Genomic DNA, 68,155 nt, shown 5'->3' with positions numbered 1-68,155 from the left:
TACAAATTAACAAATTTTTTATATCTAAAATAGTTTCTAAACCCTAAACCTTAATAAAAACCTTATTTTATAAATTTTTATTAGTAATAGAAACCACTTTATATACCAATAATTTTTTAGTCTCTAAAATTATATCTATTTTAGTTAATATAGTGACTACTTACTTTTTGCCTCTAAATTTTGTTGTTATTTAATAATTTTCTTGTAGTGGTATATTAAGAAATAAACTTTAAGATTAAATCAACCTTAGAAAATTTTATAAAATAAGGTTCTCATTCACTTATACATTAAATGTTCTTATCTCTAGTCAATATGAGATCTCCAACACATTATTCTCGTAGAGACATGTCAACTCGTGTATATTACTATATATTTATAGGTGGTCTGATAGCGGGTGATCTCATAAGTCCACTAAATTCTTATTAAATAAACTCTAAATAATCTTGTAAGGTTGAGTTAGGTACAATTTTAATAGTTTAAATATATATTATATATCAAGTTGAGTTTGATAGATGAAAACTTTTTTTAATTTCTACTATCAATGTCTATAGTAGTTGATTGTTTAATAAGGTAGTTGCTATATTTGATATATATATATATATGTATTAATGTCTAAGAGTTATAAGCTTGGTTTGTTTTGAAGTTAAATAAAATTAAAGTTAATTTCTTAAATATAATGAGAAATAGTGTAACATTCCTAAATTTTTATCCATATCTAATAATCATAATCTACTTGAAATATCAAAATAAATATATAAACATAATATAAATATGTCTATAATTCTTTTATACAGTATTTCAAAATATATTACTTTTCATATGACTTTAAATACGTATATAAAATTAAGACAATTATTCAAAAGAAAATAAAAAATTTCATCATCAATCTTCTCACCGAGAAACTCTATCTTATGAGAATCAAATAAAGGAGACTTTTATCAATGAAGGAAGAGGGCATTTACCTGCTAGTGGATTCATATCACTATCACCTATAACATCATCTGCTCCCATGTAAATACACGATCATAATAGATAAATAAACAAACACAAATAAATAACAGGGTAAGCTAACTATAAAAAAAAGTTCTATATAATTTTAATTTCAAATTAATAAACATAAATCATCAAGTCTCATACAATTTCTCAAATTATCAAGTGTCTATTAAATTCAATATTCATCTTTCACATGTCATATTTACACTTACTCACAACACATAGACACTCGACTTTACTTCCAGAAAACTCGTGTGTTGACATAGACTCAAAGATCTGCACCTGTCATACTATATCACTGTGAAATCCACACATCTTTGCGCATAAATAATCTCAATATCCTCTCTCTCATTGTATGACAGAGTTAACTCATATAACATGTCAAGTTAGTTATATTTCAAACAACTTACTCATTCATAACCTTCTTCGACTCTTACTACCTGAATAACTTCATCTATATGCTTCTATTATCTCAGTAAAGTCATGATATTTCCTTCTAGACGAATCTCTAGTCAATGCACATCCTAAACAATCTTAACACGGTATTTTCTTTCCTAAAAATACTAGGTTTTTAGTAAAATTCATATTCTGAACCTCACAAAATCCAACATCAAACAATCAAATCATAAAAAATTTTAGAATTTCCAAAACACATCACAATTCATCTACTAATCATATAAATGTCTAATTAAAGAGATTTTTAATTAAATATACATGAAATAAAAGTTTACATAATTTATAAGTAAAACTATACATAAATAAATAAACCAACCTTTTAAAGGCAATTTTTTTTTTTCAAATTCAAACCAAATCTTCTACCATAAAGCATCTATATCAAAATCAACATTTTTCACATTTTATTTCAAATAATACAACATTACTCATAAAAAATAATTCCTGCGAACCAAAATTAGAATTGGTGACCACATCACTCCACATCCAGATCTTTTAGCCTAGGATTCTATTGAAAATTTAAATTAGCTTCCCTTACCTGATCCTGAGCATATGCTTCTTAAGAGCTCCAAACTACCAAAAGTTCAAGGGTAGCCTAACCTACTCCATAGAGTCCTGATACAAAATCTAACTATACCACTAGGACCATGGGCTAATAGAGATTAACCCTGAAGCTAAAAGAGTCACATGCAAAACCTATGCAGAGACAAACCTAACAAGTTCAAAATTTAACTCAAAGAAAAGAGTAAAATTGAACTTACTCTCTCATATCTCTCATAGATTCTGATTGGGCAGTCTTGTACATATTGCTGTCAGGAGTCTAATGGTAGACTCCGAACGTCAAACTAATGAACGAAGATGTTAGAATCTTAGAGAAAAATGAGAGGAAAGGAGAAAAGAACTTATAGAGAGTTTGTTCTTTTGAAATGAAACCTGAATAACTGGATTTTCTACTTATATGTTCTTTTCATGTTAATAATAAAATATTTATGTATCATTTAAAATATATCACTTCTACTTTAATGTAATTTTCTAGATACTTACAACTATTGTGTTGGAGATCCCACATCGACTAGAGATAAGGACATTTCATAATATATAAATGGGTGCAGACCTCACCTTATCGAGCCGGTTTTATGGGGTTGAGTTAGGCTTAAAGTCCACTCTATACTCATCATGTATGTGACACTTGTAGTCGTGCAAAACAGAAGAAAATTCCTTTCACTTTAAGTACTACTGCTACCTCTGCTATTTTTGATCTTGTACACTCTGTTCCATAACTTCTATGCAAGGTTTTCGTTATTTCTTAACTATTGTTGATGATTACTCGCGCTATACTTGGGTTATTTTGTTGCATAATAAATCTGAAGTGCGTCCGCACATCATTAACTTCACTCTTTCGTAATATGGTATCAGAGCCATTTCGAGCCTATCCTAGCGAGTATTTGTTGGGCTTATCAAGCCACCCGCTATCGGGCCGCTATCGGACCATCCATAATATATAGTCCCACGCACGAGTTGGCAGTCTCGGCGTGAGGGGGTGTGTTGGAGATCCCACATTGACTAGAGATTAGAGCCTTTCATTGTATATAAGTGGGTGCAAACCTCAACCCTATGAGCCGGTTTTATGGGGTTGAGTTAGGCTTAAAGTCCACTTCGTAATAATCTCTAGTCGATGTGGGATCTCCAACATATTGTTTAAATGAATATGGATAAAGTGTAGATGAAAGTTGATAATAAATAAAGATGAATTGCGTGGTATTGAAAAGCACATTAAGATGGAAAGTAGAGATGGAATCTAATCCCTAACAACATGAATGAATCCACCATCATTTTGAATAAATTGTTAGAGCTCTAATCACGATGCCCAGGACTATTTCAGCTTCATATGAAGGATTGAATATAATAAATTGCAGTTAGTGCTTAATAATGCCTTTCTGTCCCCTTGATCCTCATACTGCATATATTGATTTGTAGAATGTTTTCATTATTTTATAGTCTCAGTGACAATGGTGCTAACTTCTCTTGTCCTTAATTCATAAATAATTGTCCACAGATAGATGTAAGTAAGGGGAGAAGAAAATGAATCTGTGGAGTAAAAAGTGGGTAAGTAAGAACAAAAAAAGAAAATAGAAAACACAAGTACACCAGTTCAAAGGGCCCAGACAGCAGGGCTAAAAAGTTCATGTTTCATCATAGTTTTCATGGATCAAAGATACAAGGAATTCTTGCTGGCTTACCAAATCTATGAGGTTTATAGGATTTTATTATCATTGTTACATATTACGTGCCCGAAATCATACCCCACTCACATGCCAATCACCTTTTCTTTTCTTACGTGTCTCACTTCATCCCATTCATTTTTAAAAACAAAAGGAGAAGATGAAGAAGAAAAGTGTAGTTATTTTATAGCACAGAATCCCAAGCATTAACTGAGATGAGATCCGTGGATTATGTTTTCTTGATTGAGCAAAAAGGTGGAAATGATACTGGTTGGGTGGAATAGTATCGATTATTCTACTACTATTTTTCTACCTGCGAAATTTCCAATGAATATTCAATTGCTCTACACTGGCATTTCGTCTTTCTGGTGTAGATAGGTATGATGGGTCAATTTATATATATGATTTGAGACTATCCTCAAGATACGAAGATCCTCTTCTGCTTAATTCGTTGCCTAATCTACTACCTTACAATGAAAAAGCATGTGAACATGGATTTCCCCTACCAAATCACTGATATTTATCGACACAACTCTACATAATTGCGCTTTTCCCAAGATAATATGCAGATCACTGCAATCTCTTCTACAACTTTTTAAAATGATTGTCCACCAATTTCCTTTTATTACTAACACATAATGAGCTTTGTGGTCCATAAACCAGTGTCATATTTTCTTCTTGAATGTAATTATGTCAACAGAAGAAGACAAGATGGAAATGTTTTTATAATTTTAGGTTTTAACAGGAGGAAGTGAAATATGTGGAAGAAAAAGAGGGTGGTGTCGAGAAATAATTGTAGAAAAGGAAGTACGTAGTTTGGTCTGGCACGTCTGTGGCCTCTGGCGTTTCTTCTGAATTACATCACAAACAACAAAAACAGAAAAAAGCATATCAGAGATACACTACAGTATTGCATGGTTTGAGAATATTGCATTGCATGTGGCCAATAGAAAGAAGAAGAGAGGTTGAGCTTGCGGATCCTGGTTGAAACACATAGGTAGCTAGCTAGGAAAAGTAAAATGGTTAGGATGAAATGTAATGTGAGGTTTTGATGGTGATGTGATGTGATATGGTTCAAAAGAAAAGAAAAAAAGTAGAATACCTGAGACAGTGATGTGTGTGTGTGAGAGAGAGAGTATGAGAGCGTATAAGTGTGGAGAGGAAGGTCAATGACCCTACATTCTGCAATGTCCACACAATTGGCTCCTTGTCGGTTCCCATAGGAACATAAATTATATTTAAATTTCACACAGCCGTGGCACAAAAAGACGCCACATTCTCTCACAGTATCTTTGCCACAAGAGCAGAATCAGCTATGGTCAACTCAACTTTTTCATCCATGCTTCTTTTTATAATGCCTTCTCGAATATATACACTCATAAAACTTTCCTCTTCTCACCTTTTATGTTTCCAGATACTGCCTTTCTTTCTTTCTTTCTTTCTCAAAAAAAACATGATGCTGGTTTTTGAATCAACCAGAAGATTTGAGAGAGTAGAAATCAAGTAGAAATCGATCAAAATGAGAGAGAAAAAAGGTGTAAATTAAAGAAAATAAAGTAACTAGAAGTATATCAACATGAAGAAAAAGTTTGTAAAAGTTTTTATAAGTGATTTGATTAATGTGATTCATAAAAAATAATAAATTTGTATGATTAGTGTTTTATCATGTTTAAAATAAATTTGAAGGTTTTTTTTGTACCTACTACCCGTGCTTATGAATGATCTAAATTATTATTAAAAAATTTGAAATTAAAATAAAATTATTGCTTATATTATTATTTTATAATTTTATTTGATTATTATTTTTAATTTTATTCCTATTTTATAATTTTTAATATTTTTATTATTTTATGAATTTATTTTTATTATTATTATTTTGATTTTTTGTATTACTATTATTATTTTATTGGTTTTAATATTATAATTATTATTTATGATTTATTATTATTATATGTTTTATTATTATTATATTATATTATGTAATTTGTTTAAATAAGTTAAGGATAAATTCGTAAAAGATTGATTATACAAATTACTCAAATCATAATGAATGACATGCATAAGTCTTCGCCTTCAACTCAATCGAAGGTTGAATTTGATTGGTTGGACTAAAAAAAATATAAAGAAAATGGAATCGGGAAAATTCAACCAAAATTTCCATTTTTATCACTCATTTAAAGCTTGGTGTACGAATTTGTTTGTGTCTTAATAGTCTAAATAAAAGGAAATTTTTAATGGTTACATTTTAATTTATTTAGATACGTGTTTAAAGTATGTATGACCTGTGTGTGCATCACTTTTAGATCTTATTAGAAGATAATAGTTATGGCTTAATTTAAAAGCGGAGAATAGTAATTTTAAGAGTGGTTTAGAAAGTAATAACAAGTTTGGGCTTTGTTATTGGATTGTAAGAAAAAGGAAACATGACGAAAAGATTAACCTAGCTATGTGGGGGTGCCAATAGGAATGTGAAAAGCTCTTTTCCTTCCAGAAAACCACTCTAGCTTTCTTCTTCTTCTTTTATTCTTTCTCCTTCTAACCAAAACCAAAATCAAACTCTCTTCTCCAATCTTCAATGATCTTGTTGGCTACAAGATAATAAGGGTAAAAGCATAAAACTCTAATTTAGAGTGTTGATATAAACATGTTTTTTTTTTCCTTAATTTTCATCTTTTCCTTTAAGGAAATCATACATGGTTGGGTTGAATAGAAAAATATTATTTTGCGAGTTTGATCTTATTTTAGGTATTTCATGGCTAACTTAGTATCACTGAAGAGATTAAGAGATTAAGAGGTTGTTCGGTGTTTTTTTGTCTCGTTCTATTCTTCAAGATCTAATGTATTATACAACAGAAAAGTTTAAGATAAGAAAAGTTGTCTTTATTTTAAATTCCAGTTTAGATTATCAATTATAATTTGAATTTTTGTAAGGTAAAATTCTTGCATGTACATAATTGTTAATCAAATTTGAGAGAAATCAACTAATTTTGACTATATCCATGCTTGAGTAAGCTATGATGATTCAAGCAATGATTTACTTTAGATATTTGCCTTAATTTTTTATATTTTTGTTTTAAGCTTGGAAGCGACATCTCATTTGAGAAATATTCTTGTAAGGATAAATTGGATTTTTAATTTTAGAACAATACTCAAGTAAGAAGATCATGCTCAAAAGAGTATTTTACTCTTTGTTTTAAGTTAGTTTTGAAAATGTTAAATGTTTTATACTTGTTTTTAATTACTTATTCATTAAATTGGACCATTATTGGTGAAAACCCCCTTAGCAAAGGACTAACTACAAGAGAAATGGCCAAGAAGGTTCAAGATGAATGAGATTCAACTGACATCAGCAGAGTCAAACTTTTATCAGCATGGGTCATCCTTCCACATTGTAAATAGTAGAATAAGACTTTTCTTATGGGCTATGTAATGAGTCTTGCTTTCATCTTTTGAGCCTTGTATTTGGATTAATAGTAGAGTAGATTGTAGATAGTAATAAAGAGTCTAGCTAGGGTTACAATTGGGCTTCATTAAGCCCAATAGTAAATATGTGTGCGTCTAAAGTAAAGGGGTGTGCATCTCGCAACATGGAGCAACCCGTATTGTCATGGTGAGCATGAACCTTGGCATGCAGAGCATGAGCATCCAGATGGCATATTCTCATTGGATAAGATTTCCATCAAAGAAGATAGGTCACTTGTCAAACTCCAATGAGAGGGACACATTTGTCATCATTGTGAGTGGAGAGTTTTTAGAGTCAAAATTATGATATTGAACACCACTTAACACTATAAATAGGAGTACTAATATTCTTGTAAAATTCAGCTTGAATGAAAAGAGTTATGATGTCTTTCCCTAAAAACTTCTTCTTGAGCTCTCTTTAGGATAGTCTCTTGTGTAGCCTCCCCTAGAATCCTTGCTAGTGAGTTGACCTCACCTCTCATTCTCCCAAACCCATATTATTCACTTCAAATCCATAATTCATTCCCTCCTTTCTAGCAAGCTTTCACAACTCCATCAAAAGATACAAAATAAAACAATGCAAGGAGAAGAAGACACCTATCATTTGGTATCTAGAGCCAAGTTTTAGTGAGCTAAGTGTTTCTTCTTCTACTACTTTCTTTCTTCATTTTCGTGTTGTGCTCACTATTTTTATTTGTCTTGAACATGTTTCCATCTCATTTCACCAATTAAATTGTTGTTTTGTCCCTTTTATGTGGTTCAAATTAATTGTTCTTTCTTGAACCATCATGTGTTGCTTCTAGGTGTTCTATTTTGATTTTCGTTTGTGCTTTTGATTTTGCTTGAGTCTAGTACGTTTTCAAAGTCACGTGAATCCAAAAATGGCATAAATTTTAGTAGAAATTTTGTTCAAATTTCATTTTCTTGCTTTTGTTTCCAACAACAAAAAAATTCCAGAAAATTGTTTGAAGAAACTGCAATGATTTGGTACTTTTATGTGCTTTTAATTTTATGTATTTGATTTTATTTACTTGTTATTGGACTATTGGCAAATTCCTTAGAGTTAGGTTTCTTTGTGTTTTGAGTTAATCATTCTCCTTCAATTCCATAGGTTTTCTCCTCTTTGCAATTTTGTGATTTTTGGTAGGGCTGAAAAAAATTATTGCAAGTTATATAAACATTCAAATGGTGTGAATGTTATATGTGATAATTTTAATATGTTGATGATCTTTTGTTAAAAAGGCACATCCAAATCCACAATACAAAAAAATGATAAATGTTGAAGGCCTAGATGTTAGTAATGAAAAAGGTTTGAAAGAGGTGTGAAAAATGGCTATCAGATTTTGATTTTGATTCAGTGCATATTTTGAGCTGAAATTTTGTGAGAAGTTTACTTATTGTGTTAGTAATATTGGTTAAAATTTTGGAGAAAAATCCAAAATAGAAAAATTTAAATAAATTCTTGAATCAGTACTGCCAAAATCATTCTTAGTGATTTTTTTGTGTTATTCATCTGTTCTAGTGTCATTCTTAGATTTTTTTAGTGCTTAATTTTTTTACTACCTTTTTTTTTTGCTTGTCACATTTATTGCTTACTCTTTGTGTTCGTCACATAAATATCTTTTGATTTTAACCTTTTCCAAATCAAGCTTTTATTGATTTCAATTTTTTGGCCTCTTTGAACTGGAATTATCTCTTGTGGTTGTAGAAATTGTGAGAAATGGACTAACACTCTAGGTAGAATTGTAGGAGAAGGGGAAAAAACCTTCAAGGTTACTCTCCTAAAGAGAGCCAACAAGTGAAGGCATTAGTGGAGAGGAAACACTTGCGGGAGAGAGATGAAAATTTTGATTTTTGCATAAGTGTGATTGTTTTCACTTTACTCTTTTTAAGTGGATTAATAACTCATTTAAAGGGTGAGTGTATCTCAAAGGTCCAAAGATGCCAATGAGTCTCACCATTAGGATTCAACTAGTTTAAGTTTGTTGCAATTTCAATTCCTAGACTTAGAAATTTCTATTTTGTTTCTTAGCTTTCATTCTTGGTTTGTGTTAAAGAAATTTTCATTAAAAGGAAATTTGTTAAGTACATTTGGATAAGTTTTGGCTAGGAAAGACTTGATACTTAAGTGATCCATAGTGGTCTACCTTTCTTTTTTGGGAATTTACCTTTTGTGTTAAGCCTATCTTCCTTTTTGTGAAAAATCACATATACAAAGCTTAAAATGTCTAGGCATACTTCCCACCATAATGCAAGACTCTAGTGATTCTTCAAAAGTTTTGAAAAAATTATCTCAAGAACTAACGTCACTTCAACTATGGAGAAAACAAGAGGTTTTTTAAGAGAAAAAGAAAAGATTGAAAGAGAAGACCAACTTGCTACTCTGGAGGAAAAACTTAGGCTTTTAAGACAACAAGAAGAAAAAAAGTAAATGCTAGATGTAGGTCAAGACAGAGTTCTAGGTCAAGGGATACCCAATCTGAGGAGGGTAGCTTGAGGGTAAATGAATATTATCAACCCACACCTAGAAGGCATAGAAAGGAAACCAAACCTAGATAGAGAGGCCAGGGTTGACTTGTCTCACTTTCATGGGAAAAAAAATGTTGAAGTTTACCTTGATTGGGAAATGAAGGTAGAACAACTATTTTCTTGTCACCTAGTAAGTGAGGAAAGGAAAGTACCTTTGGCAACCTTAAGTTTCTAGGGATATGCCATGTACTGGTGGACTTCCCTAAAGAGAGAGAGACGTCTCCACAATGAGTCACCTATCCATTATTGGAATGAGCTTAAGAGTGCTCTACGACATCACCACATCCCCTCTTACTAAAATAGGAACTTATGGATAAGCTTCAATGACTCTAACTACCGATTTCTAGGGGTCGGGTCGTGGCGGACGAGAACGTCAATGATGTTGCCTTAGGTTGGCTATCTCGGTCGGATTCATTACTAGGGGATGTATGTGACCCCTTGGTCAACTTCTTCCTCATTTCCTCATTCTCTTACCGGAGAGCTTGAATTTCTTCTTTGTTTTTCCATCTCATCTCAATCATCTCACTTTGGAGGGCTAAAAGTAGGGTCACATGGTCATTCTCCATTGTTGTTCTATGCTCGTCAGTCATATTCCTTGTAGTTACCATAAATTTTCTATGTCCTTCTCAGTCCCACAATGAACACCAGTTGTTCTTGTATGGGCTAGGAAGGTCTCGTCTCACTGATTGTGAATACTCTTCGATATCCACGTCTGGTATCTTGGCCTTTTACTTCGATCAGGAAGGAAAGGGTACCTACAAAATGTTTGGTGGTGCCTAAGTCAATATTCAGTATCTGGTGGTTGGAGGTAATAAATGTTATTAAATACGTACCTTGCCTTGGCGTTGGTCAACCTATTTATAAGGATGAGTTGAGCCCTCACACTATGCCTAGATTAGCATGAATTTTGTAGTTAATTTTCATATTAATCTGACACCAAGTATAAATTCTCAGACAACTCATACTTATCTTTAAGATGTTAAAATATACTCGATCGAGTGGTTAATTTGTTCTAAGAAGACCAGGGTATTGACTTGGAAGATATTATGTAATACAACTAATACATTTTTTTCATTCCAAATTTCCAAAGATTAAACTAATTATTTAAAAATTGTTAGAACGTAATAAAATTTGACTATTAATTCGTTATAAGGATGATTGAAACTTAATTCATGATTACCAAAATTTTGACTAAAATTATATATGTAATTTAACCAATATTTTTGGCCTGTTTTTTTATATTTTTTAAAGATAAAATAAAATGACTTAATTTAAGTAAAATAGTAATTGTAAATACTGCATATAAGTTTTAAAACAATGTGTAACAAAGAAATACAAAAGACTTATTAAAGTGTAAATTACAAAAAGTAATCGATATACATTAATTAAATATAAAGTAAAAATATTAATTAAAACTATATATTTGAATCGATAACATTAATTAAAACTGAGAAAAAAAATATTAAAATCGAAAGAAAATAAAAGTGGTGAAAATATATACATTAGACGTTACACAACAGTAGTTTTTTACCCAAATACTCCTACAGTCTCCCCCATTATTAATTAATAACTCATATATCACGTGTCCCGTTATGTGAATCTTTATCACTGAAAATCTTTATATACGATTTTTTTTCAATAAAAAAAATGAACCAGTTATTTATTTATTTTTTTAATTAGTAACGTTATCAGTATAATAATGGCATGAGAGAGAGAAATTGAGAGTGTAAGAATGGAGTATATTATATTACATGACTGCAAAAAATTGTGCCCATGAAAAAAAAAATCGTTTTTGGGATAAGAAATTCAGACACATTTTTATATTAAAAGATTAAAACGTTGTTAAATATACTATTTTTTTTCTTCTTTTTAACCAATTAGAATGGCACAAAAAAGTTCTAAACCTTCTAAATCCTAATCTTTAAACTCTCCTTCTCAAATTTTAAACATTCTGTTAATTTTGTACTCCACTTATGATAGTCTTTGCTTTCTCAGTTTATTTTTTCCTCTTATGTAGGAAATAAGCATTCACTATTTCTATTTCATTTTATATCTTTTTATATGAAAATATAAAAATATTAAATTAGCATTTTCATAGATGACTAAATTTTATTTTACTGATGTAAAATATTGTTAAAAATATTTATACAAGTGGTGGAATAATATTTTCAACTTATGTTCTCCTAAAAATTTAGTAGTGTAGATTTGCACAACAAAACCAACTTCAAACCCAATAAATAGATTTATAGATTACAGTGGAACACAGCTAAGCTAAATAAAGTAACATTTATGTTAAAGGTAATAAGGTTAAGTCAGTCATATATATATATATATATAATTTTTAAAATAGTCAATAAAATTATATAATTAAATATTTTACTTTCTAGATTCTAAAATATCCATTAATTTTAACATTGTAAAAGTTCTTTATCCCTATTCTTTTATATGAGAATTTTCTTCACATGTTGAGCTAAAATTAACATTGATGAAACGGTTAGGAGTATTCTGGTCTTGTTATTTATGGAGGTATCTTTGGTGAGAGTATAGAGAAGTTTATTAGTACTTTCCCTGCGTTTCTTGAAGTTCAGACTGTTATGGTTGTTGAGTTTTATGGAGTTGTACATGCTATGAAGGAAGTTTAAAAGATGAGACTTACTAATGTATGACTTGAATGCGATTTTGTCTTGGTTTGTGCAACATTTACTCTTAAGACTAATGTTTCGTTGATGTTTCGTAATCGATAAAATACTTTATTACAGTAAATGAAGATGAATATTCCTTGTCTGATGTGATGCTTTAATGTAGCGTACGTAATCGCACGTAATCGTGATGAAGAAAGAGAGGTTTTGATGAACCCTAATTGTAGAGAAAAATAAATATAAAAGAAACTTTTATTCACTTGTATATTAGAGAGTAAAATACATGGTGTATATATAAGAAAAAGATTAAGACCTAGCTGAAACAGAAAAAGGAAAGTTGGGTCAAACAAACAAAGCCCAATAATTTAAAATAGAAAATTAAATATATTAACACCCCCCTCAAGCTGGGGAGTAGATATTTGTCAGGCCCAGCTTGGATTTGAGAGTAGAGAATTGTGCGAAAGCAAGGGGCTTGGTGTTGCAGAAGTAATGGGTAGTAGTTTAAGGAGACCAGAGTTAAGTTTTTCACGAACTAGGTGGCAATCAATTTCGATATGCTTGGTTCGTTCATGAAAAACTTGATTGGAAACTATTTGAAGGGTAGATTTGTTGTCACAGTACAGGGTTGCAGGTTGGGAGAGAGGAAGATGTAAATCCCGAAGGAGGTAAGACAACCATTGTAACTCACATGTGGTGGTGGCAATGGCTCTATACTCGGCTTCAGAGGAACTGCGGGAGATAGTTGACTGCTTCTTTGATTTCCATGATATTAGGGAGTCTCCTAAGTAGATGGAATATCCAGTGACAGATTTGTGTGTGGTAGGACATGCTGCCCAGTCAGAGTCACTAAAACCACAAAGGTGAAGTGAACTAGTGTGAGAAAAATATAGTCCTTCACCAGGGGTGCCCTTGAGGTAACGCAAAAGACGTGAGACAACTTGCTGATGATGAGTTGTGGGTGCAGATATGAATTGGCTTAAATTGTGGACAGCGAAGGCGATGTTTGGTCGCGTGTTGGTTAAGTAAATTAGACGTCCAAGGAGTCTTCTGTATTGAGAAGTGGCATCAGCATCGAGAGGTGAGCCTTGGTCGGGAGAGAGACGGGAGGTGTGAGTCATAAGAGTGGCCACAGGTGCAGAGTCAAGCATGCCAGTTTCTTGAAGGAGATCAAGAGTATACTTGCGTTGACTTAAATGAAGACCAATACTGTTGCGAGCAATTTCCAGTCCCAAAAAGTAAGTGAGATTACCTAAATTTTTTTTATCTTGAAGTGATGGTGAAGGGATGCAGTAATTGTATTGATTTCCTCCGTGTCATCACCAGTTAAGAGCAAGTCATCAACATAAACAAGAATAACAGTGAGTTTATCATTATTATATTTAAGAAAAAGAGAGTGATCAGCAACAGAAATAGAGAAATTATTTGATAAAAGAAAAGTAGAAAGTTTGGCGTACCATTGGCGACCAGCTTGACGAAGGCCATACAAAGACCGTTGAAGCTTGCAAACATGCTGGGGAGAAGGAAGAGAGAGGCCAAGTGGGGGAGTCATGTATATCTCTTCATGGAGATCACCATGAAGAAATGCATTATTGACATCAAGTTGTTTTAAAATCCAATTTTTGGTAGTGGCAATAGTAAGCAGAAGGCGGAGGGTAGTGAGTTTAGCAACAGGTGCAAAAGTGTCTAAGAAATCAAGTCCTTCAAGTTGGGTAAACCCTTTGGCAACAACTCTAGCTTTGTGGCGCTCAACAGTGCCATCAGAATGGTATTTGATTTTATATACCCATTTACAACCAATAGTTTTCTTTTCTGGAGGGAGAGGGGTAAGTTGCCAAGTATTGTTAGCAGCAAGAGCTTGAAGCTCATCTTGCATGGCAGATTGCCAAGAAGCATGTTTGGAGGCTTCGTTATATGTCCGAGGTTCAGGATGAGAATTGATAGAGGAAATAACATTTCTAAAATTGGAAGATAAGGAATTGTAAGACAAGTAATTATGAATAGGATATCTACTACTTACAGTGTTGGTTGCAGTGTGGAAATCTGCAAGATAGGCAGGTTGTCGGTGAGAACGAGCTGATCTTCTTGGAAATTGGGGTGAGATGCTTCCTGGAGATGCAGGCGGTGATAATTCTGATGGAGGTGCAATGTTGGATGCAGGAGCAGAGGCACTATTTGTTGGAAGATCATAGGATAATGAGGCTGGTGGAGGAACAGTATTGGGTGCAGGAGTAGAGGCACATGGCTCGACAGGAGGTGCAGTATCAGAAAAAAAAAATCAAAAGCAGAATTATATGCATTAGAAATAGGGAGAGATAAAGTGTTAGGGTCCTTAGGCAAGCCACTGTCCAATTTATATGGAAAGTGGTTTTCATGAAAGATTACATGTCTTGATATCTCTATGCTATGAAACTTTAAATTTAAGATAATATAACCTTTTGTATTTTGCGGGAAGCCAAGAAAAATACCTTTGATAGATCTATCATCTAATTTTTTCCTATGTGCAGTAATGGTACTAGCATAACAGAGACAACCAAACACTTTTAGAAAGGAAATGTCATATGGTTTTCCAAACAACTTTTCATGAGGAGTAATGTTATCAAGTAATGGAGTAGGAATAGCATTTATTAAGAAAACAACATGATCTACAGCAAATTCCCAAAAAATAGGAGGAAGATTTGCTTGAAAAAGTAAACCCCGGGTTACATTTAGTATGTGTTGATGTTTACGTTCTACAATGCCATTTTGTTGTGGTGTTTCAACACAAGATTTTTGATGTATAATTCCCTTTGAAGCATAAAAATTTGACATAGCAAACTCAACACCATTGTCAGTACGAATCGTTTTGATATTAGTTTTGAAATGATTTTGAACGAAAACAGTGAAGTTAATGATGTGTTGACGCACTTCAGATTTGTTATGCAGCAGAATAACCCAAGTATAACGCGAGTAATCATCAACAATAGTCAAGAAATAACGAAAACCTTGCATAGAAATTATGGAACATGGTCCCCAAATATCAAAGTGTACAAGATCAAAAATAGCAGAGGTAACAGTATTACTTAAAGTGAAAGGAAGTTTTCTCTGTTTTGCACGACTACAAGTGTCACATACATGATGAGTATCAACAGTAATAAAAGAGTATTGTTTGCTTAAGACATGTAATCTTTCATGTGAAAGGTGTCCTAGTCTATAATGTCATAGTGTTTTGTCTGTGATATTACAATTAATAAAAGGAGCAAAACAATGCGGTTTAGAATGACTAGAAGCAAGCGAGGTAGTGACAAGGTACAAGCCAGCGGTGGCTTTAACTGTACCAATCCTCTCTTGAGTGAGATTGTCTTGTATAATGCAGTGGGTTGAAGTTAAAGTTAAAGTGCATTTAAGTTGGTGTGTGAGTTTAGAAACAGATATTAAGTTTAATTGAAAATGAGGCACGTATAACACATCAAACAAATAAAACTAATCAGAAAAACTTACTAAACCAGAATATGTGGCATAAACAGTTTGGCCATTTGGAAGACTAATTAAGACAGATTTAATTTTAGTATAAGTAGTAAAAACGTTCAAATTGTGACAAACATGATCAGTGGCACCAGAATCAATAATCCAAGATTCTTTTATAGAAGATAGTGAAGAGAGAAACTTACCTGTTGAAGAATGCTCAGTATTGGGGATTTCATCCGTATAGATGGTGCCGACTTGATTAATTTGAGTGTGAGGGGTAGGATCGTCAAGGTTTTGCTGACGCAAAATGTTGGTAAGGAATTGGCACTGTTGTGATGTAAGTTGAATCCCCTTTACATCCTGTTCTTTAGGAAAAAGCTCAGAAAAAGTGTCAGTAGTAATCATATTATTGGCTTGGGATGTCCAATTGGTGAATTTGTAGCCAGGAGGGAACCCATGCTTTTTATAACAGGTGCCAAAGTGTGGCCAAGACGATTACAAAAAGTGCAGACTTTTCTAGTAAAAGAAAACTTTGAGGTTTTAACATTACCAGAAGGAAAACCCACTTTGCGAAAACAAACAGCCTCAGTATGACCATATTTACCACAAAAATTGCATGTAATAGTGTGACTACTATTAAGGCTATGAAGACTAGGGTTTTCATTAAACATTGCCTAAAAGATTTTTAAAACCAATCAAGATTTTGAAAGAGAATAGAAAAAAAAAATAACCAAGAACAGCAAAGAGGGAAATAAAAATCAAAGAGAAGTGCAGCAGAACTCTTCATTCGAAGAGCTCTGATACCATATTACAGTAAATGAAGATGAATATTCCTTGTCTGATGTGATGCTTTAATGTAGCGTACGTAATCACACGTAATCGTAATGAAGAAAGAGAGGTTTTGATGAACCCTAATTGTAGAGAAAAATAAATATAAAAGAAACTTTTATTCACTTGTATATTAGAGAATAAAATACATGGTGTATATATAAGAAAAAGATTAAGACCTAGCTGAAACAGAAAAAGGAAAGTTGGGTCAAACAAACAAAGCCCAATAATTTAAAATAGAAAATTAAATATATTAACATACTTGTCTTAATTATTGTGGGAAAATCAGGTTTAGGATTACTCATATTTTTTTTTTTGAAAGGAATGCATGTGTTGATAAGTTGGCTACTTTATGATTTATTCATAGAGAATCATTTCATTAGTATAATAGGCTCCATCTAGTTTGTTCTCAGAATTCTTTATGAATATATTGTTTCTGTTAACATATGAGTTTTGGTATAGTTCCCCATATTTTTGTATATTTTTTTAATGATGGTTTAGGGTTTAGGGTTTATTCATATAGAATCATTTCATTGGTATAATAGGCTTCCATCTAGTTTTTTCTTAGAATTTTTTATGAATATGTATAGTCTACCTATGTATTGTTTTTGTTAACATATGAGTTTTGGTCCAGTCTCCCATATTTTTATATTTTTTTTTAATAATATATTTTTCATGTGATGACAAATAATTGTTGTTACTTGAAGTGTCAGCCTAGCTGAGATGTCAAATTGCATAGTGTGATGCCTAAGATGAAAGCTTTTATAAAAAACAGGAAATTTTTAAAGTTTTTTCGTGTGAGTTAAATAGTTAAAATAAATTTAAAATAACCTGTGGAAATATTCTTTGTAAAATTAAAAAAGTGATAAAATATTTACTTTAATTCCATAAATACAAATATCTGACGTATACAATTTCAAAGATTAATTTACATCCGGGTACAAGTCATGAGTGAGTGGTCACTGTATATTCGGCCCACAGTGTACGCAGATATAAAGTCCAACTTCTTGTTGGGCCCACTGGATTTTATTCAGGACTATTTCTTCCTGTACCATCAAAATTTTCCACACACCCCATCAATTAGGTAAAATGACAAAAATACTTCACCTAATTCACCATCATTCCAAAAATCTCTTTCTCAAACATATTCTGGACAATTTAATCCAGAAAACACATTCCTAAACATATAATACATTACGAAAAGTTTATTATAGAAATTCTGTGATGGAAAACTTTCCAATATTTTATGAATTCTTGAAAGTATATTCTATAAATATTCTAGAAAAAGTAATTTGGAAGTCATTTTTAAAAGAGATAAAATAATCTTTTCATCTTTTCCAAAATTAATGGAATACACAGAAAAATTTGTTGAGATGCTGGATGAAGCACTCTTTGTTTAGTTATTGCAGCCCAAATTAAGCAAATGCATTTTTGCTATTCATCTTCTATTTTAGGGTATTAAGTACAAGAAGAAAAAAACAACAAAAATATTCACTGTAAAAAAACTAATGGTGTTTCTTCTTGTCCTCCGACAAACTTATTGTAAAATGACTTATGGATTACTTATATAGAATTTATAAAATATATTTCTGGAAAACGTTTTCTAGAACATAATTTCTTGAATGTCTTTTTCGAAATAAATTGTGCAGAGTATGTTCTGGAAAATGCTTTTTGGAATGATGACGAATTTGAAGGGTGCAGGAAGAAACACCCAAAACTAACTGATGAAGAAAATGTGTTAGTATTGTGTTGGTTGTGGAACTCCGTTTGTTATCCACACTTTTCAATTACACAGTACACCTTCCTCTCCTTTTCATATATATTTTTTGTTAAAATATTTGCAAAAAATGAAAGTTTTTTTATCCATCTTAAGTGAATATCTACAAAACACTTGTTAAAAAAAATTAGAAGTTTTTCAAGTTTATGGCAAACGAATCTCCTATGGGGTTGTTTATCACCTTATCTTTGTTCTTTGAATCTTAAATCATGTTTATCATGCTACAAGTGCACTTTACTTTACAAATACAAGTAGGTAAGGGTTGCAACGTGTCAAGCTCTTCCCACAGCGTCTTAGAGTTAGTATAATATTCTATAATTCTTCTCTCCCATTGTTTAATGGAATTTACTTCTTGTAGAAGATTTGAAACACGAAAATGGTTGTTTTTTGAAAACCTTTCTTTAAGATCTTCTCACAGCGTCTTAGAGTTAGTATAATATTCCATAATTCCTCTCTCCCATTGTTTAATGGAATTTAATTCTTGTAAAAGATTTGAAACACGAAAATGGTTGTTTTTTGAAAACCTTTCTTTAAGATCTTCTCACAGCTCTTTTGCATTGTCTATATACACCGTGCTTTGTGCGATTTGCGTCGTGATGCTCCGTGTGATCCAAGAGATTACCATGACGTTGCATCTCTCACATGCTTCATACACTACAAGAAAAATTAGAATTACATATAGTCAAAATCCGTATGTAAAACAGGTTTACATACGGGTAAAACCAAGAAAGCATTAACCACTAGATCACACAAGTTCTTTGGTTATATTATAATTTTTATTATACTTATTATTATTAATATAATTTATACATATTATTATTAATAATATAATATTAATAATAATAATAATATAAATTATATTCATATTATTAATTTTATATTCATATTATTAATATCATAATAATACAAAAGAATTTGTTTGAGATAGTGGTTAAATTTTCTTTGATCACCGAAGGAACCTTAATGGAAACTGCAGTCTTTTTTCCGACATGTATAATCGTAAAATGACTTTTCTACACCAGTTTCATATTATATCATGAAATACTTATACAATACATTATGATTAAGTCCTTACATATAGTAATCACCCACACAGTGAAACCAATCTTTTCATGTTTTCATATTTTATTTACTATACTTATAACATTTACAAATAACTATTTTAGTTATCAATAATATAATCAATCTTTGGTTATAGTGACATTGAAGCGACCTATTATTAATAGATATTAATTGCGCCATGGTTATAGGATTGAGCAGTAGAATAATCATTTCCCATGAGTGTGTATTTCAATTATTATGATTATAAAATGGAAAGTGAATACAATAATTATGCATATTGAAACATGGATAACCAGAACTAATGATGGGTGTTTGGTATATAACAGAACTTATAGTATTTGATAATAAAGCTTGAAATTGAAAAGGTGATTTTACGGTAGTAATTAGGAGGTAATTAGCATGCACGCATGCAATGGAAGTGAACTTAGATTTGAAGCATGCGATGCAATTATGAGAATAACAATGGTATATTTTATAGAATCTCATCAATTTTTTGGTTTTAATTAGGTGTAGCTGTACGTGCAAGTATCATTGAGACCATGTCAAAAGATACTAAATCATAATAAAAACCACAAAATTCAAAGCTATATTAGTTTAGGAAGATATATAACTAATCATGATTTACAGTGTTTGCAGATCAATTGGATTATTACTTTGAATCTTTGTTCTCTTAAATTGATATCTTAAATTGCTATACCCTAGTCAGAGCAAACATGTCATGGAAAGATCCGTGATTAATGTATTGAATTATTTATTGAGATTAATAATACAAATTAATGTAATTTAAAATTTAAAGCTATTTATTTGTTCTCATAATTTTCAAATTTCAATTCTTACTTCTATAATTTCAAGAATAAAAATGACCATTTTTAGTGATATAAAACTTTAAAAAATATATTTAGCATTTTTAAGAAGTAAACGTTACGTCCGCATTTTAAATATTTAATTAACAAATACGCATTGATTAAGATTTATAGTGTTGTACTAATAATAGTTTTTTTATAATTTATTTTGATTACCATGCTTATATTATCCTGTATTAGTGAATGCCTCTATAATCATAAAAACTATTCCTCCATCAAAAGAATGTAGCAATTCAATTCATAAGAATTTACAACAAACCTTACCAACAAATCATAATTACACAACACACAAACACAAACTAGTAATAAATAAAGCTACCACCGACAATTGAGTGACACGTGTCACCAGTGCTATACCATAAATATAGAAAACACATAATAATAAAAAATTAAAAATCTAAAAAATGTTTTTTTTAATATTTTGATACTTTAATTAAAACTGGACGTGTTACATAAAAATAAAAAGAAATAAAATTCTTTAAAAATCAAATTAAAAAACAAGCAAATGAGATGCTCCAATAACGTATTTAGATGTATTGTCTTTTCATCCTATTCAAAAAAACCCAACTGTTTACGAAGGAAATTCAATTTTATTTTCGATCACTTATTTTTTTTTAAATATGAGAACATCTTTCATATATAGATTTTTACTGACTCACAACACATAGACATTTGATTATGTTTTCGAAAAATTCGTGCGTTGACTTAGATTCATAAGTTTGCACCTGTCATACCATATTACTGTGAAATCCACACAGTTATGCGTATAAAATAATCTCAATATCATATCTCCTAGTATGATTGGGTTAATTCATAAAACATGTCAAGTTAGTTATTTTTTAAACAACTTACCTATTCATATGAACATCGTTCGACTCTCACCACCTGAATAACTTCATCTATATGATTCTATTATCTCAGGAGAGTCAGGATATCTCATTCTAGACTAATTCCTAGTCAATGCACATTCTAAAAAATCTTAACACGATATTTTCTTTTTTGAAAATACTATGTCTTTTGACAAAAATTCATATTTTGAACCTCAAAATATTCAACATCAAACAAATAAATCATACCAAATTTTAGAATTTCCAAAACACACAACAATTCATTTACTTATCATATAAATGTCTAATTAAAGTATTTTTCAATTAAATATACATGAAATAAAAGTTTACATAATTTATAAGTAAAGCTATACAAAATTTAATTAACCAACCTTTTAAAAGATTTTTTTTTAGAGATTCTAGCTTGAGCGATAATTTCTCTCGCTTAAGCGAAAATCAAGCCAAGAGCACCCAAATTTTCATCCCAGGTCTCGTTTGAGCGAGAATTCTCTTGCTTGAGCGAGATATGCAGAAAAATTCTGCATAAACCTGTTATGCCTATTAAATTCTAAACCAGCATTTCATTCAATTGATAAATTTATAAATCTACAATTTACATTAACAATTCCTGCTCAGAATTATACAAGCACTCTCATTAAGTCATTGAACAAGTATATCAATCTGCACATATATATGATTTCTAAATAAAAATCACTTAAAGTCAAACAACCAATTCTCATCAAACATTTCATTAACTCATTTAATTCCAAACTCATATACATTCTACAACATCTAATATATCTACAATTTCACACTTCAATTTCACTCAATTTCCAATCGATTCAAAACAAGAAATCCTACAAACCAAACATTTGGAATTGGTGACCACGTCACCCCACATCCAGATCTTCTAGCCTAGGATTCTATTGAAAGTTTAAACTAACTTCCCTTACCTTTACTTGAGTAGATGCTCACTAAGAGCCCCAATCCTAGCAAAAGCTTAAAGAGTAGCTTAACATGCACCACATAGTCCTGATTAAAATCTAACTATACCACTAGGACTCTAATCTAACAAAGACTAATCTTAAAGCAAAAAGGATCACATGCGTAAACTTAGATCGAGACAGATCTACTGATTCAAAATTTAACTCAAAGAGAAGAGTAAAAATTGAACTTACTCTATAAGAAATTCTGATCGAGTAGTCTTGTAGTCTTCGCAGCCAGGAGTCTAATGGTGGACTCCGATCGTTAAACTGATGAGAGAGGAGGTTAGAATCTTATAGAGAAAGGAAAGGAAAAGGAAACTTCTAGAGAGATGTATGCTCTTTTGAAATTAAACCTGAATAAATGAATTTTCTATTTATATGTCATTTTCATTTTAATAATAAAATATTCAGGATTCATTTAAAATATACCATTTCTACTCTAAAGTAATTTTCTAGATCTTTATAGGGTTTAAGATAAGGTTTGATGGTAAATGCAAAAGAATAATGACTCATTGAGGAATGAGTTGCTTGAAGTGGAGTGGAGCAGCAAAGAGAGTGACTGAAGATGAATGTTATTTTCTTTGATATGTAAGATTCGGTGTGCGGGACCGAATGATGGTGGGGTGTGTTCTTTCTTTCTTTCTGTCAATGCCTTCTACTTATTCTCCAACAAAACTTCTTGAATAAAGGTTGTGCCTTAGGCAATTAAAATAAGAAGTTAAGGGAAGAGCGGTGGGTTAACGAAAGAATGAATGTTGATAGTTTGCATATAAAAATTGTTCCGTAACATTAATTTTAAAAATTAAAAAATAATTTTACTTTTAAGTTGTTATATGAATGACGAAATACTCATTCTCATAATTTTAAAATTTAAAAGATAAAATAATAAAATAAGATATATTAATAAGGGCAGATTTAGAAAAGATTTGTGTACACTAAAAGTGGAAAAATTATATATACTAGAGGAAACAAAGGCGTTGTTGCATCTTGGTATCTACATTTTTTTCATTTAGATGGACCGAAGTTGAAAAGCAAAAAATATAATGTAAAAGAAAAACGATGAATTGATTAATCAACTTCTTCTTTCTTTCTCTTCTAGTATGGGCTTCTCTTTCTCTTTGGACTTTTACTCTTCTTCTTCTGCTGGTGGTTTTGGGATTGAAGAGTATGATGAGGTCCAAACTAAGGTTGGGATAATGGTTTCACCAAGGAATAAAATTGCTTGAAGTGGAGTGGATCAACGAAGAGAATGACTAAAAACGAAGGTTATTTTCTTTTATTTATGAGATTTCGTATTCTTTCTTTGGTCATTATATTCTTCTTATTTTCCAAAAAAATCTCTCTCATAAAGATTGTGGTTTAGGTCATTAAAATAAGAAGTCAAGGAAAAAGTGTGATTAGTTTGCATATAAAAAATGTTCTTTAATATTAATTTTAAAAATTAAAAAATATTTTTATTTTTAAAGTAATTCAAATGAAATGGTTAAATGTTCTTTTTCATAATTTTAAAATTTAAAAGATAAAATAATAAAATAAGATATATTAATAAGGGTAAAATTAAAAACAAATGTGTATGGAACAAAACAGTTATGAAGAGTTTATAAAGATAAGATGTATATAAGCTATAGATGTAAACATTTGTTTTGTGTTGGAGTAAAGAGGAGTTTGTTATTATTTGTTAGTAAGATAAGAAAATGATAAAAGTGTTAAAAGACGACTCAATTCCTCATATAACACTATTTACACTTTTATTTCTCCATTAGCACCCTTTTGTTTTTATTTTCCTATTTAACACCCTTTTGTTTTTATTTCCCTGTCTAGCACCATTTTAAAAGTAAAAAAAAAAATATTATTTTTTTGATAATTTTAATTTTGAATTACATTAAAAAAATAAATATTTTTAATGTTTAAAATAGTTAGAAATATAATTAATGAATAAAGAAATAATTTTTTACAAAATAAAAAAAGTAATAAATTAAAAATGTTTTGTTTAATTTTTTGTTAAGAATGAAGAAAATAAAAAATTAAACTCTAAAATAACATAAAAGTTGAATCTAAAAACAAAATTAGTATTTATTTATTATTGTTGATGATGTAATTATGTTAATTTTAAGTAAAAAATACAGGACATAATTATAAAAAAAACTAAAGTCAATTAGTATTAATTAGTAGTGGACACACATATAATATTGAAGTGTCTACCCTAAATGCAAAATCCTAAAAAAAATAAATTAATGCAAATGTTATACTTAATGCTTAAAAATGAATAGACACTTTAATATTATATGTGTGTCTACTATTAATTAATACTAATTGACTTTGATTTTTTTATAATTATTTCCTATATTTTTTTACTTGAAATTAACATGATTACATCATCAATTATAATAAAAGTAAATATTAATTTATGTTTATAGATTCAACTTTTATGTTGTTGTAGGGTTTAATTTTTAATTTTTTTATTTAAAAAAAATTAAACTAAACATTTTTAATTTATTATTTTGTAAAGACTCATTTATTTATTCATTAATAATTATTTTAAACATTAAAAATATTTTTTTTTAATACATTCAAAATTAAAATTATTAATTTAATTTATTTTTTGTTTTACTTCAGAAATTGTGTTAGATAGAAAAATAAAACAAAAAAATATTAGATGGAAAAATAAAAATGTAAATGGTATTAGGAATTGAGTCGGTCAGACGTATCATTTCTTAACAAACACATTTAGATTTGAATCTCTCTCATCATACATTCTCTTTCTACATTTGAATTCCTCTCACTCTCTCCATCATTTGCTTTCATTGTAGTGTTCACTATAGAAAGAAATAAATGTGGAAGGGAAAGGCATAATGCCTGAAATACAATACTCATTCCAAGTCTTAAAAGGTGAGAAATAAAATAAAAGAGAGGTGAGTGGAGGAAAGAATTAGTTAGTATATAGCAATTGAGAAAGTATTTGATGTAGATCCGGTAAACAATATGGGGACTTTTTGTTTGTGAAGATCATGGAGGGGCTACTGATTTGATGAAGATTTAAGAAATCTGGTTATGGTGTTTAAAATTTGATAATGGAGGGTGGGCATTGTTAAGGGCCCTGTAGGGATTGGAGTGGTCAAACCTATAATGTCTCACCCTCCATTATTTAACCCTTTTCTTTTTCAATTGGGGATTCCCATCCTTTTCATCCCTTTCTACCAAACAAACACTCTTAATTGAAGGACAAAGTTCCCCTCACAGTCACCAAAGCAACCCTATTTCAGCATTTTGGGGCACCCTGTCTCTTTCTTTCTCAACAATTTATTTCCTTTACTTCCCCCCATTATTCTATGCATTCCCACTTAAATTCCATTCTGCTTCTAACTCCTTCCAAAAATATTTATAAAAATAACGTCATGAAAAAACTATAGAATAAAAGAACGGTGATGTTTGAATTCTCCCTGATATCGACGCAGATACAGTCTTATTTTATTGTAAAAGAAGAAAAGGTATTCGGCCCACTCGTTAGTTGCGGTATAATGCTCACTTTTTCTAAAGCAACAAAAGATACGGTCCAAATTGAATTACGCTCCACCCATGTAAACAAATGCAAATTCTTCCTGCATTGCATTGCACACAGTAAAACCATTAAGATTCACCTTACACACCAAACCCATCATCCTTCATCCACAATGGACACACAATTCAATTACTTTCGTTCCAATCACTTTAATATGGTTCCTTTTTGTTCATCAGTTTCGCAATCTAATAACTCAAAATATTATTGAATTCTATTATTGGAGAAGTGAACACGGTGGGGGAAAGGAGAAAGAAATAGAGTGAGAAGGATCTCGAAATGAATTTTTCCCCTGGTGATTTTCCATTTTATAAAATCTGTCTATGGACAAACAAAATTTGGTTTGATTTACATTTTAGAAGCGTTTTTAATTACTGCGTGTGAGGGAGAGCGTCAAAACGGCATGATATGCGTGGTCTTGGTGTCATAGCAGGAGAGGCATGACTTGGAGTTCACCCGAAAAATCTTGAGCAAATCGGTGCACATTTGGCGCACTTGCGGCGCACAATTGCTCTGCATCAGCAGCAGAATCTTGGTCAAGCCATTGGCCTGAGTCACTGCCTCCTGCGCCTTGCGATCGCGAAACAGGTAGCACACGCTCCACAGTGTCGTCACCGCATGCTCCGTCGCCACGCTCGACACCTTCAGAACCTTGCTCAGCACCGCCGCCACGCACGCTGCGTCCTCGCATATCTCCTTCCGCCCCTCCCTCGTCGACGACGCCGTCTCCACCAGCTTAAGCACCTTCTCCACCGCCGCCGCGCCCAGCTTCGCCTCCGCCAACAGCCTCGACAGCGCCTTCACCGCGCCGAGACTCACCAGCTTCAGCTTGTTCCGCTTCGGCGTCGAAATCGCGACCAGGCTCGCCAGCGCGGCCTCGACCAGCGCCGGATCTTTCTCCGGCGCCGCCGACTTCAGCAACTCGGCCACCACGCCTTCCTTCTCCGCGATTAAAATCTTCGACTCCGCGTCCGCGGCGATGAATTGCAGAACCCTAGCGGAGGCGATTCTCGATTCGCAGCATCCTCGTTGCAGAACGAGAAGCAGAGAATCTAGGCTTTGTTTGTTTCCTTTGAGCAAAGAGTTTCTCAATCCATCGCGATCTTCGACGCTATCAAGAATCAGACCTAACAGAATGACGACTTGTTGGAGAAATTGAGTATTAGCACTGGCGACGAGTCCTCCGTCGACATTGTCGAGGAAACGAAGCAGTTGGTTGACGAAGCCTTCTAGTTTGGCAAGGAAGAGTTTGTTATGGTGAGAATCTCTGGCGAAGTGGAGCAGTTTGGTGAGCGAAGCGGAGCAGAGAGAGTGAGTTTCCAATTGAGCGACGGTTGGGAGGACCTGGTCCGGGGAGAGGAGGGGGTGCGGAACGGTTGAGTGGCGAAGGGAATCGGACCAGATCTGAATGAGGCTTTGTAAAGTTCGGTTGGGAACGAAGTCCTTTGTTTGGAGAAGTTGCATGGTTGCGGGGCAGGTGTTGTTGCCGGCGTCGAGCCAGCGTTGGATGCTGGAGCGGTCGTAGGTGACCCCGGTGCAGAGGCTGACAGGTGATTTCATAACATCAAGAGAAATAGGGCACTTGAAGAAAGTGGGAACGTTGATGCATAGATCGTCTCTGGCTCTTACCATGGTTGGGTTGAGTGAGGAGTGAGTGAGTGAGTGGGAGATGGTGCTGAGAGGAGAATGGGGTGTTTAAAGATGCAATGGGAATGGTCAAAGGTGGGTGACGTAAGATGCTTCCCTTTTTGTTTTCCTTTCATTAAACAACTACTGCTATTTGTTTTTTAGATTATTGGACTGGTGACACGTGGAGGTGGAGCTCCAACCCAAGTAAATAATAAATAGCTATCATGAGGCTTCAGGGAAGATCGTGGGGTGGTGGACCATTTAATCAATCACTTTAAATTAATTCATCATTTTACACTATTATTAGTTTTTAAAAAATAAATCATTATTAATTCTAAGAAGAATCAACGATACTAATGAATTATATCCAAATCCCCTTATTATGTTTATTTTCTTTTCTCTTTTTGGGCCGTGGGGGTGGGGTTGGGGTCTTCAATTTGACTCATTATGTTTTACAGTCCCTCGTTATGGCACCGAAAGCAGATATTTCAAGGATGATGGGTAATCATATATTAATAGCTTTAATTTTTTATATATCTATATTACAATTTCTAATATTATTATTTTAATATTTTTTATATTATTTAATTACAAATTTATCTTTTATTATATATATATATATATAAACTTATCACATTAAAAATTATATACAAATTAATAATTGTCAAACTATTTTTTTTAATATCACAATTTCCGATTAAATCTCAGCTTGCTAAGTTACACCTAGCCCTACTTTCACGCAACAAACTGCGCCCAGGCTACTTCCATATTATGGTCGTGTTTCATAACTAAACCCTAAAACGATGTTATTCATAAAGTAATAAAGAAAAAAGTTGGTTGAACAGAGTAAAACGTTGCAATTAACTATCATTTTGAAACACTCTTGCATTATTAATTTTAAGATAATAAACAAGCTTTCGTGTTAGAACTCATGAATTGCGTAGATTAAGTGGGAAATGTTTGGTTTTTGATGGCGTAGAAGGAGCTGATTCGTGGTGAGTTACGTAGATTTGCATGACATTGACACGTGAATTATTCGGATTTCGGCGGGTACAAAACGACTGGAACTTCTGTTGGGAAATTTGACCAAGAAAAAAAAATACTTTCACACCTCAAAACTAATATACAACTCATTATATTAATATAATAATATATATTAGTATTTTAAATTAAAAATAAAATATGATTAAAACGTTTAATTGTTAAGTAGGTGTAGTTAGTTTTTGTGAATTCAAGATATCATTTAATATTATTTTTTCGTTCTTTTCTCTATCATTTGTGTGGTGAGTTTTTATTTAAGGAAAGAAAAGAGTGAAAGATAGAACAAACAATTAAATGACCTAACATTTTAGATAGCTTGATACAAGAAAAATTAATTATGAGAGATCATTTTTCATTTCAGTTATTTAACTGTGTACCAAGTGGAAATAAATACATGAATATATATATATATAATGACATAAACAAAGTTAATAAATAATAAAATTTAATATAAAATTATATTTTTATCATTCTAAAGAAATCTTCCTCTAGTTTTCCGTTCACAGATGGAGGGAACCCAAAATTACACTAGTTTCATTTACAAAACCCTTTTTTTCCTCTTATTCTTACAGCAAACGAAGGAATATAGCTGGCTTATTAATTCCCTCCCTCAATGTGCAACCCTACATAATTAATAATGAAGGGTTTAAGTTAGTAGTTTCTTGATTAATAAAACATTATTGTTTGTTATACTCAATTAATTGTGACAGAGCAGTCACATTTTTTTTTGTCTCTCACATTATTTTTGTCTCTCAATTAATTGGTATACTCAATTCCCTTGTTTGATAAGGATTGTTCTTAGAAAGTTGGATTTCTATAAGAGGAACTTCTTCTCGTTTAGTTTCTAAATTTCCCGGCTTTTAAGTCTTATAATCTTTCTGTTCTTCTATTTTATTTTTTTAGATGATACACTAAAGAAAATCATGAAATAAAAATCAATTTTTAAAAACAAAAAATAATTAGTTACTATAATGATTAAATTAGATATCATTTTAGAGATTAAAAAAATGTTGGTTTCTAAATTAGTGATTTTTAAAATGATATATAATTTAGTCACTATAGCAACTAATCATTCTTTTTGTTTCTAAAAATTCGTTTCTATTTCATAATTTTTTGTAGTGAGAGGATATTTACAAAGATATTTCAACACTCAAGTTAATTTGAGTATGATCTAGGTGTGAGAGTTGAAAGATTATTTTTGCCTCTTGAGTGTCTCTCTTATTTATATTTCTGATTGAATCTTTAGTACAGTGCGTAGGATTCAAAAGAGGATCTAATTATGTCTTAATCATATTTTACAAATAATTTAATGTTTTAGTGAATAAAGACGTTTTAGAGTTTCTTCTGATTAATGTTAGTTATGTTGAGAGACTATGTTGTTTACTTCTAATATTATTTCAAAACTTTAAAACAATAAATAAAATAAAAAGTCTTTCAAACGGATAAAAACTATATTACTCATCTATCTAAAATGAAATACATAATAGTCATGTTGAAAAAGATTTTGCTGATAAAAAAATGTAGAAAAAGATTTCAGTTTTCTATTATGTACATATTATTTTATTGGGAAATGAAGCTTAACAAAAGTTTACTCAATATTATATTGTAATTTATGTTAAAGAATTTTAGTATAATTTTTTTATAAGATTTAATTACAACTAAATATTGTATTTACTTAAAATTTAGTTTTTAGACATTTTGAGAGGAAAAAGTTATGAACAAGAGAATGCCATACATGTTTGACTTTTTCTATTTATTGCAAAATTCACTATAAAAGTAAGGTTATAAATAATTTTTCTAAGTTATAGTTAAGAATTATTTGACAATTAAGTTTACTAGTTAAAATTAAATTAAAAAACCATTACGTAACTCTTCCTTATACTTTGATTATTAGAATAAAGAACAAGAATAGATAGTGTTGGGAAAAACTGATAATTTTTTCACTAAAATATAACTCTAATCGAGGTACTCGACAAATAATATTGAATAAATAAAGCGAAATAATAAAAGAGATAAAGAGAAAAAAAAAACACACCCAAAACTTGTTAACAGAGTTCGGTCAATTTATCCTAATTTCCGAGCACAGCTGAAACAATCCGCTTTTATTTTTATAGGAGAAGATATTACAAATTGAGATATATTATAGTGAAGGAGGAGAGGTTAATTTATAACCCTCAAACCTCCTTCCCAAACAATGAACCCTCGAAAACAATGAACCCTCGGGATTAAGCCAAAATCAACATATAACTTCTAAAACTAATTTATTTAATTAAAAGATTCTTTAATGTTTCGTTCATTGTAGAATTCTGTTTTTAACTTATAGATCTTTTATATAATCGTATTTGACCATTTCTTCTTCTTCCTTTTCCTCTAGAGAGAAGTTTAAATCAGAAAAAAAAAACTTTTATACTGGGATGAAGGACCATATTCAAGGTAATGGGTTCAATCACTTGGGCCTAGAGGGGTCTTTATTCGGGTAATAATTAAATTATTTATTTTGGACTATTAGATTATGATATAAGAAATAAATTATTATATTTTTCAACTTTTTATCTCTAATATTTTTCTAATTCGTATGAAGTTTTTAAGCTGAATATGCTTTTCTTTTTTCTTAAAAAAAATTAAATCTGATTTTAGTTTAAAATAATAATAATTTTTTCTTCTAACTTTCTATGTTCATACTGTACTCACAGTTAAATTACATGTTAACCATAATATCATTTGACGATAAAAAGTAAAAGTATTTCCAAATTAGAGATATAAAACTAAGATAGTTGTTTGGGAGAGTAAAAGTGAATTTGGAAAATTTTAGAATAATTGAAACATATTTTATTTATTTATTTTATTTTAGATTAATGCTTGGAAAACTATTATTTAATGATTAAATACTTATTTAATTTATCTATATAGTTATCATTTTATATATCTTACTATTTTCTTTACTTAAAAGGATATAATAAATATTACCAAATTATTGTTCAATTTAGAAAAGATAAATCTAAAAAAAATATAACTTAAAAGGTTGGATTACTGAAACCGATGAATACTCATACGCAATCGAACTATGAAGCCAAGAAAGTCAAAGTAATGTTACGAAAGAGTGAACAAAATATTGAAGTATTTTTTGTTGCTTATATCTAAAAGTTTAGATAGCCTAGGAAAGAATGATAATTTATATTTTTTTTAAAATTACTGAAACATTTTTAAAGAATAAACTTGCCACAATATCATTAAATTTGAAAAGGTACAATATCTATGTAATTTTAACCACTCATACATAATTTAAAAGTTGAAGACAAAAAAAAATTTATATATATATATTTCTCTTTTAGACTATCAAGTGTCTTATTAAAATAAATAATTATTATGAAACAAATTTTAATTTTAACTCAATCCCATAAAATCAGCTCATTAAGCAGGTTTACATTCACTTATATACAATGAAATGCATTAATATCTAGTTGAAAAAAGATTTTCAACAATAATTATTAAATAGAAATCTATATATGAATTGAAATTCATAAATGAGAAAGTAAGTGTATCTCTAAAAACTATCTCAATAATGATAAGATGATTTTTTTTTATGATTGACTAAATAGCCCAACACATAAATACTTTAGATTGAGGCAACCATGTTATATTAGGCAATATCTAATTTATAATACGTAACTTACAAGATTTTAAGGTACTACAGCAAGCAATGTTAAAATATACAGGTTTTGATGAGTAGTTTCCAAGTTGCTTCTTAAGTGACCAACGATGTGTAAACCGACAAACCTGGTGCTTTTCATTCTAACATATTCTAAATAATGTATTACAAAACAAATTTACGTTCAAATTTAAAAGCGTTGTGGTTTAAACCTGAGAGACCCACATCTACAATACATAAGTGAGTTTAAAAATATTATTTTATGGATAATTTTATAAAATTATGTTATATTTAAAATCATTTTATAATAATATGGTATCATATTCATTTATCATAATGAAAATTTGTTAAGTTTATTAGGTTATCTGCTATCGAACAATTCATAAATATATAATCTGACATACGAATGGAAGACTATCAGAATGAAACGGTATACTAAATCCTAAATCCTAAATTCTACATTAACTCACTAAAAATAAAAAAGTTTCATAATATAAATTAAAGTTGACTTTATGAAATAATTTTATAAGATTTAAATAGAGTTTTAACCATTTCTTAATATAAACAAGATTATAATATAGTAGTTGGTGATTTTAAGGTAATTGGCGTGAAGAAAAAGAAAATTGAAAAGAAGAAAAAGATGAAGAATGAATGATGGTGGTGACAATATCATAGAGGGTGGTATGAGAGCCAAGCATTCGATTCCAGTTAGAGTGGTTGGAAGCTTTCTTAGTCCATAGTCATCATTTCAAATTCAAAAACGTGTTATTCTTCTTCTTAGCGTACTTTGACGGATAAATCTACAACAAACATTTTCTTCATTCAACCTTATTCTATTCAGTTTTGAAACAAATCTCACTTAGGTCAAACAAAATGAATTATTGTATATTTGCGAATTGCTTCATCTAACCAAATTACTCAACTTTGGGAACTACCATTTGGGATTGTTTATCGAGATTGTGTTACAGATGCATGTTGTATATTTTTTTTATAGGATTAAATATGTTTTTTTTATTTATAATACAAAATTGATTTTTATTTCTGATTCTAACTTTACCTCGTTATATGGAATTGGTTCAATTTTGTCAATCCCTTAAAAATAGTCACAACAAATGTTAATTTACAATTAGAATAACATATTTTGAAAAAACTAACCATCTTTAAAAAAATATTAATCATTAACACACATAAACCATTTCAATAATTTATATACTAAGTATGTATGAATTGTTGAAAGTTTAAAATTGAGGCGAAAATCAATTTTATATTAAAACAGAAAATATATTTAACTTTTTTTATATATGGATTCTAAACACTTGCTTGTATAGTGACATAATTTACCTGATTTTATTAGGATTACTTTGTTAGAAATAAATGAGGTTTTTTTACATTTAGGTTTGTACGTTTTTATAATGAATTTCAAGTTTTGTATTTTTCACATTTATTTATTTTATTCATTTTATATATATTGCAGATAATTGATAAGAGTGCCAATAGAATATTGTAGTTTAAAAGTGATGCTTAGTATATTAAAATTTATGAAAGAAAAATAAGAAATCACGGTTTTTTTAATAGTGTAAATATCGTAAAATATTATCTTTTTTTTTTATTGAAAACCCTTATGGTTAACATTCAATTAAAAAAAAAACCTGTTTGGTTACCATCATTTTTATATTTTAGAATTTTAAAATAAGGGGTCAATTTTTTAAAAATAATTTTAAAACCAATTTACTTTCTTTTGATTTAGCTTAGGCCTCCATTCTTTCTCAACACAATATGCGAAAAATGTACAGTCTTGTTACTACCTAAGATTAAGAGACAATATATGCTTATGTTTAACCTGTCTAAGACAAGCACAAATAAAAGGATCACTGAATGAAGTGGTGACAATCGTGTATATCCTCTTTATATAAACAAAACCAACAGAAGAATTCCACATATTGTATAGAATAGTGTCACATATTAATATATAGTATAATGTTATGAAGATATAACAATTTTCCTCTACAGATACACACATTCATCTCCTCCCATAATCCTTATATTTTTGCATACCATAAGAATCTACATTCCATATTTCTAAATAGTTTTCCCTCACCCAAAGTATGGGGCAAAAAAATTAGTTTAGGTTGTTTTGGGAGGGTTGAGTGGCTATCAACCCAACCCAAGCATAATAGTGCTTCCATACTATATGTGAAGAATGAGATGTGAAATGAACATGTTGGATAATTTTTTCCACAATTAGCAGAAAATGAAACTAATTTTTTGTTGTAATTATATGTTACCTTTTAAAGGTTAACCCTTCTAAGTAGTCCATCATCAAATATGTTCTAAATGAAAACTTAACTTTGTTAAAGAACTAGTGTTACTAACCTGTGCATCGCACGGGAAAGAAATACAGATATAATTATTAAGTACAATTATTGATGAAGTATTATTATTATATTAATAATATTTTATACTATATTTTTGACTTTTTTTATGGTATATTTTGGGATTTTTTTTATTAAAGTTTCTTACTTTTATCATTTATGTCAATTCTTTTCATCTCTTTATCGGTTTGTTTCTTCTATTGTTTTTTATATTGTTGTTTCTGTGTTTGTTGCAACATAAAAATGATTTCTTTTTTTATTTTCTTATAAAAAATTGATTGCTTTTGATGTTTCTATTGATATAAAAAATAACTTAAGATTTAAATTATATTATAAAAGTAAAATAAAAAATTAATGTTGTAAGTGAAATCTGAAAAATAAATAAAAGTAAAATCATAAAACAGTTATTTTATGTATATGACATTTTATGGTCAGAACAAATACCACAAAGAAAACCATAAATAAAGAGTGTAATAAATATAAACATAATAAATTTAAAATAAAAATAAAAAATAAAAAACATTCATGTAAACATTAATATGAAAGCAGTTATCACCAACGTATCGGAAATATACGCGATATTCTCTTCAGTCCAAAACCTTAGTCTTCCAACATTCTAGTTCACCTTTACAACTTTCCTGTGGTAGAACCTCTATATAATTTTTTTCCATCTTGATCATACAATTCCTTATCCAAAAAATGAACATTTAAACAAATTAGTAGTGAAGAAATATTTCATATTACAGACATGGTAGAGGAAAGCATAACTTACAAATGAACTGTTATTACCAATGTCCTTGTTACATTTCTCACAATCTACAACTTTCTTATGACAAAAGTTTATGCATCCTCTCACAATCTTCAACCATCGAATATCAAAATATGCAAATGTACAAAATAACAATAGCAATACACAACTATACAATGCAAGACATGACATGTCATATATAACAGTATGAAATTGTGGGACATATCCATGTTGTCATTTTGTAATATAAATTGAATGTGACAATATGATTTAACTTCAAATTACAATTCAAGGTGTAACATATAACAACATTGCTTTTCAAATATTGTAAAAAAAAAACTTCAGTATAAACAACATTTTTTGTCTTGTTTGTTACATTTCCATCTTCATTGAGAATAAGAATTCTCAATCCTTTCTTCGTTCTGACTCTAGAGACAGCTACATACAACTGTCCATGTGTGAAAACTGGACGTGGAAGATATATACCAACTTTTGCCAATGATTGACCTTGGCTCTTATTAATTGTTATTGCAAAACATAAAGCTATTGGAAATTGTCTTCTTTGGAATTTAAAGGGCATACCTGCATCTGAAGGGATCAAATTCATTCTTGAAATCAATATTTTCTCACCAATGTTTGTTCCGGTTAGAACTGTTGCACGAATTACATTTTTACTCAAAGCAATAACTTGCAACCTTGTTCCATTACAAAGACCATTGGCTTGATCAATATTTCTCAAAAGCATAATAGGCACGCCAATTTTCAACTTAAGGCGATGATTTGGTATCCCTGGACATTTTATCTCATTTAAGAATTCAGACGTGAACCATTCCCCTTGAATCTCCTGGTCTTCATTTGATTGGCAAGGTGTATCCGAGCTAAGATAAGTTATTTCTTGAGCACTTAATAGAGATAAAATAAAATCATTCACTTGCTCTACTGATTCAGTTGTGGGACAAAGTATTGCTCCATCCTCAAAGTACCCAGGAGACACCAAAGGGGTTTCAGTGGCCTCAATCAATAGATCATGTGGGATTTCCATTGAACACTCACCATTCTCATTAAAACCAATTTTACCATCTCTAATTTTCAGGATCCAATAAGCAAATTCTTTGATATTCTCTGCACTTTCATTAGATTTTGCATGGTTTAGTCTCATGTTCTGAGAAAGTTTTAAGACTTGACAACTTAGCCAAAAATGAGAAGAGTTGATTGTTGACTTCACAACATCATATCTTGATGTTTTTTTTACAACTGGCAATATTTGCCTGAAATCACCTCCTAAGACCACAACCTTCCCACCAAATGGTTTCTTACTATTTTCTTCATGCACCGTTCTCATAAGATCTCTCAAAGTTCTGTCAAAGGCTTCAAAGCACATTCGATTCATCATTGGTGCTTCATCCCATATAATCAATTTTGTTTCAATTAAAAGTTTGGCCCTATGACTTCCTTGAGCTATGTTGCAAGTCGAGTCTTCATTTATTAAAATAGGAATACAAAATCTAGAATGTGCTGTCTTCCCTCTAGGAAGCAATAAAGAAGCAATTCCGCTCGATGCTACATTCAACACAATCTTTCCTGTAGATCTAATTGCAGCAAATAATGTTCTCCAAATGAAAGTTTTGCCTGTTCCACCATAACCATATAGAAAGAAGAAACCACCCTTTTCAGAGACAATTGATGAAATGATGTTTTCATAAACATTTAGTTGCTCAGTAGTGAGACATTTCAACAATGATGTATGCTCTTTTACCATTTCATCTTTGTTGTAGTTAAGTTCATCCATAATAAAGCTATTTTGAAAGAAAGATGAATGAGAAGGATCAAGTTGTGGCAAACAAACAAACTCTTGTAATGACCTGCCATTTGCCATTAATAACTCTTGTATTTCTAATAAGCAAAGATCATATAGTTCTTTATCCTCAATCTGAAGACCTAACATTTTTCAAATATACAAAACACGTTCATAATTTATAGTTGAAACTATGTAATTAAAATTTGCATTTTAAAGAATCAGTACTTGGCAACTGTAACTCCTTTCTTTTGTGGTATAAAATTTCGTCTGACAGTAATTTCCAAGAAGCATTCCAAACCACATCCGGTTTGGACATTGTATTCATGAACAATAATGAAACAAATAGATGCCTGAGTTCATGACCAGAAGCTAATTCACTTGCTTCTTTTATTGCATCAATGAATTCTTTGTCATCTTTCAATAGCCCTAGTGCATAGCAAGCTTCTTCATATGTATTGAATATTTGCCCATTTACTGTCCTGATGCTAGCATAGTCAACACAACCTTTTTGAATAGTTAACAATATCCTCATGTGAAATGAACATGTTGGATAATTTTGTCCACAATTAGCAGAAAATGAAACTATTTTTTTGTTGTAATTATATGTTACTTTTTAAAGGTTAACCCTTCTAAGTAGCCCATCATCAAATATGTTCTAAATGAAAACTTAACTTTATTAAAGAATTTTGTCTTTCCACGTGTTTTCATAATTTTCTTATTTTACATATTCACACTTGCCACTTATCTCTCTATAAACATGTTTTGATCCATCACCAAGTTTTCTACTTATGTTTTATTCAAGTCATTTTGATTTACTTTCTTTCTCACACACCTTAAAGAGGTTTCTCCACCAAATTAACGTTTTTCTTAGAAATTTGTTTCTCTAAGATATTCCTAACTATCATACCTACACTTTAACACTTGTAACTCAAGAGATTGTTCTTGTTTTGCTAATAATACACTCTATGTCTCCATTAACTTCTTTCTTTCCAAGAAACTTATTGTATCATATAATTTTTTATAATCTTTCTTAAATATGATACAACATTTCTTCTCTCTCCATCTTCCACCATCTCATTTGCTATGAGGGCATAAGTTTTTTTCTTCCAAGAAAGCGCATTGTCTTTGATTAGTAATCCTTCTAAAATTTTCTTCAATCTTTTGACCAAGATTTTGACAACAATTTTAAATATACACCCTATAAAGAAAATTTGTTCAAATTCTCCTAAATGTATGAATATAATCAACAACGAGTTACACCATTAAAATTTTTTCCATTCACATAAAAATCTTGTAAGAAATTGACGAATTTTGTTTTATATCCTACCAAAACTCTTTAACGAAAGTCATATGGACCCAAACTATTAAATCTCTCACACTTCACATAATCTCTTTGACTTCCTCTTCTTTGGACTTTGAAAAAAGTTTAGAAAAACTTGTTTGAAGAAAAAAAGAAAGCTTATTTAAATATTACATATTAAATTTAATTATATTTTAATTTGGTCGTAATACATACGTGACAACGTGGATGACATGACGAGACATAGGGTGTCATGTTTGCAAAACTAACGACGTTAGTTAACCGTAAACTAACATAAATAACAATTCTTATTTTTATGGAATGATTTTTAACTTTCATGCATTTAAGGATTAACTTGTAATTGCAACACACATTACAATACCAAAAAAATTCTTCAACCTTAATTTTTTCTCTCATATACTTTTTACTTACTTTTTTAATTTTTTGTCCTCAGATACTTGCACGATGCTTTTGGAATACTTGAAGACATATTTAAAAAATATCTAATAGAAACTTAGATATTATGAGGTTCCAAAGTCTCATTTAGATGCTCATTGTTATATTTAAATGTTTGGTTCTTCCTCTTTCACAGCTGGTATTTGAGGATGTATTCCCTCAAATTTCTGTTATGATCACAAATAGATGCTGAGTTGGGAGAGAAATTAAATCAAGTCACAATTATACCATTCATCACTCACCACAAATCGAGCTTGTAATTTTCTAACTTTAATAAATAAACTGGAGTATTATTGAGTCTAACTATATCATTTGAACAGGTTCCAATGGTTAAAGTGTGATGCAACATATTGGAAATGGAAACTTTTTTTTCTTGGAAATGTACTGTTTGAGGAATCGTGAAAGCTAAAGTGTGATGCAACATATTGTAGTTTTCATGGCGTTGCGATTGCAATGCAATTGATGGGGTCTAGTCTTGGAATGGCCTGAAATAAGTGGGACTTGGAAGAGACCTTTATTTGTTGATGTATAGAGTTAAATACAAGTGCAGGGACGCAACCGTGCATACCCCCTCGATTGTCCTTGTTCTGTTTGAATCTTCCTTTTCAACTTTCTTGTAGGACCCTCAAATTAACTTCTGTTTGTTATTTGGTATCATGATTGCTGGATTGGCTCTCAGCTTCAATACAGTAACATTGCAGTATATGTGGTCTCATATGCAGCCCCAACTGTTTCCTTGTAGGCCACACCTTATTAAATTTCCAACTCCTTCCATGTTATGAGAAGAAAAATGGTGTGTTGAGGAAATGATAATGTCAAATGTGGCAGAGTCCAGTGTCATAAACGGTGACTGCTCAACTAAGAAATAGAGACACTTAAACAGTGCTTAATTGTGTGTGTAATAATCTGTCAGATACATGATCATTTTCAAGGTTTTTAGTTACATTCTTATGCTTAGATAAATAGATAACTTGTGTGTCAACTAATGAAATGTTACTTTGCTCTTAACTATTTGATTTGTAAGAAGAGCTTAGTGTGTTTGTTTTATCAGTCAGTTGAAGGGAGAGACATGTCATAGATTGAAACACAGTGTTAATTAGACAGATTGAAAGGTAGCTTTGTTATTGGTAGCTGAAGTTAGAATAAAGGAAAGAACCCCAAATGTATAAAAAAGAGGAGAAAGAAAAGGCTTTGCATTTTGCATGTGTTGCTGGGGACAGACAGAGAATATTGAGGCAGTGTGCCCCAAAGCATGGCCATCATCGTAGAAGGGTCTGAGAGGGAAGGCATTGACAGGCACTAGCACTAGTTGCACAGACACTACACACTAGTTTTTTTTAATGAAGCGCTGAGCTTAGATATGGTCCACCTCAAAGTTAGACATTGCATTTAATTATTATCCGCTTGATGTTAAAGTTAGACAATCCACTTTTCTTGTCCTTTTTAGTATCTCTTTAATCACTCCAACCTCAACTTCAGACTTCAGATAATGTATGTTCCTCAAATTCAACGTTTTCAAAATCACATTAACTCAATTAAGACACTTATCTAAGATTCAATAATTAAACTCTAACCAAACTAACATCAACAAAAACTAGATAAATGCACTCAAATAACATAAACTAATTAAATCACTGCAAGACTTTGTATAAGTATGCTTGGCTTTTCTCATCAGTTTTCACTGGTTTACCAGTTTCTAAGCCGATTCTTTGCAGTATGATTCAACATGGTTTAATTGGATCAAACACAGAATGTAGTTTTCAAAACATACACAAAAAGGGTATAAGCAGACTTCATAGTCTTTCAAAATAGTCTTTTTTTGTACAGAAGATATCATGGCAGAATGGCATTAATAAAATTAAAATACTGTGGTAAAGTAATTTTGTTGACGTAAGGACCTTGAAAGTATGAAAGAATGAACTTGGTTAGTAATAAGGTCTAGTTGAATAAATAGGAAGTGTAGGTATTGGCAAGGATGAACAGGAGAGATAGAGAAAGGTTGAGGTGAGAATGTACGTGAAGTTGGTAGTAGTTTAGTTACTGTAGAGGCACATTGACAAGGCAATGCAGTAGCCAGTAGCTCCTTTAATTAGGGGAATGGGTTGAGAGATAGAGAGATTGAGAGAGAGAGAAGTTGAAATACAAAAGGCACTATCATTGGCGTATGGACAAGTTTTTCCTGTATAGAAAGGGTCTAAAACTGTTCCTAGTTACTTAGCCGGGCCATTAATACGAAGTGGGACCAAAAGATTCACCTAACCACAAAATAGATGACATAATGTGATAGTAATATCATATACACCACTTTGCTTTGCTTTCTTTTCATTGGTATTCGATACTTCTTTTCCTTCAAAATATGATTTTTTCCCCATAATCTGTTTTCTATCTTTTTCATTATAATAATCACTTTATCTCACAAGGGCCCGTCCCAAAAAGCTTCCCTCAGCCTTTCCAACTTTCTGCTTCCAACATTTGAAGAACCATCCGAATTCTTTTGACTCAATCTCTTTATTCTTCCCTCACTGCTTTTCCTCTCTGCCAAATTACACCCCACATGAACTCTCAAACCAAACCAACCCCTCAGCTCTGACACTCACACTCTTGCATTTAATTGCCCATGTTTCCTTCCTTTTCCACCTCATTTTCCTCACAATATAGACACCCCAACTTCACATCTTCACTCTTCAATCTTCACCATCTTGTCACTTTACACAATGGTTATACGTAGCAGGAGACATCAATTTCTATTGCTCTTGCTCATCTTGTTTCTCTGCACATTGGGACACTGTCATGGCTCAAGAACCACCAGCGTCTTCAAATTTAAGCCAAAGTCTCAGCAAAGAGGTCACTTTCTTGGGTTCTTGCCTAAACGGATGCCCATACCATACTCCTCTCCTTCAAAGAAACACAATGACATTGGCCTACAAAGTTGGAGATCACCCTAAAGACTAGTTTTTCTCAAAGGTGACTTTTGGATCATTATTTCAATTTTCTGTTGAAGCAAAAACTAATGTACATTGGGGGCATGGTGCAGTTTGATGACATGTTATTTTGATTCTGGGGATGTAATGGTATAAAGGGTATGTATGATCTGTTAGGTGAATTATTTAAAGGAGATAGTCGATGCTTAATCTCTTTATTTTTGGGGGTTACTTTTGGAGTGTATATCAGTCATTACAGACAATGATGAATGATGAAAAAGCTGCAGAATTTCCACATCAACGTTGTTTTTCTGTTGTATTATATACGATGATAAGAACATTTCCAGTACTTATACCTCAGTATATATGCATATACATATTACTGCACATGCATGCATTTGGTGTACTTCTTCCACAACTGTTCTTCTAAATCAGTATTCTGTGTAAACCTGTTGTTCTTCAAACGAACTGCAACACTAGTTTTCAATTTTTTGCTCAGAAGAAAGGATGATTGATTTGAAGCTTATTCATGTAAGTGATCAACTTTTTTACGCTAGTGGGTAGAACTTCACTGACACTGAATACCTACTGCGTTGAATTTACCTATGCAAGCAAGAATCTGATGCCACTGAATTCGGGCATGGTGATCTCAGTGTTATGTGATCTTGGTTGCGTGTATTACATTCTTTTAGATTTTTCACAGATAATTGTATGCATCAGTTATTTCTGAATTATGCAGTTCAATAATTCATCTAATACTTTCAGCAAGGAATGTAAGATATACAAAATAAAAATAATAAATTTATTTGTCGAAATAATTATAGTAGGAAAACAAAAAATTAAATATTATATTTTGAATATAACCAAGCACAAAGAACTTAATTAAAAAATATAAAAAAAACAGTATTTCAAGAACAACAGTAATGATGTAAATTAATATCCTTATAATGTATAGTATCTTGTAACTGAATGATAATATAAAATTATTTTATCCTATAAAAGCGCAGTCTAATTTTCCTATATTACTTGTTTATAAAAATAATATATTTGTGATAATTTTATTTAAATTATTTACTATAGCCTTCTATTTTTAATTTATTTTTTAATTAATTATGCTCAAATAAAAATATAATCAATCCAAAATCAATTGAGATACAAATGTAATGGACTCATAATTGTGTATTATAAACTAATAAATACAACATTTTCTCCATGTATAGTTAACCAAACAAAACTTTACTGTCTCTGTGCTTCCTTTTAAATGTTATTTTTGATAATATTAACTTTTTGAATAATTCATTTTCAGAATAAATTATTGAATAATTCAAATGAATTGATGCGAATTCTTTAAACATGCTTTTGTTTTTAATAACTAAAAAATTCACACACATTGCTAAGATGATGAGAATTGATTGGGGTTTCATTGGATTCCTTTGAAAAAGATATTGGGAGGGACATAAATGATAAATATAATAATTTTTTGTCCACCATTATATATGTTGCGGTGTTATTTTCATCATTAGAGTTCCATTTTAATTTGTGTGGTTTTGGGCAATAATCATAAATCAACTAATTGTAAACCCAAATGAACATGATTATTGAATCCATGAAAGATTATTTTCATAACATTGTTTTCACAATGACGCAATTATAAATCTTCAAATTAAATCAGATTTCAAATAGAAAAGCTTTTCTTTTATTTTTTGTTATCTTTTGGTTGAAGTCACATCTGCACGGTTGTATTACTCACTATTCAATTTTCATTTCCAAAAGCATCGTGCATTGTCCATCACCATTGTAGACACTAGATAGCTTTCTTATTTAGGGTCAATTCTCTGTACCAAAACACACAAATAGTAATCAAAACAATGATATCCAACTACAGCTACCTTTCAACTAAGCTCACCCCTCTTCTCTCATTACTCTTCCCATCCAAATTATATAAAAAACTTTTTCCTTTTTCATGTATAATAAAAAAATACCAGTATACAATCACTACAATAAATAAATTTAGAAACAAAAAATAATTATTCACTATATTAACTAACTTAAATACCAATTTAGAGACTAAAATATTATTTATATTTAAAATGGTTTCTATTATTAATAAAAATTTATAAAATAGTTTCTAAATTAGCTATCTACTAATATTTTAGATTTTAAATTAACTTTTAAAAGACTAATAGAGACTAATTTAAAATATAAAATAATAAGTAGCTAAAACTTTCATAACTAATAGTTAGATGCCAATTTAGAAATTATTTTATAATTTTTTATTAATAATAGAAATTACTTTAGATACTAATATTTTTTTAGTTTATAAAATAGTTTCTAATTTAATCAAATAGTATTATTGTGATTTTTAAAATTAGTTTCTATTTAATAATTTTTTTAATAAACTTTTGAAAGTTTCATTATCTTTTCATTGATTCATATTTCAGTAAACAAATATTTTTCCTTCTACTTTCAACAGTTGTAGTATAAAATAATTCAGTGTGTTGTCAACCAGTTTTTTTTTTTATATATATTAATCAGACTTTTTTTTTTATATATACTAAGATAAAATTTATGGAATCGAAATTTTTATGAATTGGATTTGGCCCATAACTGCAGCTGTATTTCAAAAATTGATGGCAATTGGTACTCATTGATTCTAAAACCTATGAGGCATGCTTTTCCCACGTTTTGTCGTTTAAAGGAAATGAATAATGATGTGTATCCTTTAGTTATGTATTATTTTGCTATGAACCTTGTTCAAACTCTCACTTTACTAAAATATTTAATTCGATTTGGGGTGTTGGAAAATGACTTATTTAATTGGTGATTATTAATATTAGAATAATTCCAATGCAAATTATTTAGGCATTTCTTAGAAGTAGGAACCAGTTATTAGTTAGTTGGAAATATCATTTGGTAGTTATGGTGTTTTTAGTGTGAAAATAGTATTATACTTGTAATATAATAATAGTAATGATATAAAAATATTAAAAAAAGTTAAACAATCTTCCCACAATGAATTACTTTTAACCCGTTAATATTTTTAGTTGTGTTTGTATCTGTTCAATCAACATTATTATTCCAACTTTAGTAAGGTTGCAATAAAATGTGAAATTCATTTTATACACTGAAATGGTTAAAATAATATTTTCTATTAAATACATTTTATAATATAGATAAATATAGAAAAAGATGTGAGCAGAATATATTCCATTATTGTATTTGATGAATGTCATCTGTAGCATTATATAAACAAATATTTTTTTCACTGCTTTTACAGTAATGATAACATGAAATTAATCAACCACTCCTTCAATTGGGTTGGGTTAGTTTGAAATACTCGAGATTTACTTTGATAGCAAGCATTTCTAGCAAGTGTTAACATGATATTAAAATTCGTTTTTAATAGATTTTTTCAATGAAAATTCCTTGCTACAATGACTAATAAGAGAACCCTTTTTCATCCATATCCCACTACTTACAATTGCTACTTACAAGGATATGGATAAAGGAAGACACACTAATAGTAATTACTACATGTTAGAAAAGTGAAAGTGATTATTTGAAGTTTGCCAATTTTTGTGACAACTTCCTCCTAGCCTCAGAGATGGCCTGATATCTTCTTTTTGATAAATCTTTAATTGCTTCTTGATATTGTTGTTCAATCATTTCTAACTCTGTTCTCAACTCATCCTCAGGTTCATACAAGGAGGGAGCACTACGGCAATATAATAATTTCATCCTACCATAGCTTTCCACACGTGGAAAACTCCTAAATTCAGACGAAGCCTCGAATTCAGATGCAAGTGAGCTTTGACTATTAACTTTGTGCAAGTCAAAGTCTGTAAATCCTGATTTAGCAGACATGAAAGAAACTGTAGAAAAATGCTTATCATTGAAGTCAGATGTTGCACAAGTTTGTGACGTCTCAGAACAAGAGTCGTCTATCTTTGCCTCTCCTTGAATGATAATGCTTGTATTAGTTAAAACCTTGTCAGAAACGACATTATCTTTGTTCTCCTTATCTGATGATGTTCTACGTGAGGTTGCGAGACCAGCAGGTCCAGTCACAATTTGGATAGAATCTCTTGAGCTTTGGGTGTGTTTTGTTAACTCAAAGTCTTTTTGTTGACTTGAATGAGATAATTTACCATTAGAAGAAACTAAATGATCAATTGCTACACAAGGTTTCCAATCAGGAAGCAAAGTGGTCAGTAATAGATCGATCAACTCTGCTATGAATTTAACATTCTGTTCAGCCAGTTCAAGTTGCTCAACCATTTCTCTGGAAACTGAAATGGCAGTATCACTGTTGATGTAGAATACGAAATGGATATTTCTTGCGCGCCCTGCATTTTTTTTTTCCAGATAACTTAACTTGCAACCAATAAATTCCAAACATGCTTATTAAGAGAACTGTAAGTTAAACTAACCACTTTGATCAGCTATGCGGAGGACTAGTGACACAGACTTTTGATCATTTTGTTCACCTTTTAGAAAAAATATGTCACCTTCCTTTAACCTTCTTATCTCAACACATGGTAAAGGCAAAACATCATCAACAGAATCAACAGAATTATACAGTAAAGTGGTTAGTGGTAGCTCAGTGGCATCACCAAGATCCATTGAAATGGATCTAATACGCGTACTAGCAGGGCCTTCTGACATAAGACAACGATTTTCAAAGGCTCCATATTTAGGAAGAACGATATCTGGTAATGGTAGACGACGATTCTTCATTGACCCACTCACTTGCAGAAAATGGTCCATCAAAAGCTCTTTCGCTGACAATCTTTGAGACGCTGGGACAAGACATTTCTCAATAAATGATTTTACTTCTGCATTTTTGAGTTTGGAAAGAGCAACAGGCTTTATGCCCTGCAATATTAAATATTATATGACCATGGATCCAAATAATTGCTTAAAGAAAAAGTACATTGTCAATAAGAGTACGCACAGATGAAACTTTCTTGTATATCTGAGCTGAGTTTCTACATTCACTGTAAGGATATGCAGACGTAACCAACTCAAGCATGCACATCCCAAAAGAATATATGTCGACTAATTCATTATAATGTTCATCATACAGTTCAGGTGCCATGAACTCCGGGGTTCCTACTAGGATTACATATGTGTAAATATAATTGGAGTAGAAATCAAATGAAAATGAGGCAAAGAAGTCAGAAGAAATCTTTCAGTAGTATTTTTTTTACGTATAAAATAATTAAATTCTTGATCATGTTTTAACAATACAAAGGATGGAAAATGAACCAAAAAAAGAAAATGCAACAAAACAGAAGAACATACCAATTACACTCTTGGCATTAGTTTGTTTTAATAGAGTTGCCAACCCTAGATCTCCAATTTTAACTTCTCCTCGGTGACCATTTATAAATATATTATCGCACTTCAGGTCCCTGTGCATAATAGGTGGGTTGTGACTGTGAAGATAGTTTAAACCATTTAAAATTTGCCTGGCCCATCCTTTAACTGCCTTCATGTCAACCTTCCTGTGTTTCTTGCTGTACCTAAATCATACATCAAATCCACTAACCAAAAGGTTGATGTCATAAAAGAAGGAAATAAATAAAAAGAAAAACATTTATATAGGATAGTGAACACACTGTCTGAGGTTCCCTGAGGTGAATAACTCAGTAATCAAGTTCATAGTCCTGTGCTTGTCATCAATCCAAGAATTATGGAAAGTCAAAATGTTATCGTGCTTTAGTGACTTCAAGAGATGCACTTCTGAGTACAACCTATCTGGGCCACCAGGTGACTGTAATACCTCATCAATATGAATTTGGCTCCATGCAACTTCAAGTCCATTAATTTCATCAAATGCCTTGTAACTAATTAATTATAAATAAAGGAAAATATGCATATCTTGAAACAAATTTAACTCTAACAAAAAAATCGAGACCCAAAGAATTTAGAACCTTATGTAAACTACCCAATCATGCACCATTAGACCGACCCTAATGGAAAATGTCATACACTATGTTCTATAAATTGAGCAGGGCATTCAATATGTCTTTCAATTTTACAGACAAAAAATAGTAAGCCTTAAAGCGAAAGAATTAGATTACCAGTGAAGTTCTTCTATAAGAACCGAACTAATAAAAAAACATTATTAAAATCATAAAAACAAAGGATACACAGTCTTGAAAGCTCCTTGACCGATAACGTCTTTATACTGTTATGAATATAGAAAACAACACCAGTTTAATCCATTGTTAAATTTTCTAGGGAGGAAGTAAGAAAAAAAAATCTCACAATTACATTTCATACCCTAATGTAGCGATTAGTAGGATCAGTTTCAACAATATTGGGATCAGGAGGCTCTAGAAGGCCTGCACCCTCCTCCGAGCTTTCTGTTCCTACCAAAGTCATCTATACTGTTTCAAAAATAGTTGGAATCAAAATTATCAATGAGCAGTTTTTAAGCATCGTGCTAAAAAGTTGAAAAACCCAAATAATATAGGTATGCGTTAGTTGAGGCTAATCAGATAAAGAAATTAATGCATGTTTTTTTGGTGAATTAAGGAATGAATACAATGTACCTTGGAACAACAGGAGCTTCTAAGCTTAGCCTCTCCGGAGGAATTCCATAGAATTTAGAGAGAGAAAAGGACATCAGAGAGAGAATGGAACCCAAATGCAAAGAAATAGAGGGGGAAGCGAGAATGAAACCAAAATGCATAGGATGAAATTGTGTCAATGAATCGCATGCCACAACTTTGTCTTCCAACACAAACACCTATCTCTTCTCTTTCTCTCTCTCACTAAAAACAGCCAAAATTAATTTGCAAGACACCCGTTTCAAATGCCACCCCTATTTATGCTTTATCCTTCTCTCACCAACAAATATTCCTCTGCTTTCCTCAATCATCATTCCCTTCTCCTAATTGTTATTCACCTATAGTAATTCTAATCCTCATTACTAATTATTTCACCACAAATATTTGTTGCCTATATTTTTCAAACTCTAGACAAATTCCCGATCTATACTTGTGCCCATCATGTATCTGTTTTTCAGTAAAAAGTGTTATTGCTACTTCCGTAAATCGAGAAGACGACAAATTTTGTAGAAAATAAAGTCTTCTTTATTTTATCGTTGACAAATTAATTTTCAGATTTTTTTTAATGAAAATTTAAACATACAATATAAACTAATTCAACTTCAATCAAATTTAAACATTCAAAATTCATTTAATTCAAATTAATTATAATAAACCAAACGAAGAGTATCACTCGTTAAATAATTCTTATTGAAAAAATAAAACAAGTCTGTCGGGATGAAAGTGAATGGTGAGGAAAAACTAACAATAAAATAAATAGAAAGAAATATTATTTTTATACTTTGGCATAGGTATTACTTGACTTAATTACATTTGACTTTTGATTGGATTGGTAGTAATATAGAGAGGAAAAAACACAAAAATAAATAAGGATAGAAATCGGATGAATATATATAATAAAAGATGAATAAAAAAAAGAAAAAGAAAAGAGTAAAAACTTTTCTTTACAATTGTTTCAAATTAATGAAAAAGAGGGTAATAGATAATAAATAAACTATGAAAACATTTTAACATTAATTAAAAATTGTTTATGCTGTACACATTAATTAAGTTTTAAACCTGCATCCTCAACTACATTTATGCTTTGTTGGATTAAGAAGTGGAATTGGGGAACCTCACACACACTCATGAAGCTAACAAACATTCAGGAAATTGGAATCAATAGAAGAATTGAATCCAAACATTCAATCCATCAAGTTGTCATAGTATACATTGCAGTACGCACTATGAAGCCAAAATAAAACAAATACAACGTTCTTCACTGCAACACTACCAATATATTAGTCTTCTAACAGAAAATAGATAAATACTAACATCAAGATGCTCCTCATCACTGAAAAACATGTTTTATCTTACTTCATGACTACTGCTTCGAGACTTTATCCAAAGCATCAAAAACATACTGCTGAGTTACATCTTCCACGATGACCGTTTTATCTCTCGACTTAGAACCTGTGCCTAGAGAGACTTGTCTTCGTTTCACACCTAAAACCTGTATAAATTATATTAAACTTCAATTATTCATACATCTTTATAATTAAATAAAATAATTATTTTACTCTTAATACTTAAAAACTTGTTTTTTTTTCTATACATATTTTAATCTGAAAAATTAAAATGGAATATGAAGAGATTAAAAAAATTTAAAAAAATAATAATATACATAAATATTAATAAAAAATGTTTGAAATGTAGACTAAATTTTGTTTGGTATCTATAGACACTAAATATATGCAATTACACCTTCTTCTGATCGCCAAAACATGGATTGAATATAATGCAAACAAAAATGTTACACTCAGAAATCGGAACTTACAGAACTGAAGAAATCGAGAAGAGCCGCATTTGCTTCGCCATCCCTGGCAGGAGCGTCAATTTGCACTCCCACCGCTTCATCGCTAATATCTAATTATTGAAAAAAATCAAAATCGTATATATTAACTAAAATCAAAGAAACGCCAGAGAGATTGAGATTGAGACAGACCGGTTACGGATGCAGATTTGGAGCCAGGTTTGGCGTGGATGGTTACCGCGACGGAGGAAGGAGGCACGCAGCGAATACAAGACGGAAAATCGTTAGGTTTCTCCGTCGGCGGCGTTACCCTAGGCTCCGCCTTTGCTTTTCCCCTCTTCGCCGGCGGCATAATTTATAACGACGCCTTTTCGTTGCGTACAAGGGACGCCGTCGTTCTCTTCTTAATTTTATGATCCGTGAGAGTACCGATTTTAAGAAACAGTTCGCTGCATGGATTAAAAAGTTAATAATTTATATATAAATTATAACACGCACTTTATTGTTTTAATCTTATACATAAAAAATAATTAATTTTTTCCAATAATATTATCATACATATTTTTTCCAGTGGGTTATTAAATTTATGGAAATTTCTTTAACAAGAGAAAAAAAAAAGTCATTATCTGATCAGAATTATTACATTCTCGATTACCATTGGATCTTTTTTTCATCACTGGATTTTTTTTCATCACTGGATCTTTTAGTAATTTTGATGAACTATTTATATTCTAATATTGATAGTTATATTATTACCTACCATTGCTTAATCTAGCTTCATCTAATATATTTTTTAAGAGGACTAAGACACAATAAATTATATTAAAAAAATATTCAACTTTTATGCCTTAAAAAGAAAGAGATAAATAGATAAATATTAAAGAATGAAATAAAATATTACAAACGAAATGACTATGCACGTTATGTTATTTGGTTTGGGACAGATCAGCACTCTAAACAAAATAGTGTGAACAAAGTCATACAGTATACAAGAGTTCTTCTTATATTAAAATTAAGGCAAAAAGTGAAAACTGTAAAGGAAAGACAAGTGTAAGGATTAAATTAATAATTGAACTAATTCAAAATTATTAACACTAATCGTCACCCCATGCTATTTAAATCTTGATTAATCTTTCCAATTATTTGGACAAGAAACTGCCAGAACATAACAGAAACCCAATCCGATCTTTGCGACGCGACGCGACGCCAGGGATGGGAGCGTCCACTTCATCGGAGCCGAGGGTTTCGGCGGAACAGAATGAGGCGGAGTCCGTCGCAGCCTCTACTGGAGCTCTTCCAATGCTTCAGAATGCTTTCTCCAAGCTCGCCAATCCACAAACAAACGCTGTTCCTTTGGAAAATTTACAGGTACTACTCGAAACGCATACAACCTTCTCGTTCTGGATCGTAGTTATTTTTGTTCTTTTTTAATTGATGACTTGTAAGCTCGTTGTGTTCAGCAACGCTTTAGTTTCGCTGGAGAAGGTCGAAGTTGTTCCGGAAGCAACGTGCCAGATTCGTTAACGGTGATGTTGGATCACCTAGGCTCAATCCTAGTGGATCAATTTTTTGTTCCCGATAAAGGGGGAATAAACTGGGTTGAATTTGTTAAGAGTTACAACAAGTGCTGTGCGAGGGTGTCATCGTCGGTTTCGCTAAACATGCTCTTGAGAGTGTTCGTGGCTGTCTCAGAAAGTGCTAATGTACCTATTCATTTGGAGTTTGAATCAGGGGATACTGATTGTAAGATTAACGGCCACCTTCTTCCTAGTGACGTGTTTTTGCTTCTTGCCCTGTGCTGGGTTATGTCGTGGGGTTCTAGGAACTTGAAGGGGGAAGGGAATCTAAGCCTGCCGGATCTGAATCATTTGGTGTTGTCGGTGATCACATCGTGTGGTCAAGTTGAGGGTGGTTTGGATGTGTGGGACCGTGATATCTCGAGCTTGGAGGCCCAGCTTCCTGCTGGGAAGTTCGTAACGTGGGTTATGAATACCGTGCCCTGCCTCCCCGATTGCCTGAGACTGTATTTTAATGCTAGACTTCAAATAGCAGCAACTGATGGGGTAAGTTTTGTGTCTATATTCACTGGCTTCAGTGATCATTGTGATTTTTTGTTTTATAATTACCACTTTCGGTTAAGTTTTGTTGATTTCTTTACTCCATGAGACATGACTAGTATCTGCCACTCTGGGTTGATTACATTCTTAGGAATGGCTTCTTGTTTATTTGTGCTGTAAGTCTGCTTTGTCTACAAGTTAAACTCATTTTTTGCCTTATCGTGCCTGTGTTTGGATTTTTCAAAAATTCAAGTATTTTGTTTTTTAGTGTAATTGACAGCGCGGGTGAAATTTATCATTTTGAACCAAACAGAGGCTTGTTCCACCTTCCTACTTTTTTGTTTCAATGTATTGGAATTTAAGTAATTTTTTATTCTGTTTTCTTCTTGAGAATAAATGAAACTCAACTGTGTTGCCATTGAATAATTTAACAAAATTAAGCATTTTTCCTTATAACTTCACTGCTGGTATCTCTTCTGGCATGGCAAAAGTTCCACATACTAGTTGAAGAATATTAAGTAATTTTTTATTCTGTTTTCTTCTTGAAAATAAATGAAACTCAACTGTGTTGCCATTGAATGATTTAACAAAATTAAGCATTTTTTCTTATAACTTCACTGCTGGTATCTCTTCTGGTATGGCAAAAGTTCCACATATTGAAGTACATTTCTAATTGATTTTTCCTTGTAAGTTCAGTTCTGTTTTTAGCTGATTAATAATTAATACAATGTTCTAAAGAATTATACGACATTGTTCTACTGTCTGAGTGCTGAGAATTCTTAGGTTCGTAATCTCTGGTACACTTATTATTCATTTATCATGTGCCGAGAGAAGAACAATGTAATTGTCAAATTACATTGTTCTACTGTCTGAGTGCTGAGAATTCTTAGGTTCGTAATCTCTGGTACACTTATTATTCATTTATCATGTGCCGAGAGAAGAACAATGTAATTGTCAAATTATTTCGCATTTTCATTGTTATTATTATACAGATTCCTTTTGTCATTGCCAATTTGTTTTTAGTTAAATAATATTCTATATTTCTTATCATATTATAAACTGAAACAAGTGGGGAAAGCACTCTTTTTTATGTAGTCCGAGAAAAATATGCTGCATGTTAACCAGAGGGATATATCCCTCTGGTTAACACTGCATATGGTTCCTAGGTGTTGTAATATCAACAATTCTTTGACTGAATGGCAGGTTGAATTGGCACCCTCTGATTCCTCCTCTGTTGGAGTTATTTCATCAATAGCTGCACATGATTATCTTTTGACCCAAGGAAGGGCATGGGCAATTTCTATCACCAACAAAAGTAGAGTAAATGAAGAGATTTCTGGCGCATTTATAAGCAATGGAGGTGGAATGGGTGATAAACTTGTTTATAGGTTTGCATCACTGACCCTCAATCCTATTGTGCTTTAATAGTCTTGGACACTACTCAATTTTTTTTTCCTTTTTAGTTAAAATGAGGGGAAAGGTTTCTTGGTCATCTATTATGATGCTTTCCTAGATTTTTGTCTATTGACATACACTTTGCACTGCAACTTTCGGAATTTCGTTCAGACTTACCAGTTGGAAACGGAAATATCTGTTGACATCAAACATCTATTCTGTTATAGGTCATCCACTCATGGAAGAGGCCTTGGCAGATTTTGGTCCCGTGTTGAAGGTTACAAAGGTCCTTTGTTAATTTTGATATCTGCAAGTTCAGGTGAACCTCATGAAGGAAATTCTGTTGATAGGAAATGGGTTATAGGGGTTCTTACAGATCAAGCTTTTGAAAGTAAAGATATCTTCTATGGAAACTCTGGATGTTTATATTCTATTGACCCAGTGTTTCATGTGTTTCCACCTATTGGTAGGTATTAGGCGTGACAATGTTCCCTTTCCTGTTTCCTCTCTTTTGGTGGGGATTGTCATCAGATTTTGTGAAACCATGAAACCAATTATGTATGTTACTACTGACAGGTAAGGAAAAGAATTTTGTTTATAGCCACTTGCATCCTACTGGTAAAGTTTACCAACCGCACCCAAAGCCAGTTGGTCTTGCATTTGGAGGAACTCTAGGAAATGAGAGAATATTTATAGATGAAGATTTTTCAAAAGTGACTGTTCGCCATCATTCTGTTGACAAAACTTACCGCAGTGGATCCCTCCTTCCGGATCAGGTATAAACTGTGTGATTATAAAACATGTAGCCCTGTATTGTTTTATGCATGCATAAAAAATTGCTGAATCTGTTTGTTCTCTGATGTAAACATTTTTGAAGTCATCCTAAAACAACTAGTCATCTTATGAACACTTCCATGCTGGCATGCTGTGATATTTCCTATCATTATATATATAATGACAGTGCATTCTATATTTGGGTGATGTTAAAATTCAGACACATTTTGAGAGTTTTGGTTAACAGAATCATGGCCATTGACCAATAACAAACTGAACTTGACGATTCCATGTATGAGCTGTTGTTGGCTTATGTTCCAGGGTTTCCTACCCGTTGAGGGCATCATTTCAGTAGTTGAAGTTTGGGGACTTGGAGGGAAAGCAGCGAAGCAAGTGCAGGATTCTTTCAAAAAGAGAGAAGAACTTTTCACCGAGCAAAGAAGAAAAGTATGTTACCCTATATCGTTGTCCGATTAGTTGTTACAAATATTAACTTTTATAAATCAAACAGCAATAATATTTTATCATTATATTGTGTAGGTTGACTTGAAGACCTTTGCAAATTGGGAGGATTCACCTGAGAAAATGATGATGGACATGATGTCGGATCCAAATGCTGTTCGAAGGGAAGACCGCTGAGTTATATCATTAATGTGGCATTGCATTGGAATGAATTTCATGCTTTGTGTTGTGAATGATCATTATTCTTCAGGCATGTGATCCTTAAGTGACTGTACATAACACAAAAAAGGTGTATATTAAAAATTATATGGGGTTTATGTATGTTTACTGTTTCGTCCTCGAATGGGATAGAGGTATTGCATTAGGAGAGTGACTGTTATGATAAACGATATTAATACAGAAAGGTTTCGAGAGGTTGAATTGAACATGAGAAAGAGAGTTTTACAGAATATCCAAAAGCTACGTACAACCAGAAAAAAACCATCTTATAAAGCATTCCTGAACAGAAATAGCTGACAACACATAACTACTAACAAAATATTTACAACAATGCCCTTCTCTTAACCCTATCCTTGTCCTTAGGGATTGAACTCTGGATACTCGTCCTTCAAATCGTAACAAAATTTCCAAGTAGCATCTTTTGAGAGCTAATGTTTTCATTTGACCAAAATTTTTGTCGCAGCCTTTCCTTTTCAGTTAACAGTCATTCTGTACAGAATCTGTTCTGGTTCTCGGGTAGCTATTGCTGCTGCTTCAGTTGGATATGGTAACTGTGTAGAAACGGTGGTAGCTCCCACATGTTTCTTAAGCTGCCAAATGTGGAAAATGTTGTGGATCTTAGAGTAGACAAGAAGATCGAACTTGTAGGTTACTTCTCCAATGCGATCATTGATCTTGTAAGGCCCAAAGTATTTTGTAATCAACATGGCATATCTCCAATGAACGACAGAGACCTGCCGATAGGGATGCAATTTCACGTAAACCTAATCACCCACTTGGTATTTCCTGTTAGTTCTATGCTTATCAACTAACTATTTCATTCTTTCTTGTGCTCTTCCAAGATGAAATTTGATTAGCTTTAGCATTTTCTCTCTTTTCCTCAAGTTTCGGTCAACTAATTCAATCTTAGAATCTCTTCGAAGATAGAGAAGGTAGTTGTCCATATATGATTTTATATGGAATGGCTTTAGTGGCCGTGTGGTATGTCGTGTAATACCACCAATCAGCCATGGGAAGCCATTTAGATTATTCATGGAAGAATCTGCACACATACAGTAGGTTCCCAAACACCTATTCATTACCTCCTATTAGGTTGTTTAAAGCTGTAACTGCACTCCCCGCAACTTCATAAAATCTTGCCAAAATTGACTCAGGAACACAACATCTTTTGTCACTGGTAATGGAGTAAGGAAACCTATGAAGCTTGAACACGTTATCCATGAATGCTTGCGCCACCTCCATAGCTGTGTAGGGATGTGACATAGCAATGAAATGAGCAACTTTGCTCAACTTGTCCATCACCACTAGGATCGCCTACTTGCCATTCGAACTAGGTAACCCTTCTATAAAGTCCATCGTGATGTGCTGGCATATTTGACTAGTTACAGGTAATGGTTGTATCAATCGAGGAGTAGCAGTTGTGTCATATTACATTGTTGACACACCACACATTGCTGAATAAAGCATCTTACATCGCTTATTAAAACCTTCCAATATATAAGTTTTTATTTCCTTCATTGTAGCTTTTATTCCAGAACCATTTTAACAAGTTTTTTCTAAGCTCCATGTCCTTGCCTACCACCAGCTTTCCTTTACGTCAGAGTTCTCAATATGCCACCTACAATGTTTATGAGTAGCTGAATTATTTTGTACATCTTTAATTAATTGATGAAAGCTTATATCATTTTCCCAATAATTCCCAGTAACTCCGAGTGCAGCTGCTGAGTAATCAAACTGCTGCATTCCACCTACTCAGTTCTTGATAAAGCATCAACCACCATATTTTCTTGCCCCTTGCGGTACTCAAAAGAAAATCGAATTCCATTAGCTTAACTAACCACTTTTGATGAAATTTTGTGGTTAGCCTCTGGTCCAGAAGATACATGAGGTTGTAGTGGTTTGTCTTTACAATGAAATATCTATTCAATAGGTAATTTCTCCATCTTTCCACAACAAAAACTACTGTCAAGTTGGCAGTGCCAACAGCTCCCTTTCTCAAGCCCCTACTGATATATGCAATAGGATGATGGTCTTGCATAAGAACAACTCCAATGCCACCCCTCGATGCATCCACCTCAACCACAAAGGTTTTGGAGAAATTTGTAGCGCTAACACCGGAGTGTTACTCAGTAATTCCTTGAGTTTCTGAAATGCCAACTTAGCTTCCAGTGTCCATGCAAAATTATCCTTCTTCAACATTTCGTTTAAGGGTTGTGCTACTACTCCATACCCCTTCACAAATCTTCGGTAGTACCCAACTAGCCCTAAGAATCCTCTCAATTGTCTCACCGTCGGTGGCAAAGGCCACTGAACCATAACTTCGATTTTGCTAGCGTCTACGACCACCCCTTCTTTCTGAATGACATGCCCCAAATACTCCACATGTTCAACAACAGAATAACATTTAGATTTTGAGCAAATAGGAGGTTCTCTCCCAGAACTTGAAGAGCCATACGAAGGTAGATGACATGATCTTCTAAATTCCTACTGTAAATCAAAATGTTGTCGAAGAAAACCAGTAAAAATTTCCTCTGGAACTGCTGGAACACCTTGTTCGCGAGACCTTGGAAGGTAGATGGTGCGTTGGTGAGGCCTAATGGCATAACTACGTACTCGTAATTCCCTCCATGGGGTTTGAAGGCAGTTTTATTATACACATCAACCAGTTCCTTCCTAACTTGGATGACCCAGATCGTAAATCAAGTTTTGAAAAAAGTGTGGATTCATATAGTTCATCCAACAAAGGAATTATAAATTTATTCTTCACCGTGTTCTTATTAAGATCTCGGTAGTCTACACAGCCTCCACAAACCATCCTTTTTTACCTACGAACACAATAGGACTCGCCTAAAGGTTGCTACTATTTTGAATGACCCCCGACTTCAAGTATTCCTGCACCAATTTATCTATCGCATCCTTCTGGTCTCTTGTAATATCTATACGACCGCTTATTCACTGGATCGATCCCTTGCAACAATGGAATCTTGTGATCAAATCCAGGCATGAAGGGAGGTAATTGAATGGGTTCTTGCAAAAACAACTGGGTGATCGCTCCTGATGCCAACGATGGAGCTACATGTGTGGTTATTGACTGTAGCAATTCCCCTTCCTCCATACAAAGCTTAATTATGGATACATGCACTCCTTCTTCCAACGCTTTAACCAATTGCTGCATTTTAGTCGTTTTTACCTTAGTGGAAGATGAACCACACAACGCATGTCGTCTTCCTTGTACATTAAAATCAATTGTCAACTTGGTGAAAATCCAAGTAATATACCCTACTAGTGTTACCAACCATTCAATTTTCAACAATTTATCAGAGGTGAATGATGTCTATTGGATGGCCCATGTAAAATCCTTCACCATAGAAGAAATAGTCAATTTAAATCCATCTGTCACCACCCCCATTAACCGGATCGTGCTTCTTAATCTTGCAACCATATTTCTTGGCTACTTGAATGTCCATCAAATTATCTTACTACTGAAACCTAACATTTAACCTTGAAATTAAAATGATCTTAGTGAAATGATAGTAAAGATAAGATTAGATGATCTCAAGTCAATTCAATAGAAAATTAAAATTAAAAAAAGAAGTTGAAAATAACAATGAAAATAAAAGAGGTTAAGATTTGGTGCACATAAAATAAAGTAAGAATTATAAACTAGTAAAAGGAAGAAAAAGACTTTCAAGTTGTTTTGATAATGAATTTATTATTGATTTTTTTAAGATTCTAACACTTTTTAATCTTCAAACAGTGTCAAATTTAATCAAACAATTGTCAATAAAATTCAATAGAATCTTATCAGCAAAACAATATCATTTATGTATTTAGTATCTCACTAATTTCATCATCTACTTATGAGATATTTATCTTCTAAACAAACAAAAAAATTGATTAGATTGAATTGAATTAACTAAGAATTTCAATTAAAGAAAAAAACTGAATTTTCAAAAATTTCAAAAGGATCAATAATAAAACAGAATCTACTACAAAGAATTTAAAAAAAAAAATATTGAACAGAACATCAAAATTTAGCGAAATCAGGAAAGAGAATTAATTTCAAGTTTAGTCTTACATAGTAAAACAAAAATATTATAGTAAAGAAAATAAAAAACTAAAAAAATCCTAATGATTTGGTTTTCGAATGCTACTGTCAAGTTCAGTGATTTCTCCTTGAACGTTGCACCCACTGCCCCCATATGCCTCCAACATCCCTGGTCATCACATCAGAAGTATTAGCAACTTCATATAATCTTGTAAGGGAAAATGCCTTATTGACTGTAGTTGGTTAAAATATTTGCACCAACATGGGACAAGATCTGTTTTTCCTTCTGGGAAGCAAAATGCAGTTGGGAATTCGGTTGTTCCTGGGTAGCCAAATTCCCTTCAGCTACAGGGAACAGTTCTAGCGGGAAATAAAACCAAAAGCAGTACACTAGGGAAATTTTTCCCTCTTTAGGGAAAAAAGTCACATATCCGACGTTCAAGTTTGCGTTCTTCATTAATGGAACAATAAGGGTACCTAGGTCCCTCCTCTCTCTTTATTGCTTCCTCCCTGCGCGGAAGAGAACACTTCGTGTTTTGAACCTCGCCCTGCACATACTTATGTGGAAGTGTCCGATCTAGATGAGTTTTTCTATTTTATCCTTTAGTATTTGACATTCATTGATCGTATGACCTTTGTTCCGATGATACCTACATTTACGTGTAGGATTGACATTCCCAGGACTTAGAACCTTCCTTGGGGTTTGTATGAGATCAACACTCAAGGCTTCATCCTGAATCTTCCCTCTGTCAGCATTCAAAGGATGTATCTTGTGAATCTGGGGCCACAACTCTCTTTATACTTGGTCATTCCGACTGAAATTAGATCGATCGAATTTTCCCCTCTCCTTCTCCTTCCCCTTATCACCTATTGCCTCGGCCCTTGCCTGGTTTCTATACTCCTCAAGCTGCATATACATAGCAACATCCGGACTCAGGTTTCAAATGTTCAATGTTATCTTACTGAACCTCTTCTTGAATGCCTTAAAGGATTATCCTTTCTACTAGCAAATATTCACCAGAGCAATCGAGGTTAGGTGATGCGGTTAGTTGGTGGCGAGCTGCATTCCAAACTTAGACACCAACATTGTCCGAGGTATACAAATTCATATAAATTGTATAAATATCCATGTGTTTATCAGGGTCGGTCGTTCCGTCGTAACGATCTATGTTGAGTTCCTTCCACATGAGTGGCAACTAAGCTTCCATCACATAATTACTTAAAGGGTGTTCTCGAGTGACGTTCAAAGTTTCGCCCATAAAAAGTGATTTGTTCAACTTGGACTCCTCCATTGTCTCTTGAGGACGAGTGGTCCAAGGGTCTACCAAAGACTTAATGTGCGATGGACTAGCACGTGAGGTTCCAGCTTGATTATTAGGCCTTAAGCTGGTCAATTGCTTCTTCATCTTCTCATTCTCCTTTCAGAGAGCTTGAATCTCCTCCTAATTCTTCCTTTTCATCTTTGCCATCTCCCTCAGCAGAGACATTAACAATACCATTTGCTCGGCATCTGAAATCTTCTCATTGGTCATGTTTCTTGTTGACACCATTTGTTTTTCTCCTGCTTCAAATTTTCTTGGCCCACCGTGGGCGCCAATTGTTCTCGTATAGAAAGGGACTGAGAGAACTATTATCTCATTCCTTCGGTCAATCACATACCTTTCTTAACCACTTAGTTCAACAACTTCTCTTCAACTAAGACGACTCTCGCTCCTTCTTCTTTGTCCACTCCCTTCTTCCTCGTATGTTCTCGGTCGGGATGACACCTGCAAAAGGTACTATGACGATTAAGTAAGTATTTGATATTCAGTACAATAAATGTGCAATAATGACGTATCATTTTTTCAAAGCTTGTGACTATTTATATGATTATCATAGATTCATTATTATTTGACCAGATTAGTGTTTTGATCATAATTAAGAACACATTACCTAATGTTTGATCACTGTTTAAGCTTGTTTAATTTTATTATGATCTTTAATGCATTTCATCGTGTCGATCAATCCAAACGGAGTGTTGAAGCCTCTTTCAATTTTATTTTTTTTCCACATTGCATCAAAGTAATAAAATTTAGTGTGATTTTATTTGGCTTTTTAGTTTAGCTGCTAATTTAGCTATGTTTAAGTACTAAAACAAGAGATAATAAATATCTGGCATACCATTCCTAACAGCATAATTAAAATAATAGATACTGTTTTAGATTAATTTTTTTTAGCCTTTTAGATTTTTTTAAAAATTTTAACTTTATGTAGAGATGGATTTTTGAATAAAATTTTTAGTATGTGTATTTTTATATTCGGTTCATATAATTTGTATTCTAAACGAGTTCAATCTGCAAATTTTTTGAACTACTTGTGTTATCAAGTACAGCATAATTTAAAACTTGCTTTTATTAATGGGGTCTTTATTGAATGAAATGAATTTCAAAAACAATTTCAATTTACTTTAAGAGTGTGACACTTTTATAAGTACAGGACAAATTAATTATGAGATTGGGAATATTTCTAATTATGTATTTGATGATGGATAGTAGATTGTAAATTTAAAAATTATTTTAAAGTATATAATTCAAAAAATAATTTAAAATTTGGTAAATATATTCAATTTAAATTAAATTTTTATATAGTGCAATCTAATCTAATAATTAATTTAACATGCATAAAAAATAATGAGTGGAGCATGAAATAGCCCACCACAATGAAGATCAACCCAAAACATTAGTTACAGTTTTTCCCAATGCAGGTTCAATATAATATTGTAGTCAACAGTTAAGGATGGTAACCATTTATAGAGTTGCTAAATCATGTTTAAATAAATTGATAGTTAATTTTGGTGGTGAGGGATTTGATTTTTCTAAATTGTAGAGTTTAAATTTTAAAAAATAAGTGTAAACTATCATTGTTGATATTAACTAATCAAATTCAATTATTTATCATGTTTTGACAGCTAATTTTTTTAATTTAAATTATATCCCAAACTTTTTTTAAAAAGGAATGCACGAAATTAGAAACTAGCAAAAACTTGGAAAAAGCAATTTAAAAGGTAAATCAGGCACCAAAAAGGTGGTTCAATGACTTTAATCTTGTTTTCACAAACTATAGGAGATTGCACATTTAGTGGCTGCTCATATCCCAACCCAACCATTAACCAAGGTGTTCTTGAGCAATGTTGTACCGTATTTAATGAAAACCATAGAAATATAATGATGATTAATGAGTGAAAGTTGCATTATTGATGAAGTTATTAAGCATGTAGGAGAATATGCAACATTGTCATTGCAAATCAAACTTTCAATTGTGTAATCAACCACTTGGAGTGGTAAAATTACACGTATCTTAGTGAGGTTTATTGGATGGGATTTGGTATATGCTACATTGTAATTGCCATTCATCCATTCTATAATAATTTTCTTTCTATATATAGTTATTTTCAATGATCTAAACAAAACCTAAAACTCATTAAGGTTTCTCCAGGTTCTTCTCGTAGTTGTTTTTCTTATTTTTCAAATAAGAGAGTGTTATTATTTCCTCATTGAATTTAGAAAGAGAAATATTTTAAAAAAAAAATATTTTAGTAAAATTACATTATTATTTATTGTCTATTTTGTTCTTCTTTTCATCTTTTATTTTAGTTTTAAATTTATATATATATATATATATATATATATATATAAAATGTTATCTCCTCAAAATCATTTCCAATTTTCTCCACAAATCAATGTCGCTTTGTGTCTACTAATATAATTTATGATAACAACTTATTCTTAGATCAAATACTTCCTATTAAATCAAAAATTATAATTGATAATTAAGATATAATTTTTTATTTATTTAAGAGTGTAATAATTCAAATGATAGGATTCAAACGTGACTTACCCACTCATCCTCCATCATAAAACAGAGGATCTAATTGTGAATGTGTTGTACTTGATTAACTTAGTATTTTTTGTACGCTACATATATTCTTCTATAAAATGTCGAATGTTATCGCAAGAAAAATGAGAAGCTGGCATAATTTGTTTTTTGGGAAAAGAATATGAATTCGGTATGTTTATTTGACGATAAATATACACTTACGATTTTCTTCATCATTAGTGAGATGTGATAATAAAAAAGTGTCTCTTTAACTATTATAAGCTGGACTTTAAGCCTAACTTAACCCTATGTCGAGAGTAATAGATAAGAGCTCGTGCGTGAGATAACATATTATGGGTGGTGGCTTGATAAACCACTCAACAAATACTCATTAGGATAAGATTGAAATGGCTCTGATACCATATTACAAGGTGGACTTTAAGCCTAATTCAACCCCATAAAACCGGCTTAATGGGGTGAGGGTTGCACCCACTTATATACTATGAAATGTCCTAATCTCTAGTCGATGTGGGATCTCCAACATTAGCAAAAGTAGGTACAACCATTTAGAAAAAAGAAAAATTCTAGCAATTTCAATGATGTTTCTCTCTTTATATATGCAACCCATTTTGTAGGAGATAATAATATTTTTTGGTTAATAGATAATACCATTTTCTTTTAAGAATTTTGGGAAACTAATAGGGTTGAAATTTCCTAAGCAGACTACCAAATTGATTTTTAATAAAAAAACTGGATAAATATTTGATACATCTAAAATTTATAATTCATAAGAAGTATCAATATCATACAAGTATACTCATAAATAAACATCACAAACTACTTACTCTCATATACAGTCAATAATTGGTCTCCACCAATAAGAACAAACAAATAAAATAAAAAATGGTAAGACTTTTTATTATTGCAAAGAGAAAAAAAAAGTTACATTATGGTGTGACAAAAAATTGACAAACATCACAGTGAAAAACTTTAATAGCTCAACATGTAAACTTGATTTCCACTATTGTAAATACAAAGAATCAAATAAAAAACACAAAAAATATAAAAGACAAGAACAAATTTGACTTAAAACATAGGATCTAAAAATAAAATAAAAAGTCTACTTTACTCTCTCTCATGAGTATCTTATTTATATATAACGTCTAATATTTTCTAATATCTATATAAATCTGAAAAACTTTACCTTTCAAATCTTAATGATTTACATTCTTATAATAAAAATAAATAAACTTAGATAATGTTTAATAGAACTTGGTGTTCTGACCGCCTCTTTATTTTTATCCGCTAAATAAGAGATTATGTCTGGTAAAGAATGTATCAGTAACGAGTCCAATAGAAATTTCGTACAATCTTCACCGTCGAGCAAATTCAGCAATTGGAAAAGACTATTTACTCGCTCAACAATAACGGTAAAAATGATTTAACGCTGCAGGTCTGCTTGCCCATAACTCGTCTATTAATTATGTTTTTATGAAATCATGGATTTTAGATAGCGGAGCAACCAATCACTTTGCATCTGATTCACAATTTTTCACACCCACTTCATTATCATTTATTCCAAATGTTAATCTACCCACAGGTTCAACTGCGCCCATCTCATCTACGGGCATAATTAAATTCAATGACAATATCACTTTCAAAGATTTTCTTCTTTTAATTTAAATCTCATGTCTGTTAGTAAGATAACCAGTTCACTTGTTGTCTCGCTTTTACTCCACATGGTTGCATTTTGCAGGACTTGGCTACGGCGAGGATGATTGGCTCGGGTAAACAAGATGTAGGCTTATACTACATGTCCTCTCTTTCAAATCAAGCTCACGCATCTCAAATTTCGACCGACCCTTATTTATGGCACAAGCGTCTCGGACATCCTCTCCAACGCGTGTCTACAACTTGCATCTTCCTTACTACCTATTAGTAAAAATCTCATTCCCATTCATAATTGTAGTATTTGTCCCAAAGATAAACAGACAAGGCTACCCTTTCCTTTAAGCACAATAAAATCTCACTTTCCATTTAATCTATTACATTGTGACATTTGGGATCCTCATAAAACCCCAACTCATTCTGGAAAACGTTTTTTTCTCACTATAGTCGATGACTATACTAGATGTACTTGGTTATTTCTTATGAATCACAAGTTTGAAACCCAACATCTCTTAAGAATCATTCATTAATTTTGCACAAAATCAATTCCAAACATTTATTAAAACCATTCGCGTTGACAACGGATTTGAATTTATTTTTATGCGTAATTTTTTTCTCAAAAAATGTATTCAATGTCAATGCACTTGTGTCTACACTCTTCAACAAAATGGAGTAGTAGAATGTAAACATAGACACATTTTAAACACAACGCGAGCCCTCCTATTTTAGTCCCATTTACCATTAGAATTTTGGGGGAAATGCGTTTTAACTGCCACATATATCATTAATCGCTTGCCAACATCTTTACTAAAAAATAAATCACCTTTGAGATGCTATATAATCGCTCATCTTCACTTTCTCACTTAAAAACTTTTGATTGCCTCTGTTATGCAACTGTTGTTTCACCTAAGCAAAAATTTGATTTGCGCTCTCGACAGAGCATCTTCATTGGTTATCCTCACAATAAAAAAAAAAACATACAAATTATTTGATATAGATGCAGACAATTTTTTTACAAGTCGGGATATCATCTTCCATGAAAGTGTTTTCTCATTCTGCCAACAGTCCCAAACGCAATCCTCACCTCCATTATAAGGTATTTTGCCCACTATTGACATTGACTTACCCACTCCTGTCCAATATTCACTCGATCAACCTTCTTCTCCTACTCATCACAATGCACATGAACCTCTATCAAACCAACCTTCTTCTCCTACTCGTCACAATGCACCTGAACCTCCATCAAACCAACCTTATTTTCCTACTCGTCACAATGCACTTGAACCTCCATCAGACCAACCTTCTTCTCCTACTCGTCATAATGCACCTGAACCTCCAGTAGACCAACCTTCTTCTCCCACGCCAAGAAGTCTAGCACCTATTACCAAACCTTCTCCAATCGACCTTCATGTTCGATGATCCAGTCGCACATCAATCCCACCTTCCTAGCTTCAAGACTACGTAACAGGATCCAAGCCAATCATTTGATCACTACCCAAGACCGGCCGAATGGAACCAGGTGTCCTATGCATCATTTTCTTTCTAATTCACGATTTTCTTCTACACATAGTGCATATTTTGCTATCATAACAGCCACCAAAGAACCTCACACTTATGTTCAAGTTATCCTTGTTCCAAATTGACAAAAAGCAATGGACGAAGAGCTCTCTACCTTGAAGCTAAATCAAACGTGGGCCTTGACACCGTTACCCACTGGGCAGAAGCCCATCAGATGCAAATGGGTCTATAAAATAAAGTACAACTCAGATGACAAGGCGTGTCTTGTTGCAAACGGGTAATTGAAGGTGTCGACTATTCTGAAACTTTTTCACCAACAACAAAATTAACAAGTGTATCCTCACCATTGCAGCAGCTAGAAATTGGTTTACTCACCAACTAGATGTGCAAAATGTCTTCTTACATGGCACATTGCATGAAATTATTTACATGGACTTGTCACCCGGCATCATCGACAGGGAGAGAACATTGTATGTCGGCTCAATAAATCCTTTTATGCTCTCAAACATGCATCCCGGACATGGTTTTTAACATTTTCTCATGTAATTAAATCTATAGGATTTTAACAATCCAAGACAGACTACTCTCTATTCACAAGACTGAATAACTCATCATTTACTGCCCTTTTAATTTATGCGAATGATATTCTTTTGACAGGAAATGATTTGACAGAAATTCAACATGTTAAAAACTGTCTATTACAACAATTTCGCATTAAAGATCTTGGAGACTTATAATATTTTCTAGGGATTGAATTTTCTCATTCCAAAACTGATATTTACATCTCACAAAGAAAATATGCGCTTAATATTTTGCTGGATACAAGACTCATAGGTGCTCGTCTAGACAAATTTCCAATGGAGTAATACCTAAAACTCACACCAGATGATGGAGAGTTATTAAAGGATCCAGTCTAATACAGATGACTCGTGGGACGACCCATATTCGGCCTGACATAGCATTTTCGGTTCGGACCCTAAGTCAATAGTTTGGTTGCGATATTTGTTACAGGATTTAAAGGTGCCATGTAACTTGTCAGCTCAACTTTTTTGTGACAATCAAGTGACATTACATATAGCAACAAACCCAGTATTTCATGAACGCACAAAACACACATTAAGATAGACTGTCACATTGTACAAGTCGGATAATCAGTCCTTCACATGTAACGACACAAGAAGTTGGGTTCATGATCTACCAACAACTTAAATGATCTACCAACAACTTAAGGGAAGTATTAAGGAAATAATAATTATCAAATTATACACTATGCAATATTGTACCAAATTATATGCAATTAATTTAATAATGATAGAATATCATGATTAATGAATCCTACTTAATTAAATTGTAATGATGGTAATAACTTGGAGAGCGAAAATCTCTCTGCACTACTATATATTTACTATACATAAAGTGATGTAAATATACACAATAAAAACTTCTTATTTTTTATCATCTTCTTAAATACAATTTTCTTATAAAATTAGTTCTTTTTAAATACAATTTTCTTATAAAATTAGTTTAAACATGAGCATTTCATTATTGTAAATACAAAGAATCAAATAAAAAAACTTAAAAAAATATAAAAGACAAAAACAAATTTGACTTAAAACATAAGGATCTTAAAAAAAGTCTATTTTACTCTCTCTCACGAGTATCTTATTTATATATAAGGTCTAATATTTTCCAATATCTATATAAATCTGACAAACTTTCCCTTTCAAATCTTAATGATTTACATTCTTATAATAAAAATAAACAAACCTAGATAGTGTTTAATAGTTATAGACTATTTATGTAACTTTTTTTAATTGTACGAGTTTTGATGTATATTTTTTCATAATAATTTAAGTGAGATATGAAGTTTCATAATTCATAATAAAACGATTATCTGACATCCTTATCCTAATCTTAATCATGAATGACGACAAAGCACGTGTGTGACATTTATTTATTATTTTAATGTAAGAAAATGAAGAGTTGAATGACTGCTGAATGCTTGCTCGTGTCACACTGTTAAATGGGTACTGTTGTTACTGATGAAGTGACATCTCTCTTGCCCTTATCTTATTCTTTCTTAACCGGGTCCACTACAACCATCATCGCAGTGAGATCCAACCCACTAAGATACTCCTCCAGGTAACTGGTACTTCGACCACTGCAAGAGCCAAATTATTCATCTTTTCTGCTTCTCCCCTGAAACTCACAAATATCAGTAAAAAATATTTTTT

At 31.8% G+C, this 68,155-nt stretch overlaps 5 protein-coding genes across 9 annotated transcripts; 1 reads left to right on the top strand and 4 right to left on the bottom strand.

Annotated features, from left to right (window-relative positions):
- Positions 1-25,915: 25,915 nt before the first annotated feature.
- LOC137821791 (U-box domain-containing protein 27-like) lies at positions 25,916-27,551 on the bottom strand. Its single transcript, XM_068626545.1, has one exon. It carries the CDS (start codon positions 27,271-27,273, stop codon positions 26,035-26,037), a length of 1,239 nt encoding a protein of 412 aa, XP_068482646.1. The 5' UTR covers positions 27,274-27,551; the 3' UTR covers positions 25,916-26,034.
- Positions 27,552-34,959: 7,408 nt separating this feature from the next.
- Positions 34,960-37,410, bottom strand: LOC137822304 (uncharacterized). The gene is made up of 4 exons (XM_068627190.1): positions 37,104-37,410; positions 35,457-37,018; positions 35,105-35,191; positions 34,960-35,019 (listed from the first exon to the last, which is right to left on the bottom strand). Exons 1-4 carry the CDS (start codon positions 37,408-37,410, stop codon positions 34,960-34,962), a joined length of 2,016 nt encoding a protein of 671 aa, XP_068483291.1.
- Positions 37,411-44,936: 7,526 nt separating this feature from the next.
- LOC137820724 (probable serine/threonine-protein kinase WNK6) lies at positions 44,937-48,371 on the bottom strand. 4 transcript variants are annotated; one of them, XM_068624938.1, is made up of 8 exons: positions 48,116-48,371; positions 47,844-47,950; positions 47,711-47,748; positions 47,177-47,404; positions 46,860-47,080; positions 46,510-46,667; positions 45,986-46,430; positions 44,937-45,901 (listed from the first exon to the last, which is right to left on the bottom strand). In XM_068624938.1, exons 2-8 carry the CDS (start codon positions 47,943-47,945, stop codon positions 45,111-45,113), a joined length of 1,983 nt encoding a protein of 660 aa, XP_068481039.1. In that variant the 5' UTR covers positions 47,946-47,950; positions 48,116-48,371; the 3' UTR covers positions 44,937-45,110. The 4 variants fall into 4 exon arrangements, with proteins under 4 accessions (XP_068481039.1, XP_068481040.1, XP_068481041.1 ...); XM_068624939.1 differs by having other exon boundaries at positions 47,844-47,945; positions 48,116-48,256; XM_068624940.1 differs by having other exon boundaries at positions 47,177-47,438; positions 48,116-48,234.
- Positions 48,372-49,276: 905 nt separating this feature from the next.
- Positions 49,277-50,380, bottom strand: LOC137820725 (uncharacterized). Its single transcript, XM_068624942.1, has 3 exons — positions 50,118-50,380; positions 49,950-50,038; positions 49,277-49,625 (listed from the first exon to the last, which is right to left on the bottom strand). Exons 1-3 carry the CDS (start codon positions 50,275-50,277, stop codon positions 49,497-49,499), a joined length of 378 nt encoding a protein of 125 aa, XP_068481043.1. The 5' UTR covers positions 50,278-50,380; the 3' UTR covers positions 49,277-49,496.
- Positions 50,381-50,880: 500 nt separating this feature from the next.
- LOC137820781 (uncharacterized) lies at positions 50,881-54,934 on the top strand. Of its 2 annotated transcripts, none has more exons than XM_068625022.1 (7): positions 50,881-51,293; positions 51,386-51,988; positions 53,186-53,370; positions 53,605-53,843; positions 53,954-54,153; positions 54,473-54,598; positions 54,692-54,934. In XM_068625022.1, exons 1-7 carry the CDS (start codon positions 51,138-51,140, stop codon positions 54,788-54,790), a joined length of 1,608 nt encoding a protein of 535 aa, XP_068481123.1. In that variant the 5' UTR covers positions 50,881-51,137; the 3' UTR covers positions 54,791-54,934. The 2 variants fall into 2 exon arrangements, with proteins under 2 accessions (XP_068481123.1, XP_068481124.1); XM_068625023.1 differs by having other exon boundaries at positions 51,057-51,293; positions 53,605-53,696.
- The last annotated feature ends 13,221 nt before the right edge of the window (positions 54,935-68,155 follow it).

The sequence above is a fragment of the Phaseolus vulgaris genome, chromosome 9 (assembly GCF_000499845.2).
Source record: "Phaseolus vulgaris cultivar G19833 chromosome 9, P. vulgaris v2.0, whole genome shotgun sequence".
Classification (NCBI taxonomy): domain Eukaryota; kingdom Viridiplantae; phylum Streptophyta; class Magnoliopsida; order Fabales; family Fabaceae; genus Phaseolus; species Phaseolus vulgaris.
This window is presented reverse-complemented; position numbering and strand designations above follow the sequence as displayed.

Excerpts from the sequence above, each read along its gene's own strand:
- LOC137821791 (XM_068626545.1), bottom strand. The coding sequence starts at position 27,273 with ATGGTAAGAGCCAGAGACGATCTATGCATCAACGTTCCCACTTTCTTC.
- LOC137822304 (XM_068627190.1), bottom strand. The coding sequence starts at position 37,410 with ATGAGGATATTGTTAACTATTCAAAAAGGTTGTGTTGACTATGCTAGC. Across the intron at positions 37,019-37,103 it reads AAAGGAGTTACAGTTGCCAA|GTCTTCAGATTGAGGATAAA; the intron begins GTACTGATTCTT and ends GAAAAATGTTAG. Across the intron at positions 35,020-35,104 it reads TTGGTAATAACAGTTCATTT|GAATTGTATGATCAAGATGG; the intron begins GTAAGTTATGCT and ends TTTTTGGATAAG.
- LOC137820724 (XM_068624938.1), bottom strand. The coding sequence starts at position 47,945 with ATGACTTTGGTAGGAACAGAAAGCTCGGAGGAGGGTGCAGGCCTTCTA. Across the intron at positions 46,668-46,859 it reads TAATGCCAAGAGTGTAATTG|GAACCCCGGAGTTCATGGCA; the intron begins GTATGTTCTTCT and ends TAATCCTAGTAG. Across the intron at positions 46,431-46,509 it reads TATACAAGAAAGTTTCATCT|GGCATAAAGCCTGTTGCTCT; the intron begins GTGCGTACTCTT and ends TTAATATTGCAG.
- LOC137820725 (XM_068624942.1), bottom strand. The coding sequence starts at position 50,277 with ATGCCGCCGGCGAAGAGGGGAAAAGCAAAGGCGGAGCCTAGGGTAACG. Across the intron at positions 50,039-50,117 it reads CAAATCTGCATCCGTAACCG|ATATTAGCGATGAAGCGGTG; the intron begins GTCTGTCTCAAT and ends TTCAATAATTAG. Across the intron at positions 49,626-49,949 it reads TTCTCGATTTCTTCAGTTCT|GTTTTAGGTGTGAAACGAAG; the intron begins GTAAGTTCCGAT and ends TAATTTATACAG.
- LOC137820781 (XM_068625022.1), top strand. The coding sequence starts at position 51,138 with ATGGGAGCGTCCACTTCATCGGAGCCGAGGGTTTCGGCGGAACAGAAT. Across the intron at positions 51,989-53,185 it reads AAATAGCAGCAACTGATGGG|GTTGAATTGGCACCCTCTGA; the intron begins GTAAGTTTTGTG and ends ACTGAATGGCAG. Across the intron at positions 53,844-53,953 it reads TCATGTGTTTCCACCTATTG|GTAAGGAAAAGAATTTTGTT; the intron begins GTAGGTATTAGG and ends TACTACTGACAG.